Source organism: Salmo salar, chromosome 15, assembly GCF_965601325.2.
Source record: "Salmo salar chromosome 15, fSalSal1, whole genome shotgun sequence".
Lineage (NCBI taxonomy): Eukaryota > Metazoa > Chordata > Actinopteri > Salmoniformes > Salmonidae > Salmo > Salmo salar.
In genome coordinates, this window is record NC_138305.1 from 53,447,802 (window position 1) to 53,514,556 (window position 66,755).

At 42.7% G+C, this 66,755-nt stretch overlaps 4 protein-coding genes across 7 annotated transcripts; 3 read left to right on the forward strand and 1 right to left on the reverse strand.

Annotated features, from left to right (window-relative positions):
* The first annotated feature begins 17,682 nt into the window (after nucleotides 1-17,682).
* Nucleotides 17,683-27,110, forward strand: psmc6 (proteasome 26S subunit, ATPase 6). The gene is made up of 14 exons (NM_001140882.1): nucleotides 17,683-17,768; nucleotides 18,212-18,291; nucleotides 18,398-18,437; nucleotides 19,476-19,528; nucleotides 19,637-19,704; nucleotides 22,260-22,374; nucleotides 22,471-22,558; nucleotides 22,835-22,896; nucleotides 23,015-23,138; nucleotides 23,370-23,431; nucleotides 23,769-23,889; nucleotides 24,236-24,316; nucleotides 24,495-24,566; nucleotides 26,664-27,110. The coding sequence occupies exons 1-14, from the start codon at nucleotides 17,684-17,686 to the stop codon at nucleotides 26,780-26,782; spliced, it is 1,170 nt and encodes a 389-aa protein (NP_001134354.1). The 5' UTR covers nucleotide 17,683; the 3' UTR covers nucleotides 26,783-27,110.
* A 2-nt stretch (nucleotides 27,111-27,112) lies between these two features.
* Nucleotides 27,113-32,776, reverse strand: cgrrf1 (cell growth regulator with ring finger domain 1). 3 transcript variants are annotated; one of them, XM_045695219.2, is made up of 7 exons: nucleotides 32,551-32,755; nucleotides 31,870-31,907; nucleotides 31,548-31,687; nucleotides 31,014-31,194; nucleotides 28,850-28,997; nucleotides 28,471-28,578; nucleotides 27,113-28,156 (listed from the first exon to the last, which is right to left on the reverse strand). In XM_045695219.2, the coding sequence occupies exons 1-7, from the start codon at nucleotides 32,584-32,586 to the stop codon at nucleotides 27,827-27,829; spliced, it is 981 nt and encodes a 326-aa protein (XP_045551175.2). In that variant the 5' UTR covers nucleotides 32,587-32,755; the 3' UTR covers nucleotides 27,113-27,826.
* Nucleotides 32,772-47,143, forward strand: ddhd1b (DDHD domain containing 1b). Of its 2 annotated transcripts, none has more exons than XM_014144959.3 (13): nucleotides 32,772-33,966; nucleotides 34,167-34,370; nucleotides 34,761-34,889; nucleotides 35,692-35,839; nucleotides 36,169-36,278; nucleotides 36,762-36,868; nucleotides 37,287-37,546; nucleotides 40,239-40,317; nucleotides 40,428-40,577; nucleotides 40,855-40,919; nucleotides 41,103-41,284; nucleotides 43,726-43,977; nucleotides 44,746-47,143. In XM_014144959.3, the coding sequence occupies exons 1-13, from the start codon at nucleotides 33,174-33,176 to the stop codon at nucleotides 44,928-44,930; spliced, it is 2,664 nt and encodes an 887-aa protein (XP_014000434.1). In that variant the 5' UTR covers nucleotides 32,772-33,173; the 3' UTR covers nucleotides 44,931-47,143. The 2 variants fall into 2 exon arrangements, with proteins under 2 accessions (XP_014000434.1, XP_014000435.1); XM_014144960.3 differs by having other exon boundaries at nucleotides 34,167-34,349.
* Nucleotides 47,144-48,272: 1,129 nt separating this feature from the next.
* stxbp6l (syntaxin binding protein 6 (amisyn), like) lies at nucleotides 48,273-55,071 on the forward strand. The gene is made up of 7 exons (XM_014144955.3): nucleotides 48,273-48,428; nucleotides 48,970-49,157; nucleotides 50,437-50,567; nucleotides 50,702-51,005; nucleotides 51,311-51,409; nucleotides 52,085-52,257; nucleotides 52,626-55,071. Exons 2-7 carry the CDS (start codon nucleotides 49,004-49,006, stop codon nucleotides 52,647-52,649), a joined length of 885 nt encoding a protein of 294 aa, XP_014000430.1. The 5' UTR covers nucleotides 48,273-48,428; nucleotides 48,970-49,003; the 3' UTR covers nucleotides 52,650-55,071.
* Nucleotides 55,072-66,755: the final 11,684 nt, after the last annotated feature.

Sequence of the window (66,755 nt, forward strand, 5' to 3'; positions counted from 1 at the left end):
CTAACAGCTACAGTACCTGTATTTGTTGATGTCCTGATGAGACGTCGCCATCTGGTCTGTACTGGAGCAAAATAGCCCAACCACTTCTCAGTGAAAGGATGCTCTTCAGTCGGCCTCTTGTCCACGAAGTGACAGGAACACACACACGGTTTGGTGGTTTCTTCAAGTTCAATGCTTTGAGCCAAAGCCGAAGAGACTCCTTATCCTTAGGAGGTGGGTACAAATCAAAAGGCTCCTCACAACTGCACTCCAATCTGAAAAAAGTTTGGTGGTTAAAACCCTCCTGCTCTATGAACAGCTTCGGTTTCTGCCAGTTATTGTAGCATCCCCTTACCAAACATAAAATGCCCGTTTTGCGTGAATCCATGTTTGGGAAGTTGTGAGAAGCGATAGCGAGTTAGTTAGCTAGCTAGCTGCGAACTAATGGCGGAAGTGCCCCACAAAAAAAACTAAACAGACCCCGCCCATATTTCCATTGAAGATTAGGTGAATAAGGTCTGATATACCACGGCTGTCAGCCAAATCCACATTCAGGGCTCGAACCACCCACTTCATTATCTAATTTAGACCATGTCATTGTTGAATACTCGTTTCTGATTGGATTGAAGGGAATTCTAGAGTGTGCATTATTTCCCTATAACGCATGGTATATAAGAAAGGTAGAATTCAATGGCTATAGTTCATTCTTACATGTTCTATGTTTGAGCTGCTTTTGAAAGCAAAAGTACAATTGAAAACATTATTGCAGTGTTGTATTAAATGTTCATTATAGCAAGCTAGGACTGATGGTTTGGTTAGCTAACTAGCAAGTCTATTTATTTGGTTACCAAGGCAACTAATGTAGATATCTAGTAAACTTGCTAGCTACTTCAGTGGATGTTGAACACATTTCTACCTGCAAATGACACCCAACGCACCATCCAGGCACACCCTTGCTCTATGCCTTGCAACTCCATCAACCATCAACCACCATGAGAGGTTGAAAATGACTGTGAATATGCCTGCCAGCTGTTCTGCGCATGCTCTGAGAACGTGCCCTGGAATACCATGTTGTGAGAGCGAGATCACCCAAACCTCTGGGTGGGTGACGGCCCTCACACCCGGCTCGATGTTGTTGTTGTCAAAGCGTGTATAAAATGCGTTGTGTTCGTCTGGTAGAGGCGTCATTGGGCAGATCACGGTTGGGTCTTCCCTTGTAATCCGTAATGGACTGTAGCCCCTGCCACATGCAGCGGGCGTCAGAGCCTGTGAAATATTATTCCTATATTGTTCTTTTGCTCATTTGATTACACTGCGGAGGTTATAGCAGGCCTTTTTGTACTTATTCCTGTCTTCGAGCGTAGCATCAGGGTTGTCTACGATAGCTTTGTGTGCGGTAGCCCTGTTCTTTAGTTTGGCGCCAACCTCTTGGTGTCATCAAGGCCAGAAGAACCTTTGTATAAAATCAGCATTTCCATTAGTATTGAACAGGAACATAAAGTCTATCAAATGTGTACTGTAACAACTGTGTAGCCCAGGGTTTCAGGCGGGTAAATATACACACGTAAACCGTGTAGCCGCCATAAGGCCTTCTGCATCTGCGGTGGAAGGTGGGCAAGCTACAGCGGTGTTTGTCCCACTGTGAGACATCCTGAATATCTTCTCACGAAAACCACTCTAGCGGCCGAACAGTTTGGCCTAGAAACTAACATGACCACTTGATGGAAAGATGAGACTCTCATGAACACGATGGTATTAGTTAGTTAGTTGCTCTACCACAAGTGTCCTCTGGAGGTAACCCTGAAGGTAACCCATACAAATTAATGGAAGTACGAAGGTAGTTTTGTCCCAACAAAAATAAGGGGTTAAATATGTGTACAAATATATATATATATATTTCCTGAGCTTTCTTATATATCCTAGATATAGGACAGACACTTATTCCTTGTGAGATTTTGCTATTTACAAATTCGTTATTCAATGCCTTTCTATGAGCTATAAATAATTGCTTTTGATACCTAAAGGGGTCCTAAAATTCCAAATCAAATTCATGGTATGGCGATCTTTAAACAAAATGTATATGTTAGCTTAGTAGAACACCGCTCCCCGAATGACTTAGACATTTAGAGGTTAAGTTTAGGTCAATGGTTTGGGGAAGGCTTAAAACAAAATTATGAAAAATGTTTGTTTGTGAATTTCACTGGACCATTGAAGTTAGGGAGAGGTTTATCATATTTACTGTAGGTTTAGCTCTAATGCTCCATATGTACTGAATCTCTCCAAATGGTCCTTTATTGAACTACAGAATGAAGAAAACAAGTCAATTATGGCTCCAAGTGTAACATGATATCAAACTGCATCTCAACAGTACACTTCCAGGAAAGGATGCACAGTCATCTCACAACCAGTCTGGTTGCACTGATAAACAGATTTGGACACGGAGCCCACTTACACTAACAAACAGTACGTGTACAGCCCCTAAAAATGTATCACTTTTATAAACAAGGACATAGGATTTCGAAACACGTAACTCAGAACTTTATTTTCAAAGGGATCTAAGATTTCTTTGCAGTGATATTGACAGGGACTATCCATGTTCATATCAGTTTAATTGGACAGCTCACAGAATGTTGCACGTCTTATGATAATAACAAGGAACAGACAACCACTAGTAAGAACATAATTCCTGAGCCGACATAACTATAAGTGATAGTTTACCGATTTCAGGAATTGTTGGCACAATGCTAATGTTGCTAATAGTTAGAGGTTAGCTTATCAAAACCAAAGTGTGGATTGCTATCTTTCTTTGTCCATAGACAAATCATACACAGTTTAGCAGATGTTATAGCGGGTGCAACAAAATCCTTATGTTACTAGCTCCCAACAATGCAGTAAAATGTCAAACAAGTACACAAATAATACAACAACAACAAAAAATGTATCAAGGAATGTTGGAACGAATACCAAATAGCACTGTAACAGTAATCCCAATGCAATCTATACGTATATACACCGGATTAATTTACACAAGATATACACAGTTGAAGTCGGAAGTTTGCATACACTTAGGTTGGAGTCATTAAAACTCGTTTTTCAACCACTCCACAAATTTCTTGTTAAACCTCTCTTGGGTAGGGGGCAGTATTTTGACGTCCGGATGAAAAGCGTGCCCGTAGTAAACTGCCTGCTACTCCGGCCCAGAAGCTAAGATATGCATATTATTAGTAGATTTGGATAGAAAACACTCTGAAGTTTCTAAAACTGTTTGAATGATGTCTGTGAGTATAACAGAACTCATATGGCAGGCAAAAACCTGAGAAAAGAATCCAACCAGGAAGTGTGGAAATCTGAGGTTTGTAGTTTTTCAAGTGATTGCCTATCTAATATACAGTGTCTGTGGGGTCATTTTGCACTTCCTAAGGCTTCCACTAGATGTCAACAGTCTTTAGAACGTTGTTTCATGCTTCTACTGTGAATGGGGTGAGAATAAGAGCGCTTGGAATCAGATGACTGAGAAAATAACATGAGCTCAATCACGCACGCTCCCGTGAGAGTTAGGTGTGTTCCTTTTCATTTCTGAAGACAAAGGAATCGTCCGGTTGGAATATTATGGAAGATTTATGATAAAAACATCCTAAAGATTGATTCTATACATAATTTGACATGTTTCTACGAACTGTAATATAACTTTTTTGAGTTTTCGTCTGAATTTACTGCGCGAGCACAGTGCATTTGGATTACTCGAGGAGGTATTACTTAAAGGAGGTATTTGGACATAAATATGGACTTAATCGAAACAAAACAAACATTTATTGTGGAACTGGGATTCCTGGGAGTGCATTCCGATGAAGATCATCAAATGTAAGTGAATATTTATAATGCTATTTGTGACTTCTGTTGACTCCAAAATGGCGGGTATCTGTATGGCTTGTTTTGATGTCTGAGCGCTGTACTCAGATTATTGCAAAGTTTGCTTTCGCCGAAAAGCTTTTTTGAAATCTGACACAGCGGTTGCATTAAGGAGAAGTTTGTCTATAATTCTGTGCATAACTTTTGTATCTTTTATCAAAGTTTATGATGAGTATTTCTGTAAATTGATGTGCTCATTCACCGGTGGTTTTGGAGGCAAAACATTTCTGAACATTACACGCCAATGTAAAATGGGGTTTTTGGATATAAATATGAACTTTATCGAGCAAAACATACATGTATTGTGTAACATGAAGTCCTATGAGTGCCATCTGATGAAGATCATCAAAGGTTAGTGATTCATTTTAGCTGTATTTCTGTTTTTTGTGACGCCTCTCCTTGCTTGGAAAATGGCTGTGTGATTTTTCTTGTCTAGGTGCTGTCCTAACTTAATCTAATGCTATGCTTTCGCCGTAAAGCCTTTTTGAAATCGGACACTGTTTGTGGATTAAGGAGAAGATTATCTTTAAAATGGTGTATAATACTTGTATGTGTGAGAAATTTGAATTATGAGATTTTTGTTGTTTTGAATTTGGCGCTCTGCTATTTCACTGGCTGTTGGGGAGGTGGGACGCTACCGTCCCACATACCCTAGAGAGGTTTTAACAAACTATAGTTTTGGCAAATCGGTTAGGACATCTACTTTGTGCATGACACAAGTCATTTTTCCAACAATTGTTTACAGACAGATTATTTCACTTATAACTCACTGTATCACAATTCCAGTGGGTCAGAAGTTTACATACACTACGTTGACTGTGCCTTTAAACAGCTTGGAAAATTCCAAAAAATGTCATGGCTTTAGAAGCTTCTGATAGGTTAATTGACATTATTTGAGTCAATTGGAGGTGTAACTGTGGATGTATTTCAAGGCCTACCTTCAAACTCAGTGCTTGTGAGGACCTTGTGAAGCTGCTGGAGGAAACAAGTACAAAAGTATCTATATCCACAGTAAAACGAGTCCTATATCGACATAACCTGAAAGGCCACTCAGCAAGGAAGAAGCCACTGCACCAAAATCGCCATAAAAAAGCCAGACTACGGTTTGCAACTGAACATGGGGACAAAGATCGTACTTTTTGGAGAAAGGTCCTCTGGTCTGATGAAACAAATATAGAACTGTTTGGCCATAATGACCACCGTTATGTTTGGAGGAAAAAGGGGGATGCTTGCAAGCCGAAGAACACCATCCCAACCGTGAAGCATGGGGGTGGCAGCATCATGTTGTGGGGGTGCTTTGCTGCAGGAGGGACTGGTGCACTTCACAAAATAGATGGAATCATTAGCAAGGAAAATTATGTGGATATATTGAAGCAACATCTCAAGACATCAGTTAGGAAGTTAAATCTTGGTCGCAAATGGGTCTTCCAAATGGACAATGACCCCAAGCATACTTCCAAAGTTGTGGCAAAATGGCTTAAGGACAACAAAGTCAAGGTAATGGAGTGGCCATCACAAAGCCCTGACCCCAATCCCATAGAGAATTTGTGGGCTGAACTGAAAAAGTGTGTGAGCAAAGAGGCCTACAAACCTGATTCTGTTACACCAGCTCTGTCAGGAGGAATGGGCCAAAATTCACCCAACTTATTGTGGGAAGCTTGTGGAAGGCTACCTGAAACGTTTGACCCAAGTTAAACAATTGAAAGGGAATGCTACCAAATACTAATAAGAGTGTATGTAAACTTCTGACCCACTGGGAATGTGATGAAATAAATAAAAGCTGAAATAAATCATTCTCTCTACTATTATTCTGACATTCCACATTCTTAAAATAAACTGTTGATCCTAACTAACCTAAGACAGTGAATTTTTACTAGGATTAAATGTCAGGAATTGTGAAAAACTGAGTTTAAATGTATTTGGCTAAGGTATATGTAAACTTCCGACTTCAACTGTATATCCTACCAACGGGACATTAAAAACTGTAATATCTTATGTTTCACAGAGTCGTGGCTGAACAACGACATAAATAGCATACAGCTTGCGGGTTATACACTGTATCAGCAGGATAGAACAGTAGCATCTGGTAAGACAAGGGGTGACGGTCTATGTATATTTGTAAACAACATCTGGTGCACGATATCTAATAAAGTCTCGAGGTTTTGCTCGCCCAAGGTAGAGGATCTCATGATAAGCTGTAGACCACACTATTTATCAAGAGAGTTTTCATCTATATTCTTCGTAGCTGTCTATTTACTACCACAAACCGATGCTGGCACTAAGACCGCACTCAATGAGCTTTATACGGCCATAAGCAAACAGGAAAACGCTCATCCAGAGGCGGCGCTCCTAGTGGCCGGGGACATTAATGCAGGGAAACTTAAATCCGTTTTACCTCATTTCTACCAGCATGTTAAATGTGCAAACAGAGGGGGAAAAAGCTCTAGACCACCTTTACTCCTCACACAGAGACACATACAAAGCTCTCCCTCACCCTCCATTTGGCAAATCTGACCATAATTCTATCCTCCTGATTCCTGCTTACAAGCAAAAACTAGTGCAGGAAGCACCAGTGACTCGGTCAATAAGAAAGTGGTCAGATGAAGCAGATGCTAAGCTACAGGACTGTTTTGTTAGCACAGACTGCAATATGTTCCGGGATTCCTCCGATGGCATTGAGGAGTACACCACATCAGTCACCGGCTTCATCAATAAGTGCATCGATGACGTCATCCCCACAGTGACTGTAAGTACATGATTGGCTGAGAGAAATTGATGATAAAATGATTGTGGGGAGTGTCTTGTTAGATTTCAATGCAGCTTTTGACATTATCGATCATAGTCTGCTGTTGGAAAAACGTATGCGTTATGGCTTTACACTCCGTGCTACAATGTGGATAAAGAGTTACTAGTCTAACTGAACACAGAGGGTGTTCTTTAACGGAAGCCTCTCAAATATAATCCAGTTAGAATCAAGAATTCCTCAGGGAAGCTGTTTAGGCCCCTTGCTTTTTTCAATTTTTACTAACGACATGCCACTGAGTAAAGCCAGAGTGTCTATGTATGCGGATGACTAAACACTATAAACGTCAGCTACTACAGCGACTGAAATGACTGCAACACTCAACAAAGAGCTGCAGTTAGTTTCAGAGTTTGTGACAAGGAATAAATTAGCCCTAAATATTTATACAACTAAAAGCATTGTATTTGGAATAAAACCCTCACTAAACCCTAAACCTCAACTAAATCTTGTAATAAATCACGTGGAAATTGAGCAAGTTGAGATGACTAAACTTGGAGTAACCCTAGATTGTAAACTGTCATGGTCAAAACATATTGATGCAGTAGTAGCTAAGAAGGGGAGAAGTCTGTCTATAATAAAGCGATGCTCTGCCTTTTTAACACTATCAACAAGGCAGGTCCTACAGGCCCTAGTTTTGTCGCACCTTGACTACTGTTCAGTCGTGTGGTCAGGTGCCACAAAAAAGGACTTAGGAAAATTGCAATTGGCTCAGAACAGGGCAGCACGGCTGGCCCTTGGATGAACACAGAGAGCAAATATTAATAATATGCATGTCAATCTCTCCTTGCTGAAATTAGAGGAGAGATTGACTTCATCACTACTTTTATTTATGAGAGGTATTGAAATGTTGAATGCACCGAGCTGTCTGTCTAGACTACTGGCACACAGCCGGACACCCATGCATACCCCACAAGACATGCTACAAGAGGTCTCTTCACAGTCCCCAAGTCCGGAACAGACTATGGGAGGCACACATTACGACATAGAGCCATGACTACATGGAACTCTATTCCACATCAAGTAACTGACGCAAGCGGTAAAATTAGATTTAAACACACACACACACACACACACACACACACACACACACACACACACACACACACACACACACACACACACACACACACACACACACACACACACACACACACACACAATAGCATACACACTATACATACACATGGATTTAGTACTGTAGATATGTGGTAGTGGTGGGGTAGGGGCCTGAGGGCACACAGTGTGTTGGGAAATCTGTGAATGTATTGTAATGTTTTTAAAATGGTATAAGCTGCCTTAATTTTGCTGGACCCCAGGAAGAGTAGCTGCTGCTAAAGCAACAGATAATGGGGATCCATAATAAATACAAATACAAATACATACCCCAACCAGAAGCCATGGATTACAGGCAACATCCGCACTGAGCTAAATGGTAGAGCTGCCGCTTTCAAGGAGCGAGACTCTAACCTGGAAGCATACAAGAAATCCTGCTATGCCCTACAACGAACCATCAAACAGCAAACAGTCAATACAGGACTAAGATCGAATCGTACTACACCGGCTCCGACGCTCATCGGATGTGGCAGGGCTTGCAAACTATAACAGACTAAAAAGAGAAGCATAGCCATGAGCTGCCCAGTGGCACGAGCCTACCAGACAAGCTAAATTACTTCTATGCTCGCTTCGAGGCAAGTAACATTAAAACATGCACGAGAGCATCATCTGTTCTGGACGACTGTGTGATCATGCTCTCCATAGCCGATGTGAGTAAGACCTTTAAACAGGTCAACATTCACACGGCCGCCCGGCCAGACGAATTACCAGGATGTGTACTCTGAGCATGCGCTGACCAACTGGCAAGTGTTTTCACTGACATTTTCAAACTCTCTCTCTGTGTGAGTCTGTAATACCAACATGTTTCAAGTAGACCACTGTAGTCCCTGTGCCCAAGAACACTAAGGTAACCTGCCTTAATGACTACCAACCCGTAGCACTCACATCTGCAGCCATAAAGTGCTTTGAAATGCCTGTCATGGCCCACATCAGCACCATTATCCCAGAAAACCTAGACCCCCCTCATTTGCATACCGCTCCAACAGATTCACAGATGATGCAGTCTCTATTGCACTCCACAATGCCCTTTCCCACCTGGACAAAAGGAACACCTATGTGAGAATGCTATTCATTGACTACAGCTCAGCGTTCAAGTGTCCTCAAAGCTCATCAATAAGCTAAGGACCCTGGGACTAAACACCTCCATCTGCAACTGGATCCTGGACTTCCTGACGGGCTGCCCCCAGGTGGTAAGGGTAGGTAACGACACATCCGCCATGCTGATCCTCAACACGGGGCCCCTCAGGGGTGAGTGCTCAGTCCCCTCATGTACTCTCAGTTCACTCATGACTGCACGGCCAGGCACGACCCCAACACCATCATTAAGTTTGCTGATGACACAACAGGGGTAGGCCTGATCACCGACAACGATGAGACAGCCTATAGGGAGGAGGTCAGAGACCTGGCCATGTGGAGCCAGGACAACAACATCTCCCTCAATGCGATATAGACAAAGCAGATGATTGTGGACTACAGGAAAAGGAGGGCCGAGTACGCCCCCATTCTCATCGACAGGGTTGTAGTGGAGCAGTTTGAGAGCTTCAAGTTCCTTGGTGTCCACATCACCAACAAACTATCATGGTCCAAGCACACCAAGACAGTCGTGAAGAGGGCACGGCAAAACCTATTCAGGAGACTGAAAAGATTTGGCATGGGTCCTGACTGGTTGCATCACTGCCTGGTATGGCAACTGTTAAGCGTCCAACCGCAAGGCACTACAGAGGGTAGTGCGTACGGCCCAGTACATCACTGGGGCCAAGCTTCCTGCCATCCAGGACCTCTATACCAGGTAGTGTCAGAGGTAGACCCTAAAAACTGTCAAAGACTCCAGCCACCCTAGTCATAGACTGTTTACTCCGCTACCGCACGGCAAGCGGTATCGGAGTGCCAAGTCTAGGTCCAAAAGACTTCTCAACAGCTTCTACCCCCAAGCCATAAGACTCAGGAATAGCTAATCAAATGGCTACCCAGACTATTTGCATTGCCCCCCCCCTCTTTTACGCTGCTGCTATTCTCTGTTTATTATCTATGCATAGTCACTTTAACTCTACCTACATGTACATATTACCTCAATTACCTCGACTAACCGGTGCTCCCGCACATTGACTCTGTACCTGTACCCCATGTACTGTAAATTGAGTGATGTGTGTTGTCATTTGTGTAAAAGGGGTGCTATTTTGTCTCAAAATGTTAAATAGAATTCTATGGGAAACATCCATTCCTGTTGCTTTTCTCCACGTGAATGTTTTAACAGTATCTAATATTCATTTTTGGGTGATCTGTTTTTTTAGTTATTATTTTTTATCTGCTGATAATTGCTTCAGGGTTGTTGAGTCTAAGAAGGCTGAAGGATCTGTCCCACTGTTGTTTAATCCTGATTTATATTCATTTTCAAAGAAGCTTTTAAAATTGTAATTAATCGCTTTGTTGTTTCTGACCCCTCCGCTTTCAACTCACCACCCACCTGGTGATCCATCTTCCCTAATCACAATTCTGCTCCCTTCCCCAGCTATTTAAGCAGCTTGTTTCCCTTCAGTGTTTATGGTGGTGGCATGGGGTGGCCCAATTCCTTTTATTTTCCTTTTGATGTGTGTAGTGTAACCCATAATTTCCCACAGGAATGTTTTTTTTAATGCTTCCGCGTTGAGAATATTAGCAGCATCCAAAGACCATCAGGGGGTTGTTGAGTTGAAGTTTCTGTGGTGGTTGCTTCACTGTCTATCCTCATTCAAATTGCACTGAATGATGGGGTGCCGCCAGAGGGGTGCTGCTAGTGTTGTTTACTCCTTCTCTACATTTGGTGACCAGATGACTCTGGGGTACAACTACACATTATCATCTATGTCTGTGGTTTATTAGACAAAGACATCTCATGAAGTGCTGCTTGCTGTGTTTTCCATTGAAACTTTCCATGCAGGGCACTGTACCATAGCTAATGCAATATGACAGCACAGAGGTTGTTTGAAAAACTAGGGGGGAATACCAGAGCTTGTGGTCAACTAAATCCACAGGATCACGACATAGTCAGGTCCCATTTATCAGTAGACCTATACCACATCATAGAGATATGATTTCTAATCTACAGCATATTCATTTGATCAGATAGCAATGCTCATACGCTGAAGACTTTGTACCTTACTATTTAAGGAAAAACAAGTAAAGAAAAACACTGTTTTTAATAAGAGTTTGTCTATACTTCTAATGTGTTCATCCTGTGAAATGTCTTAGGGGCAAATCACCTGATATTCACAGGTTGGTTGGTCTCCTTCCTCTAACGTGCTTGAACATGTCCAACATTTATTTCACCCTCTAGCTGCCATTAGTGTCCGTTTGACATGCTTCAGAACATAAATGTCATGCCATACTGTGTTACACAGTACTGTCTTGGGACACTGGACAGCTACACCACAAACTGTAGAATCTCTATTACTAAGTCAAGTCTGTGGTACAACTTCAAAGTAATAGTTATTTCACACAATAACCTTTGAATTGAGATTAAAATGGAATTAATGACTGTAATGGGAAAATGTAAGATTGCTGAAGTTAATATTTAGTTTAGGCAGTGGTTCCCAAACTGTGTGGTACATGTTCTTATTTTTGTTGATAGTGTTTGATGCCAGAGAAGTTACTAAAGGTCCAGGTACAAGGAGTTTATTCGTTTATGACTACTGTTGGATGTGATTAAGTACTTTGACTGTTGTGATTGCTTTACTACTGTTTTATAACTCTGTACACAGCTGATGTTTATAACTCTGTAGCAGATGAAGGTCACTTATTTGGGTTTCCTGCAAGCCTCTTATAACTTTGCTTCCTCTGCTCACAAAGAACACAAAATCAGCTGATATCCAGACTAGAAGAGTGTCATTAAACATTCTTCGGGAGAGGTCGAAATGTACACAATAGTTACCCAGAGGAATATGGGTGAGGCTCATCATATTTCTATTTCAGTCAGTGGGAGGGTTTTGTACTTTTGAAATGTATTCCAGGCGAGGGTCATGTAATTTGTAATCAATGAAATGTCATATTGCTCAGGGTTTGAGAATGGATTTATTGTGTGCCCGATGATGCCCCTCATCCCTGATTCTCTGCTGGGCACTCAATATCAAGTGTGCCTAGTGTGGTCTCAGTAAAATTATCCATAGCCTATACCAGCCTTTCTCAAACCCCGGTCCAGGTCCATGGACCGGAGCCGGTCTGTGGAGGAATGCTTGCCTGTCTGCAGCATATTTGTCTTGTGTCACACCCTGATCTGTTTCACCTGTCTTTGTGCTTGTCTCCACCCCCCTCCAGGTGTCGCCCATCTTCCCCATTATCCCCAGTGTATTTATAACTGTGTTCTCTGTTTGTCTGTTACCAGTCTTTCCCGGTTTTTACCTTTCGGCCTGCCTGCCGTTCTATATCGTGCCACACCTCTCTGGATTATTGACCCCTGCCTGCCCTGACCCTGAGACTGCCTGCCGTTCTGGACCTGTTGCACCCTTTCTGGATTACTGACCTCTGCCTGCCCTTGACCTGTCGTTTGCCTGCCCCTGTACTATAAATAAACTTTTGTTACTTTGACACTGTTTGCATCTGTGTCATACCTGAAACCTGAGAGTCTTGAATATGATTGGGTTTTTTTTCGTGGTCTGCTGCATATTTGACTGGAATACTGTATATACTTGACTCAGATAAATACATGCCATGGGCCTACTTGCACAATACGCTGAACTATGCATGCTGCAGTAAAGAAATTGTATTACCATGTCTAAGTATAGTTACAGTACACCAAACCAGCCTGTTCTCATAGACTAGACGTAACATAGGAATTGTAAATCCGGGACACTCAAATTAGTATGATATGTTAATTTTGGTATGGTTACATAAGACAGATGGCTTCTTAGGACAAAAACAAAAGTAGGGTGGTTAGTCGGGGTGGATGGGTGGGTGTATAACGCGACCATCTAGCAACCTAAATGTTGTGAGTTTGAATCTCATCATGGGCAACTTTAGCATTTTAAATAATTAGCAACTTTTCAACTACTTACTATTTTTTAGCTACTTTGCAACTACTTAGCATGTTAGCTAACCCTTCTCCTAACCCTAACCTTATCCCTTTTAGCTAACCCTTACCCTATCCCTAACCCTGTTAGCTAACCCTTGCCCTAACTCTAACCCTTTAACTCAACTCATAAACTTAACCCTAACCCCTAGCCTATCTAATGTTAGCCAGCTAATTAACATTGGCCACCTAGCTAGAATTTGTAACATCATAAGTTTTGCAAATTTGTAACATATTGTACATTTTGCGAAATTGGAACATATCATGTGTTTTGCAAATTTGTAACATAGTGTACGTTTTGCAAATGCGTAACATATAATACAAATTATAATTCGTAACATATTATATGGACATCCACAAATGAATGCTTACCATACGAAACATAATGGCATGTCTTGGATTTATATACAGATTTTTGTACAGAATAACACAAAATGCTCTGAGACCAAGTTAACCAAACACACACTTACACAAACACACACAAGCTAGCCCTTCTATACAACCTGCAAGCTCTCTTTCTTTCTGCCTGGATTTGTTTAAAATAACAGCTGCCTGCCAAAACCAGTCTGTGTGATATGTAAGACCAGCCAAACAAAAATGCTGCACAATAATTTCACAGATAACGAGAGTTTACTGAAAGCTTCATACTTACTCTCTCATAACATTTACAGGTGCCAGGCTACTTTCACTGTAGTTTAAAAGCTGGTCATGCCCTCAGTCGTGGATGCTGCCCGAGAGGTTTTAGGCCCAGCTGCTGCTACAAAGATCAGTGAAATCCTACTTTCCAATGACACTGTCACACATAGAATCCAGGATATAGCAGATGATATTGAATCACATACAGATTTTAGACAGAGCCCGCACATCAAATTGGTTTGCAATTAAAACAGATGAGATGACTGATATTTGAAATCGCAAATGTCCACTCACTCGGTCTCTCCAGGCGCCCAGCTTTTTCTTGAAATCGATACAAACGGTCCCACCGTAATCCATGTTCCGTTATGTAGTCCTACTCGTTCAGAACACGGAACACTTCACCTGCAGTCCCGTGGCAACTCTTTGCGTCAAAGAAATTAATCATATATAGTGCTTTGGAAAGCATTCAGACCTCTTGACTTTTTCCACATGTTGTTACGTTACAGCCTTATTCTAAAATGTATAACATTGTTTTTTCCCTCATCAAACTACACACAATATCACATAATGACAAAGCAAAAACAGGTTTTTAGATTTTTTTGTAAATTGATTGAAAATAAAAAACCGAATAAGTATTCAGACCCTTTACTCAGTACTTTGTTGAAACACCTTTGGGTGAGATTACAGCCTTGAGTCTTATGTATGATGCTACAAATTTGGCACACCTGTATTTGGGGAGTTTCTCCATCTTGCAGAGTTGCTGAACAGCCAGAATGTGGACAGGCGCATCTCATTAAAACGAGCGCGCAGGCCTTGGTCACAGGACATCTCCAATCCTCAAGAACCGGTGACAAGTCTCTTCAGTGCTGGTGAACGGATTACTCATCCACTGCTTTCCCGGGCGTGGATCAGATTGTGGGGAGAAGTAATCCTCAAATTTGAGTAGTTTTGCTCCGATGTGACCCCATCAATTTACGCACGTGATCCATATCTACGTCACCCACGACCGCCAGAGTTGAGAGTATAGCGGTAACAAATCGCAAATGCCTCTATCCACTCCGTGTCTCCAGGCGCCCAGTTATGTACTCGTTCAGAACACGGAATATCTCACAGCATTTCACAGCATTCGTATAGACATGATTATGGGATTATAAAGCGATCTATAACAACGCTTTAGTCCGCAATGCTTTATGCTAGAAACAAGCTGTAAAATGCAGGGGACAGACGTGACGCCGATGCATATGAGATATATTTGGTTTGTCTCTATAACATTCAGAGGCTGCACTACAACATTCTATAGCCGAGGACAAGGAGATAAAAAAAATTGACTTTGCTTGAGAAGTAATGATTCTGTCACTTTCAATTGACGCTCAACAGCACTTCAACAACATGCCTATAAATGTAATATTTAGACTGTATAAAATTAAATTGAACTTTGAATGAAATAGTGATGTATCTAAAAATGCCTTATTAGGCTATACAGTCATTCTACAGTGTCTTTGAATTCACTTTTAGAAAAAGCAGGGGCGGAAATCCCGGGGGGACGGGGGGGACACGACCCCCCCATCCTGGGAAAAATATGATTTGTCCCCCCCAATATATCACTGAAACATAACTATGTAATTTAAATAATATTAATAATACGCAATGAAAGCAATTGTGCTGATTATAGACACTTAATAGCGCATTTTTAAGTTTCAAAAGATTGCGACCCCCCCACCCTTTGCCTCACAATGGTTTGATCCACTGCCAGTTCCTTAGTTGGCAAGTTAACAGAGGGGTGTTATCCACTGTCTGAAAGGCACTCAATGAACGTAACTGACGTGAGGTTAATCCAGTCAATCGCGCACACACACTAGCTGAATATGCAGAGCTAGCGGGCAAATAATAACTATTAAGCTAGCTAGTAATTATTCCATTTATGTGGCCTCGTCAAAGATGGAATCTTTGCTATCGTCAATTTATTCCAAGATCAGCATGCAGACGATGTAAGTTAGTGCTTCAAAGTCCCTGTGATAAGGTTAGCGATAAAATGAAGTCCAAACTGAACAGAACTACACTCTCTTCTACCATTGTCTTAAATATATTTAATGGTCTCGTTGCAAAAGCTAAATTGTCGCAAGGGAACTTTTATTTATTTATTTTATTTCACCTTTATTTAACCCAGGTAGCAAAGATTATAGCAAACACCATTGAAACGGAATTGGTGCTCGCTAGCTTTGCAAATTCAGCTATTGTTGGAAGCCAGCCAATATGAAACAAACTATTAAAATTACAAAAGGTTGCAGCATATGTTGTGTAAATGGTGAACTCATACAGCTGTCAACTCTTGTCATTTTAATCCGTTTCACATTTGCTAGCTACCTTTTAGATCGAAGCCCAAATAGAATGATAAAAGATAAGATGATAGAAGCCCATCTCCTACTGTAAATAACCTACACACGTGTGTGTGTGTGTGTAGCCAGCCAGCCAGGTAGAAAAATGGCAGAAAAATAAAAGACAGACAGAGTATTTTTCAGTACACCAAAACGCAAAGTAAGAACCCTAGTAGCCTAATATCTCAAAGACTAGTTGATAAAATGTTCATAAGAAATAAATGAAATTCTAATGAAAATGTTTCACAATGATGTCATTAGGCAGAGCAGGCAACAGATGGCACACAGACAGCAGAGTTGGGGACAGATATGCAGGGACAGACTTGCAGAGACAGGGAGTCTCAGGTAAGTTTGTTGAGTCTTTGTTTGGCAACATTATGAAAGGTTCTCAATGTTTTTTACTTGTAAAATAGGAACATAATTGGAAAATGCCATGGATACCCCCACTCTCAACTTAAACTGGTGACTGAACTAAGATTTGTTAAAGGCAATGGTATTGCTGTTGTGATTAGTTGTGTAGTTTTGGGTACCGGTAGTTAGGAGTACGGCAAACACCTTATTTCTTTGGTTCCTCAATATACATTTACCATATTACAATGTAGGCTATGTGTTACAGCACTACTTTTGGTGTCCCCCTCAGGAATTGCTCTTGAGAAAATTTCATGTAATTGTCCCCTCCAAAGTTGATATCAGATTTTCGCCCCTGAGAAAAAGGTTTGGCCAGTCTTTGGTTTTAAGGATCATGTGGTGAGCTATGCATGCCTAGTTTGTTCATTTAGCCTAGTAGATGCTCATATATTACAATTCCCTAATCACAGTCAACAGAAATCTATTTTGTAATGACAATATCATGGAATAAAATATAATAAATTAGAAAATTATAGGTTCCTAAATGAAAAAAAAATTACAAGTGCATACCTGATATGTGACTGCTGTGTTAAACAATGGCTTTTTCTCTAAATCATTGATGATCAGATACTTCAGTTGTAACTGGTTTTGTTGAGCTCCATTTTTACAGTTGATAGACATCTTAAGCACTGTTCCAAACTTAGACTATCTTTTTTTTTTACTCTGGCATGTATATAAATCAAAACTCCTCAGGTGCTGCAGCATGCGCTCATTCTTTGGCATGCTCTGTTGCGGTATTAAAAAAGATTATCCTCATCCACAGTCATGTAAAATTATGTAGATTAAATTGAAATGCGTTTAAAAAATGCATTTTTTTTCTCGGACCGTAAATAAAATGATTCACGCAGTGCTTTTATTATAATGGATATATTTCACCCTTGTCTGCGGTGGTCTGCGAATCCACAACCTTCTGAGTACTTTGCCTTGTAATGCTTACAAAACAAAGAACATAAGGCTCTGATCTGTCCTAGGAGTGAGGGTAAACGGTAGGCATGTTCTCTGCTATCTACTTTATGTTTTAATTATTCATTTTGGTAGATCCGATTTTCTCAAGGTATCCCTCATTATAAATAACGTACAGTCGCTTATTATTAATCTGTGACCCAGCATCACTGGGAAAGTCACCCAAGCTAAACATAACCCGATTCATTTTTAGTTAGAAGGATTTGTTTTTGTGATTTGAAAGTGAGGGGGAATATTTTATTTCCCAACAAAATCAGTCTTTTGGATCGAGAGGATTTTGTTTTCAGTGTCAAGGGGCATCCTTTGGAGCGTCCTTTGGTCTTGGTCATAGTGTCATCCAGTGAGAAGTATGAGGGGACACTGCCCCCATGTGGCAGATGTGAAAAATTGCATGATGACACAGAAACAAAACACATCTTCCGGCGTCGTACAGTTCCCATAATTCATAGAGGCAACATGGCTGACACCAGAGAAAAGGGACTTCAAGATTACAGGAAAAGATTACTTGAACATAAAGAGATTGACGGACGTTTAAAAGAGTGTGAGTAATGCATTACCGTGTCTTTGTCAATAGATCGGAATAATGCACATAAAATTGGTTATCCAACTAAAATGAGCAACAGCCAGTTAGGTATGCGGTTTTTGGCTTTTTGTAACTCGCTTTGTCATGCAGTGCCAGTAGACTCGTCCATAGAAATGAATGGTCTTCACAACCGGCTAACGCGTTAGCAAAATGCTAACTACAAAAACAGCTGTATCTAGCCGTATATTGAAGTGTATTTGCTGTACTAAGCCATGGCAAAACAGTTTAACCAGCTAACGTTATTTGCCAAGACCACTAGTTAACCATATTAGTTCGAGTTTAGCTTGAAGTCATGGAAGAACAATAACAGACATAATCAGCTAACGTTAATAACTGTAGCTAGCTAACGTTAGCTACACATCTTGATTCCTTTCGTATCCTCTGTCTGACTCTGTTTTCAGTGAGGGAACAGCTCAAGGAACAGACAAAACAATATGAAAAATCTGAAAATGACCTGAAGGCCTTACAAAGTGTTGGTCAGGTAAGATTGTGTATTTACACATGATTATTGACCGGCAATATAGTGTACAAAAAATGTGTCATAATGAATGGATTTGAACTGCTAATTATGTTCATACTTTATGTAGATTGTGGGTGAAGTGCTCAAACAGCTGACGGAGGAGAAATGTAAGTTGCAGCTAGTATCACTGCAATCGTCCTATTGATATGCCTAGCTACATCACATATTATGGTGCGTTCATACATTCACTGGTTAGCTACTCCGATTTCAAAGCACTCGTCAGTGTGTGCCAGAGAGCAGAATAACTGATGAGCAGAGTAACACCCGTTGAATATAACCTGTGTCGGCCAAAACAATTCATAAAATTGTTCCCAGCAGCACAGTTAAGTTAGTCACCAACGCTCTAGACAACATGAAAACATCCTAAGCACCTCTGCTAAGGCAAGTAAAATGGTAAGAGTGAGGTGTTCTCTCATTTGTGTCTGGAAGTAGCTAGCAAGTTAGCCAACTTTAGCCAGTTGACTACAGTTGTGAGATCAGAACTCTCGGGTCAACCCTACTCCTCGGGCCAGAGCGTACAGTGTGCACTCTGAACGCTCTGAGAGCAAACGGACAATCTGACAACACTCAATGTACAAACTCCCAGAGCTCACTCTGGCACTCCAGAGTGCATTGAAGAACACACCATGCCATGGGTGCGTTCGTAAATTCACTCCGGAGTGCCAGAGTTTACTTTGGGCGTTCGTAAATTCAGAGTGTTGTCAGATTGTCCGTTTGCTCTCAGAGCGTTCAGAGTGCACACTGGGCGTTCTGGCGGAGGAGTAGGGTTGATCCGAGAGTTCTGACCTCACAACGGCAGTCAAGCACCCAAGCCAACTGGCTAGCTTGCTAGCTACTTCCAGACACAAATGAGAGAACACCTCACTCTGACCATTTTACTCCCCCTAGCAGAGCTGGTTAGGCTGTTTTCATGTTATCCAGAGCGTTGATGACTGTAACTGGACTGCTGGCAACAATTTAATTACGCATTTTTGCCAACGTTTACTGACACCGGCCATATTCAGTGAGTGTTGAGCGTTCGGAAATTCATCAGTTATTATACGCTCTGGCACACCCAGACGGGTGTGCTCTGAATCGGAGTAGATAGCCAGAGGGAATTTATGAACACACTCCATGTCATGTTCATTATCTACTTCTCTTCACAGTCATTGTCAAGGCAACCAATGGACCTCGTTATGTTGTTGGCTGCCGCAGACAAGTAGGTCTTAAACCATGATGGTACCAACGTTTCATCAGTGATTATTTACATTCTGTGTCATCTCTCTATGATTGTAATTGAGCTCATCTCTCTGTAATTTTCACACAGCTGGATAAATCACAGCTCAAACCAGGTACTAGAGTGGCCCTGGACATGACCACCCTCACCATTATGAGGTAGGCACTAGGGATGCAAATTTCGGTCAATTTTACTGCCACTAACCGACCCTCATTAACCGGTCAATAAATGGTTAAATTCTTCCCAAACAGTAAAATGAAGTGACCAACAGAAAATACCATGCATGCATAAAAGGAATGGCAATTTTTCATTAAGAGCTTAGTGGAAACATGCAACAATAGCAAGCCTATCGTCTTAGTCAAAAGGCTGTATTATTGAACATGCAACTCCTGTAATGGAGCAGCTAATCAAATGTAATTTTCAAACACTTGCCAAAGTACAATTTGTGGGGAACCATTATTCTAAACAGCAAACTCAATGAGAGCGATTCCATATGTGACAGAGATGAAAATCTCTGTTAGAAACTTAGAAAGACGGGACATCTATTAGCAACAACTAGGACGGGTTGCTAAATGACTAGGATTGTGCCTTTGGCTTCTGGACAACGAAAGAAAGTTGATTTGAAAAACAATAGAACAGGAGAGAAATGCTGCTTAATGGCATGAGGAAGTTTTTTAAAACAATTGCCTCTGTTTCTATGGTTGAATAATGGTTAGACTACGTTGAAGCAAAGTAAGACATGCCTCATTACTTGAAGTAAAGAAGAACGTTCAGTTTCAAAAAATTATACTGCCACAAGCTCACATTGCAAAGTGGTGGGTGACTCGCTGATAGCCTGCCTACCATCGACTATAGCCTATGCACTCGAATGAAGAATGGGAGGCGCGCTTTGATTACGAGTTGAGATTGAAAAATACAAGTAATAGCTCTTTAATCGTGGCCATCAAAACAGTTTAAAATGTGATTGCATTTAGAGTTGATATTTGTTGCGCAATGACTGGGCTTACAAAAGCACGTTTCACTCTATTACCAGCTTTTTGAGGAGCTGCTCTTGCGTTGTCTGACGGGTGGTAAGGTATTCCGCTCCTCAAACCAGGCTCTGTAGGCTGTGCGGGTGTGTTAGGAGAATTTTCAATCCCAATGATAATGCCTAACAATTAATAAGCTTTGACTAATCCCCAAGGTTTGTAAGGCACTGGGTTAATAATAATTAGGCAAAGACTCAGCTTATGCAAAAGGTTCGTACAGTTAATTCACGAGAACGTTCTGAAGTCCATAATACAGAGACATTCATTTTATAACTTGCTTCTTACTTACACACAAACAGTAGATATCCTACACACATACATACACACAAACAGAAGATATCCTACACACATACATACACACAAACAGAAGATATCCTACACACATGCATACACACAAACAGTAGATGTCCTACACACAAACAGTAGATGTCCTACACACATGCATACACACAAACAGTAGATGTCCTACACACATGCATACACACAAACAGTAGATGTCCTACACACATGCATACACACAAACAGTAGATGTCCTACACACATGCATACACACAAACAGTAGATGTCCTACACACATGCATACACACAAACAGTAAATGTCCTACACACATGCATACACACAAACAGTAGGTGGGTTGTATTCCTCCACAGAGTTCTCACCACTGTTAATCACTACCCAGCGCTGTCCGTTCCATTCCCCCGAGATTAGAGAAACCTTGAGAAGTACTCCCTGTCCTATCATCTAGCCAGGTCGAGTCAAACACAGTCTTCATTGTTCTCGGTATTCTCTTAGGCACACACATACATTTCTCTTCCTCACAGGTCTCTACTAAACCTTATGGGACTTACGTTTAGTACTTTAATTATTCATTATACATGCTACATAAACTACTAATTACTAATTAGTTAGGTTTCAGGGTGGGATTCTTTAATCATTACCTTTAAACATATAATTCCCTTATCAGTGTGTGATTTTAATAAGATGCATGAGGACTAACAAAAATACACGCAGCAATTTCATTCCACAAAATTCTGCAAATTAACCTATAGACCCATAAGCATGACCGGTAAAATGTATTTTCGGCAGCTAACAGATTTAACGGTTAACCGTTAACATCCGTAATTGGTACTGCACCCACACGCAATAGGGCTGCAAAATATGGGCTTTTTTTTATTGCGATAAAAAAATAAAAAAAACATTATATATTGCGATATAGATCAAAACACTTGGGTGAACTGTTGGAACTATTGAAATAGAATGATTTATATTAAGAGGCGAAGTGGAAAGCAGCATTGTGTTGACTGCATTTGACCTAACAGAACAGCATGCAAACTTATAGTGAATCTAACAGCAAGGAGGAGGAACTGTGCTGGTTGAGTGACAGGGGGCGGGGTTCGGTGTGTGTGGGAAGCAGCCACAAGTGATGAGAGGGAGAGAGACGACAAACGGAGTAAAGCGTAACTGACAGTACACGCGGCTTATTGGCGTTCCAAAATATTGCCTGTGATATGGATCTCTTGCGATATGGATATTGCACAAGTCAATATAGCAATTTCAATGTGAATTTCATTATTGTTCAGCCCTAACACACACACCCGTTGAGCAAATGTCAATTCAGTCTACTGACACAGCCCTAAATGTTTTCCCTGATGGCAGATAACATGTACGCTCACCCACCCTACAGGTATCTGCCCAGAGAAGTCGACCCCCTGGTGTATAACATGTCCCATGAAGACCCTGGCAGTATCTCCTACTCAGAGATCGGTGGCTTGGCCGAGCAGATCCGTGAACTGAGAGAGGTACACGTCACATCCTACAGTACAGTTATGACGTTCCAAGTTTTTCCCTGAAGCAGTCAGGTGTTATATATGACACTCCCCTGTGTTCCCTGTCAGGTGATTGAGCTGCCCCTGACCAACCCTGAGCTTTTCCTGAGGGTGGGGATTATCCCTCCAAAGGGCTGCCTGCTCTACGGACCTCCAGGTGAGTCACTAGCAGGATTTTGATGTAGACTCTTTGAAATGTTCCTTGATTCCTCATGTCCTGGATTCCTTGACCTACATCTCAAAACACGTTGGATCAAAAGATCTGAGGTCCCTCCCCTCCAATGCGTCTTGAGAAGGAGGTCTAGGAATAAAGGATGCGGCGAACCAAGGAAAGACTTTTGAGATTCACCCAGAGTAATGTGGTTTAGGTTATGTCACTGAGGTCCTGAGGGTTTATTCATCGATTTCCTTTATGCACCTATCTTTTCATTAGGCACCGGAAAGACCCTTCTGGCAAGAGCTGTAGCCAGTCAGATGGACTGTAACTTCCTCAAGGTGAGTAATAGGCTACACTTTGTTTTTCTCCACTGGCCCTTTGGGCTGTATTCAGTATTCTTTGAACAACATGGCTGACGCTTAGCATGTCCTGTCTTCTTTGCACCGGATGCGGCAGGTTGTGTCCAGCTCCATTGTGGATAAGTACATTGGAGAGAGCGCCAGGCTCATCAGGGAGATGTTCAACTATGCCAGGGACCACCAGCCCTGCATCATCTTCATGGACGAGATCGACGCCATCGGTGAGCTTCCTCACCTGTAGCCTGGTCCCAGATCAGTTTGAGCTGTAAAGCTAACTGCTGTGGTCGTTGTCAGCCAAAATGAGTTGGATATACAGCAAAACCAGATCTGAGACCAGGTTAAGCATCCTGAGCCCTGATGACACATCTATTCCTTCTCCCTTTGCTTAGCATTGCGTGCAGTGTCTGGGAATGTTGAATGTGTTGTAAGTGAAATACTTTTTTCTCTACAAGGTGGCCGAAGGTTCTCAGAGGGCACGTCAGCTGACAGAGAGATCCAGAGGACCCTGATGGAGGTAAAATGGGCAGCCATAACTCTTAGATATATGTTACATAGAATGGATAATGTTCAACAGATGTTGCTTTCTATGAGAATGATGGTTCTGCAAAATATATTTATTTGGGGAAAGACTGTTCTGTGGCTTGGTCAGTACAGTATATCTTGTGGGTGATGTTGAAGATGGGAATAGAACTCGGTGACGTGTAGTTTGCAGCCAGCTTGACTGGCATTTCAATACTTACTGAAGGGTCTTACTGAAAGATGTCTAAAGTTATCCGGATCCACGGCAGATAATCCTCTCTGTGAGTTGGCTCCTCGCCGACTTATCTTTTGTGTGTTTGTGCGCCGTACAGCTGCTGAACCAAATGGATGGCTTTGACACCCTGCACAGAGTCAAGATGATCATGGCCACCAACCGGCCTGACACCCTGGACCCCGCGCTGCTGCGTCCCGGCAGACTGGACCGCAAGATCCGTACGTTCTTCCTCCTCTCATCATCATCCCGCATCCTTCATACTTAATCCTCTTAATGTAATATAATGATATATGCCATTTAGCAGACGCTTCTATCCTAAGTGACTTAGTTATGTGTGCATACATTCTTTGCCTATTGATGGTTCCGGGAATCGAACCCACAAACCTGATGTTGCAACTGCCGTGCTCTACCAACTGAGCCATGCAGGACCTTATCCCCTTTGGGCGATAAGGCCACAATGATCTCCTTCCATTTCTTTCTCAATCATAACCAAGTAGAAAGAAATGTGAATGTCTATGGAATGAAACGATGAGTGACCCATGGTTATTTCTACTGTTCCAACAGACATTGAGCTGCCCAATGAACAGGCCCGCTTGGACATCCTGAAGATCCACTCTGGCCCCATCACCAAACATGGAGAAATAGGTGTGTGTGCGTGCGCTCTCACTCTCACACTCACTCTCACTCACTCACACTCACCATGGAGACACTGTGGTCTTGATTTTTAGCACAGCTGGGACTGGGACACATTTAGGGGTAATCATGTTTTAGATTTTGTTATACTGCTTCTTGTAACAGGTGTTGTCACTTTTTATATTTTTAGATTACGAAGCGATCGTGAAGCTTTCAGACGGCTTCAATGGAGCCGATTTGAGAAACGTGTGCACTGAAGCAGGTAACTGACCAACATTATGAGCGGCTTTCCCGGCTACAAATAAAGCCTAGTCCTGGACTGAAAAGCCATTTTAATGAAGATTCTCCATTGAGTATGCTTTTTAGTCTACGACTAGTCTTAATCTGTGTCCGGGAAACCTATCTGAACATAGCTGTTATTGTCCTGAACCCAACTTGTTGTCATGTTTTTGGCTATGCCGGATTGTGATATGACATGCTATTCTATAAAATCATTTATCTGTAATTAATATTACCTGATTAAGCTAATCAGGTGAATGTAATTAACTCGAAAGTCGGGGCACCACGAAATAATGTTTATAGAGTTTTATCTTCCGAATAAACTCTTAAAGACTTAATCTTTTGCATCAATAGCAGTCAATATTTAATCGTCACTTTATTCAGTCTCATCTGAAACATCGTAGAATTCTTGGTTATCTTCACGAACCCTGGCTAACAAGTTGAATCAGCCATACAAACTTTGGTTTAATTATTTATTTACTAAATACCTAAATAATCACACAGAATTACATAAACACAGAATGGATCATACATTGATTACAAATTATGTCCTACAACAAAACGTCCCTGGGGGACGGAACCTGTATGATGGCTGGTTACACAAAACAGCACACCCAATGAGAGAGATTCCATATGTGACAGAGATGAAAATCTCTGTTAGAAACTTAGAAAGACGGGGCATCTATTAGCAACAACTAGGACGGGTTGCTAATATGACTAGGATTGTGCCTTTGGCTTCTGTACAACGAAAGAAAGTTGATATGAAAAGCAATTGAGCAGGAGAGAAATGCTGCTTAATGGCATGAGGAAGTTTTTATAAAACAATTGCCTCTGTTTCTATGGTTGAATAATGGTTAGACTACGTTGAAGCAAAGTAAGACATGCCTCATTACTTGAAGTAAAGAAGAACGTTCACTTTCAAACAATTATACTGCCACAAGCTCACATTGCAAAGTGGTGGGTGACTCGCTGATAGCCTGCATACCATACCAGAGAGGGGGTTGGGCTTGAATGAAAGTGCGGGAGGACTGAAGAACAAAGTGAGAAGCTATCGTAAATACAGAATCTTATGCATTCTAAATAACCGCCCATTTGGAAAATGCAATAAATATTTACTCTGAGCTGCGCTTCAATAGGTTGGGTGTAGATGGAAGGCCGTGTTGCCCAACAGAGATTTTCCTTGTCCTTTGAAGAGTGTCTCTGGTGGTAAACTGGATACGTTGTAGTATCGTCGTTGTGTGGTAGACTGGATACGTCGTCCGTCCTTTCCTAGCCCACATTTACAGTGGCCGCTGCTAACTCACCGGCTAGGAGGTATCACTTCTGGGGTGAATAAGAGTTCAAAGTTCATACCAAGTTGCAAAACTTTTAGCTCATGCTATATTCTGGCTGGTAGAGTCGAAATTCATCCTTTCGGCGTGTTGATTGTCATCTTCACGTTGAAATTCAATGGTAATTTTGTTAGGTTATTATCTGAGCCCTTTCAACGTGGGGACCGTCGTCCTCTCGTCCTCGGAACAGAAAGTTATATTTTCATCAAGGGCTTTATATAGGAGGGGAGAGAAGGGCGTGTTTCATAGTTTATAACCAATGTCTGTTCACATGGGAAGGGCCACTGAGTTGAGCATAGTTTACTCTATGACAAACCGCTAAATTTACTCTATGACAAACCAGCTAAATTACATTTAATCTTTTCACAAATAGTTTCATATTTAGACATTTAAATTGCACAACAATTCCATGTGAATCTGATAACTATAATGTGTAGTTCCAAGAAACAGTTTGTCGTCCTATCATCAGTAATAATGTCTCAGACGCCAACTGATCTAGCATCATATTCATTTAGTACCAAGGCATATTTTCAACTGGTTGGATTACCGAAATATGGTTCCTTTCTCCCCACCTTTTTATGTTCCCAGACTCTCTATGTTTAACAAAGGCTTTTCAAGAGTCCTTCTGTAGAGTCAAGAGAGAGAAACAGGAGAAAGGTATTTATGGGGGGGGTCATAAACCTCACCCACAGGCCAACGTCATGACACTGTTGTTCATGCTCTAAGTCTCGTCCCTTTCCATCTTCCAGGTATGTTTGCGATCCGTACCGATCACGAGTACGTCACTCAAGAGGATTTCATGAAGGCGGTTCGCAAGGTGGCCGACTCAAAGAAGCTTGAATCCAAACTGGACTACAAGCCCATATAAATGCTTATATCTGTATTCCTATATGTGAAAATGGAAAGTAGATGAGAAAGGGAGGCTGGGATGGGGTTTGCTGTTGCGGCTTAACTTTTTGTATGATGCAGAAAAGCTTATTAGTGTACCATTTATATACAGAGTTGCCAAGAAGTGACCTCAAAACAGTTAGATATTGGAAATGGATACATTAATGTCCCTGTCTCCACTCCGTAGTGTGAAATTTATGCCCACTGGCCCAGTATTTAGGGTTATATTAACAAAACAAATATTCTTGCCATTGGAGCACCTGTATCTGTAAAATGAATATGTCACATTAAAAACATTGATATATCACACTGATTGTCCAATTTTATTTTATTTTTTTGCTGCCTTTTAAACCTTGGGGAAGCTGTGATGACAGGTTTGATTTCTTTGTGATTTTCATAAAGCTGCAATTCATAACTTCTGTCCACGATTAAGGCTCTAAAGAAAAAACACCTCACTGTATGATATATTGACAAATACAATACATTCTCTATACATTGCACATCAAAAATATTAGGTTTTCCATATCTACATTTGAATTTTTTTAAATTATTTATTACAAAAAAACACAAGGAAGGGGTAACATTAAAGTATTAGAACATGAAGGACAAACAATACACCATCAAGACACTATCAAACATGTAGCAGTCTTTCCGCAACAGCCATCCTTGTGTGAGGGTGCGTGTGCATTCCATATCTACATTTACAAATAGTACAAGGAGTAGTTTGCACCTCGATAAACTCAACATGATAAAATGTGGTTCATATGCTCACAGCCATAAAACAGTTGGAAATGTCCAATAAAACACACCTCAATGTGAAACCATATCATCCATTCTATAAACACTTTGATTCCGTTGAAATTGTACTAATGTATCTGTGTTGGAACAGCACCCATCGTGGCAATCGGCATGCACTTTTTGGACACCATTCCTTCCTATCAGTAGCCTGTAGAACTACTCCAATGAGTAACATTACTACGTTCATATTATAAATACTGATAATATTGACCTGCTACATTACAGTTCATTCTTCCTCCATATGGGGCCGCTGGAACAGGGCAAAGGACTCTAATACGAAAGCTCTGCATATGGGGCAGTGTTGGAAGCGATGGACACAGCCGTCACACACACAGGCGTGCCTGCAGGGCAGCAGGACGCGGTTAACAGGTGCATTCTGACACACCACACACTCTTTGCCTTTTCCCTCCTCTGACCAGTCCTCTTCATCTTCCATTGCTGGCATCTTTTCCTCCTTTCTGGGTTCTCTTCTCTGTGTTTCTGGTGGTGCCTCTGTGCTACGGTCGGGGTCAGTCGCCTCCGACAACCCCATGCTCTCGGCTGACATAAATAGTGGCTGGAGGACACAACAGATAACATTACATTTGTAAGGATGTCAACTGCCAGCATCAGACTTGCTCTTAACAGTGAACACTCTGTTCTAATAACTACAATAGCACACCACGTAAGAAGCAATGTTTTGGCAATTTGGCCTGCATTCTAAACGGTACGCTAGTATGGATATCGGAACGCAACCAAAGATCTGAAAAAAGTAATGATTGGCTACTGTAATCTCACTGAGCCCTTGTCCATTACCTTGAACAAGACATTCCTGCTACGTCAATGGGACTGGAGAAATAAATGATGAATTAACAAAAAATACAGCCGTACCTTCAACTCATACATGTTCCCTTGTGCCGTGAGGAGATATTGAAACAGGATCCGTGCCGACAGGCTGTATTTGTCATCTGGAACGTGAACCACTGTGACGCTGGCGACCTGAGCGAGAGGAACAATGAGGGATAATGAGTGTCACATCCCAGGACTGCACCCATGCCAGGATGGTAACTTTAAACCTAATGAGCACACCTTATATCGGGGTGTGGATTGCATCATTACCCCTAGGATAATACACATTGAAGTGATTGGACTTCATGGGCTGGTTTCCCGGACACAGATTGAGCATGTTCAAGGACTAGGCTTAATTTGTGCCCACGAAACTGGCCCCATGTGACGATGTTCCAAGTATTACCAAGACTGTCATACTAACAATGTTGTACGTGTCGCTTGCTTCAGATTCGGCCAGTGTGAGGACAGCCACTACGGGGTAGCGTTCCCGTGGCAAAAGCCCAAAATCAGTGATCCCCAGATCGGCTGGCATCTTGGTATAATGCTCCTCTCTGTCCTCTCCACTGATACTGAGGCTTTGGTTAAGGGGTAAAATACATGCAGGATGAAACTGAACTGAAAGACATGAAATTTTAGCCTTGCACGCACTCCATCCGTCTATCCTCAACCTTAGTGTCACAACTAAATATCATGATGATGAAATATGACATATCATACATCATTGAAACATGCATTAATGTGCATAAAAGACAAACATGAGCAAATAATATCTTCTAGAACCTGAATATTGGAAATCAAATGTTATTTGTCACAAGCCTTTCCCAATGATGCAGAGTAAAACAATTAATTTAAAAAAGTAACACAAGAGGAATAAAATACATACGAATGAAGCTACAGTGGGGGAAAAAGTATTTGATCCCCTGCTGATTTTGTACGTTTGCCCACTGATAAAGAAAGGATCAGTCTATAATTTTAATGGTAGGTTTATTTGAACAGTGAGAGACAGAAAAACAACCAAAATATCCAGAAAAACGCATGTCAAAAATGTTCTGAATTTATTTGCATTTTAATGAGGGAAATAAGTATTTGACCCCCTCTCAATCAGAAAGATTTCTGGCTCCCAGGTGTCTTTTATACAGGTAACGAGCTGAGATTAGGAGCACACTCTTAAAGGGAGTGCTCCTAACCGCAGCTTGTTACCTGTAAAAAAGACACCTGTCCACAGAAGCAATCAATCAATCAGATTCCAAACTCTCCACCATGGCCAAGACCAAAGAGCTCTCCAGGGATGTCAGGGACAAGATTGTAGACCTACACAAGGCTGGAATGGGCTACAAGATCATCGCCAAGCAGCTTGGTGAGAAGGTGACAACATTTGGTGCGATTATTCGCAAATGGAAGAAACACAAAAGAACTGTCAATATCCCTCGGCCTGGGGCTCCATGCATGATCTCAACTTGTGGGGTTGCAATGATCATGAGAACAGTGAGGAATCAGCCCAGAACTACACGGGAGGATCTTGTCAATGATCTCAAGGCAGCTGGGACCATAGTCACCAAGAAAACAACTGGTAACACACTACGCCGTGAAGGACTGAAATCCTGCAGCGCCCGCAAGGTCCCCCTGCTCAAGAATACATATACATGCCCGTCTGAAGTTTGCCAATGAACATCTGAATGATTCAGAGGACAACCGGGTGAAAGTGTTGTGGTCAGATGAGACCAAAATTGAGCTCTTTGGCATCAACTCAACTCGCCGTGTTTGGAGGAGGAATGCTGCCTATGACCCCAAGAACACCATCTCCACCGTCAAACATGGAGGTGGAAACATTATTCTTTGGGGTGTTTTTCTGCTAAGGGGACAGGACAACTTCACCGCATCAAAGGGACAATGGACGGGGCCATGTACTGTCAAATCTTGGGTGAGAACCTCCTTCCCTCAGCCAGGGCATTGAAAATGGGTCGTGGATGGATATTCCAGCATGACAATGACCCAAAACACACGGCCAAGGCAACAAAGGAGTGGCTCAAGAAGAAGCACATTAAGGTCCTGGAGTGGCCTAGTCAGTCTCCAGACCTTAATCCCATAGAAAATCTGTGGAGGGAGCTGAAGGTTCGAGTTGCCAAACGTCAGCCTCGAAACCTTCATGACTTGGAGAAGATCTGCAAAGAGGAGTGGGACAAAATCCCTCCTGAGCTATATACAGGGAGTACCAGTACCAGATCAATGTGGAGCTATTTACAGGGAGTACCAGTGCCAGATCAATGTGAAGCTATATACAGGAAGTATCAGTACCAGATCAATGTGGAGCTATATACAGGGAGTACCAGTACCAGATCAATGTGGAGCTATATACAGGGAGTACCAGTACCAGATCAATGTGCAGGAAGGAGTATGAGGTATTTGAGTTGGACACTGTATGTACATAGAGGCAGGGTAAAGTGACTAGACAACAGGATAGATAATAATAAGAGTAGAAATGAAGAACACATCATAGGACCATCACATATACAAAACATGTACTTATACTAACAACAACGATACAGATTATACGATTATCAGATTATCGCCTGTGAGAAGGATACTGGAAGCTTTGGCAGTGGTGGTACTGGAAGTGCAGAGCTTCCTGGAACAGATGTGGCGTGGCGAGCTTACTGGGGCCTTGTTGGTGGGTCTGTAGCGCCCCCTGTAGGGCATGGACACCACAACCCCAGTAACAACTCAGCACACAAGGCTCCAGGCAGCATGGAAGCAGGGACACACCCTCTGGAAAGAGGACAACAATGAATGATTCAAAGTGGCAGTCAGATGGGTGTTGGGGAAATTGGCATGGATGCAGTACTAGTTGTATATTTCCCTGGTTAACCACTCAATAAGAAAATGTGGTATATTTAAGCAATAAAGCCCGAGGAGGTGTGGTTTATGGCAAATATACCAGAGCTAAGGGCTGTCCTTTTGCACGACACAACGTGGAGTGCCTGGACACAGCCCTTAGCCGTGGTATATTGGCCATATATCACAAACCCCTGAGGTGCCTTATTGCTATTATAATCTGGGTCCCGGAAACTGGCTCTATGTGTGGTTTGTTGCATAATAACTGTCTTTGCATGCTCTCTCACCAGTCACAGAGGCCACCCCAGAGGACCCCATCTCTAGGGCAAAGGGGTTGGTCACCTGAACCATCCTCTTCTCTGGGGCAGGCAAGACTGACTCAGTCTCATCAGAGCTGCGGAGAATCACTGGGACATCGAAACCAAACCTATGGGAGATGTGGAACATAGGACAGAAAATCTGAATATGTCATGATGTTGTGTGTATAAGAGATCAGACAAGATGAGTGAAGTAGCCTTCAATATAACAACTTGATATTACGTGCACACCAAATTGATAAAAGTTTATAAAACAATTTCTGATTTTAAATGAAGCTCTCTAATAGCCTACCTTTTGATGTAAAGAAATGTGTAGAACATTGTAAATTGCTTTTAAACAAAAAAAAACATGTTATAATAAAACTAGTAGACGACTGTGCAGAACAGTGCATGTTTCAGTAAATACAATACCAGATACTGTATTTTTTTCTGAGGCAATGACACTTTGATTAACTTTCCCGAATGCCAGGTTTATCCAAGGTCCAACGCTACAAAGTTTCATTTTACCTGTTGTGTGTATGTACTGACATGCATGTGTAACTGATAGATACACACACACCCACAACATGTGAATATTTTTAAATGTATGTACATTGAAAAGTATTTTGTCTGTCATGTATATTTCGTTATGGGTCGCACCCTAATAAGACTAGCTGTCGCCATTGCCGTCGGCTAATGGGGATCCTAATAAATAAAATATAAAACATTTTCGCGCGTGCCTAACATTGCAAAATTGTATCACTCTGTATGCTGTCACGTGAAGTATCAAAGTTGCATCGCCGTTTGCAATCTTTATTACCGCAACAAAAACACAGGAGAAGTTGAGATTTACTGAACAAAATATAAACAGGGCCGATTGCTTAATGTAGGCACAGATAGTTAGCAACTTTATTTGTAGGCTAAAATAATAATTCCATTCAATAATAACAGCCTAATGTTGTTGTCATAACAAGGCATTTTGACAGGAACCTACCAGCCGAGGACCATGGCGGCGGTAACAACGAAACATAACGATATGACAGTAATGTAAAATAATGGAGAATATTCATACAACGTAATTAGAAACACAGCTGCCATTTTTTTAAAATCTTGGCTAAAGATAAATAAACCAATTTATGATTAAACCCGTGGAGAAAACAATATTCGTTTTCTTCAAAGCAGTTACTTCCGTCTTTCAACTACGGTGGCCAGTACACCATCTGCCCCTCATGCGCAATCTTTTCGCGCATTTGGGAGGAGGAACACGTAGCCTACCATTGTAATTATGTTGTAAGCAAATCGCAGATAGGCATGCGAATAGAATAAGTGAACAGGTAAACCTACTGGCAGTGACAAAATGGGTCTCTGAGTAGTAGGATATCTATCAGTAATTTCAAAAAGTCTCACATTTGGTAGCCTATATCTGGATACTGAGTGGATGAACCAGCTCAAAGATGGTGGCATTTGCAGTAATCAAGGAGAAGGTTTGGAAACCGTTAGTCCTGGACCTATGACTGTCAATCAAAGGTCAACAAGAGGCGAAGAAATCAATAAGTTTGAGAACGTAGGCCATATTGTTTTTTAGGGAACAAGCTGTTGAATTTTTTTTGTCAAGTCATGAGCAATTTTAAGGACATTAAGTCGACTACCCGTCGACTGAGCTCGGATAATAATTCCGTGAGCAGCAATGACTGGGATATGGCCAATGATGTCTTTGTGTCGTGCTACGAGGAACCGATGGGAGAGACTATACACGGGGAGATGGACTCGGTCCAGTCCGGCTTGGAAATGCACTTGCCTCCGCTGCTGCTAGGCGATCACCGTTTATCTCAAGACGGCATGATATTGGGCCTAGTGGAGGAAACTTACTCGGGCTATCACTCTCTCCCCGACTCAGGGACAGGCTATTTGGACATCACAAACGACCTGAAGTACACCGAAAGTGATGGGAATGTGACTACAAAGAAGCGGAACCGCTCCAACAGTTCCAGACACCGCGGGGAGGTCGTCACCGAGCTGGGACCCGAGGAAGTGCGATGGTTCTACAAAGAGGACAAGAGAACCTGGAAGCCATTTGTTGGACACGACTCTTTGAAAATTGAAGTCATTTACCGCAAATTATGTGAACTAAACCCCTGCAAGGTGAAATGTCGCAATCCCGCCATTGAACCAGAGAACGCCAGTGGGTCAGCCACGGGGTCCGAGGCCCAACCGGAGGACGTGGCGGAGGGGGGAGCTGTTCAAGCGGATCCGGCGACAGGGGAAGGGGAAGGTGGAGGGGAGGGAGGATACGAGACGGATGACATCGACTTGGATTCCATAAGTGTCAACGTTGAGGCTGTTTGCGTCAGAGGGGGTCTCTATGAAGTGGATGTCAAAGAGAAAGAATGTTACCCAGTCTACTGGAACCGTGAGTAGCCTATCACTATAGATGTTTCTCTCTCTCGTGCTATTTGTCTTGTTAATCCTGGTTTTATCACACTGATACCATTCCTATTCATGTCATAACAGTCCCACATCTGTCCGAGCATAGAGCAAAGTTAATAGCCTACTGCTCATTCAATACAGTTGGACCGACATGACCATACGTCGCAACCCCTTTGTCCACAGAGCAGGACCGTATTCCTGTGATGAGGGGCCAGTGGTTCATCGACGGCACGTGGCTTCCTCTGGAGGAGGACGAGAGTGACCTCATCGAGCTGGAGCACCTGGCCCGTTTTCGTGGACAACAGATGAGGGAGATCTACGAGACTGCCACCGAAGTGGTGACCACCACAGTGGACAGCAAGGACGGTAAAGTGGATGGACTCAATGGCAAGTGGGACGGGGGCGTGCCATGTCTGGCGTGACCGTGCTGATGAAGGGTGTATGTGTCACATTCTATGTGAATGATATAGATGAACAACACACACCGGTTCTGGGCCCAAAAATAAACACTTTGAATAAGGAAAGAAAATAACATGGCTAGAACGTCGCACATGGCTACTGCAGAACACAAAAACAAGCGATTCTTATTGGACAATTTCATATCCGTTCTGGACAATTTTCTTCCTTTTAGTACCAACTGAACACGACCCTTGATTGAGTGCATGCAAGTGGTGTATGGAAGTGGGATTTCTACAAAAGTCACTGGAGACTTAATTCACATTAACGGAAGGACGTTATTAGGTCTATGTTAATTAATTTTCCTCTTGATTCTCACAGCGATCCACAGTTTGAAACTGAGCCGAAGCCATGTGGACTGGCACAGTGTGGATGAGGTGTATCTCTACAGTGATGCCACTACCTCCAAGATCGCACGCACTGTCACCCAGAGACTGGGCTTCTCCAAAGGTTTGTGTCCCCACTGAGGTGAAATAAGAATCCTCTGTGTTTCACTGCCTACAACATGGTGTATAACACCTAACTTAAAACCTGCAGGTACAATTGTGCACCTATGGTTATAATGCATTATAAGCCTTGTCAAAGCATGTATGACACCCTTATAATGTATTTTTTTCCATCTCATAATGATCCTGACTAAAAACATAAATTTTGACAGAACGAACTAGCAGCCTTTTGTGGGATTTGCTCAAATATTGTGTTTCTATACTGTATAAAACGACCTTTACAGTGTCCTGTATAATAACTGGTATAATTCCCTGTGTCCTGTATAATAACTGGTATAATTCCCTGTGTCCTGTATAATAACTGGTATAATTCCCCTGTGTCCTGTATAATAACTGGTATAATTCCCCTGTGTCCTGTATAATAACTGGTATAATTCCCCTGTGTCCTGTATAATAACTGGTATAATTCCCCTGTGTCCTGTATAATAACTGGTATAATTCCCCTGTGTCCTGTATAATAACTGGTATAATTCCCCTGTGTCCTGTATAATAACTGGTATAATTCCCCTGTGTCCTGTATAATAACTGGTATAATCCCCCTGTGTCCTGTATAATAACTGGTATAATTCCCCTGTGTCCTGTATAATAACTGGTATAATTCCCCTGTGTCCTGTATAATAACTGGTATAATTCCCCTGTGTCCTGTATAATAACTGGTATAATTCCCCTGTGTCCTGTATAATAACTGGTATAATTCCCCTGTGTCCTGTATAATAACTGGTATAATTCCCCTGTGTCCTCCTCAGCTGGCAGTAGTGGGACGCGTCTCCATCGGGGCTATGTGGAGGAGGCAGCGCCCGAAGACACACCGCCCGAAACAACACACATTGTCTTTGTGGTGCACGGGATTGGCCAGAAGATGGATGAGGGCCGCATCATCAGGAACACAAGCATGTGAGTTACGGGAACAATGAGCTGTATAAAACCCTATCAGAACCTGCCATAGAGTTTCATACAATCTCATATGTTTATAATCTAGTATTATTGTAGGGAAAGTGAGCCAGAGTGGGAGAAAGGATAGCAACGATTGGGACCTGGAGGATTCAATCTAAAGCTGTCTCGGCACCATTGTTTATGATCACTTATTCACAGCTATGTTGTGCAATAGTAATGCGCTCATAAAGCTTCATGAAAAGGGTATTCCTAGGAAATATGGCCAAACATCCTTGGTAGCGTAACGTTTGTTTATGCACATCTGTGTCTGTGCCTTTACTCGTCTACAGGATGAGGGACGCTGCTCGGAAGATGGAGGAGAAGCATTTCTCCGATCGTTCCACAGAGCACGTGGAGTTCCTTCCTGTGGAGTGGAGGTCCAAACTGTGCCTGGATGGAGGTATGTAATGGCCAGTTTGGCCACACCTACTTTGTGACCTATTGAAGACCTTAGTGGTCGGGAAACGTTGTCGCCAATAAACCGCATGGTAGCATAGATGGCAGGGTGCAGAGTCTGGTTTTTATTGTTTGCTCCGGCACCTGCTCAAAGACAGTGGATATGTATGTGTATGTGTATCTTTTTCTTGTCTTGTCTCTCTTGCAATGAGACAACCCTGTATACGTAAAGGTGAAATAAAATATCCCTTTAAGTAGTAACGTCAGCTATTAGTGTGTATAGATAGATCATTTTGCTTGTAGTCCCACTGTTTGACATACCGGAGGGACTGAAATGTCTTTGTAGGTGACGGGGGTGTGGTGTGTGTGGTGTGTGTGTGTGTGTGTGTGTGTGTGTGTGTGTGTGTGTGTGTGTGTGTGTGTGTGTGTGTGTGTGTGTGTGTGTGGTGTGTGTGTGTGTGTGTGTGTGATTGTGTGATGGTTGCAGACACTGTGGACTCCATCACTCCAGACAAAGTTCGAGGACTCAGAGACATGCTCAACAGCAGTGCTATGGACATCATGTACTACACCAGCCCTCTGTACAGAGACGAGGTGAGACTCTCTTCATTAATGACACCACTCATTCATTAACATTCCAAATGAATGACCATAAATCCTATGAGCCCGTCCTCCCCATGTTTGGTGCCACCAGCCACCGCTGGTCTGTATGTCTGTTGGTTGTAGAGTAGACAACTATAGGGGCCCACTGGTCACTGTGAGTCAAATAAACATACAGTAGACATATGATAGTGTCCACTTTCGCATGCCATGTGTCTAGACACACACACACACACACACACACACACACACACACACACACACCACACACCACACACACACACACACACTTGTCTGCATGTCCCATGCATATTTTACCACATACAAGCACAGTCTCAAACTCTAATATCTACCAATTTGCAGTTGCAGCCTAATACACAAATGTAATTCATCATGCTTCGTGTGTCTGTAGATCACTAGGGGTCTAACTCAGGAGCTGAATCGGCTATACACACTCTTCTGCATGCGGAACCCCGAGTTTGAGGAGAGTGGCAAGGTGTCCATCGTGTCCCACTCCCTGGGTTGTGTCATAACCTTCGACATCATGACAGGCTGGGACCCCGTACGCTTCCGTCATGAAGAACTATCGCCGGACCCAAAAGAGATGCAAGAGTGCTGGCCAAGGTATCAGGAGCGTCACCTACAAGAGGAGCTGAGACTCACACGACTCAGGTAGGTAGACACTCAATAGCCAGGGTCAGGCTCTAATTTCCCCTCCCCCCAAAATATGATTTTGTTTTGTCATTGTTGTTTGGAACCCACTGCCCGCAAGTCGTTGTCAAGTTTGCCACCCCCCAACCCGTCCGTTGGTTGTGCCTGTTGAGCTGCCGTGTACGGAGCTTGTGCGCTCCCGGTATCCAAACATGCATGGCTTGAGAGATGCGATCACAGGTCAAGTGTTGGTAGCTAGCTACCTAGTTTATATCTCAACAGTACTGACAACAGTATCACCCCCACCCCAGGCTTGACTCGTTGCACACGGGATGCCGGGCGTGCATTGGCAGGACCCGTTGGGTGCCCTGTGTGTCCTGATAGGACCCAGGCCATACCCCCTCCTCTTTATAGAGCCCCACAGAGGTGTCATAATACCCATAAAACCTAACCGTCAAACGCAAATGGTTCCAATCGTTTTTCCACCATTCATTTTTCCCATAGGGGATTTTAGAAACGCTTAAAATAAGGGCTGTGTTTTGTGTAGGCGTACCCTGGCGTGCCGTTTTGATAACCATGTAAATCTCTCGGACAAGGTGACTTTTATCAATATATTTGTCTCTATTTACTTTCAGATTCAAAAAATGCTAATTAGCATCAAAGTAGACATCATGCAAGACTACAAATCCCTGCAAGCATGTCATCTTTAGATGGGACCTTTGCTAACGCGTAAATGTAAAGGAATTTAGACAATTTATTCATTACTACATTTAGCTAACATTAGATAGTTAATCTAGAGATTCTTACCTTTGCCTCGATTCAGCAGTCTTGTCCAGATCATCAGTTCTTTATGATAGGCACATTAGCAGCTAATTAGCATTTCATTTGTTGGGTGTAAATACAAGCAAAAATATTGATAAACGTCACGTTGTCCGAGACAGATTTACATGGTTATTAAAACGTCACGCCATAGTAAGCCAACACGAAACACAGCCCCTTATTTTGTGTTTCCAAAATCTCCTATGGGAAAAATGTATTGGACCCATTTCTCTGTTTGACCGCTGGGTTTTATGGGTATTATGACTCATACTGTTGTGCTCTATGGTGTTGTTAACACGTTTGTTGTCTTTGTAAAAAAAATAAACAGCAGCATAAAATTGTATTAACACTTGTTAACACTTGATTTAGCCTAAATCATCATCAATATTTGGTCTGGTTGGCTGATATCCGCAGCAGATAGAGGCAGAAAGACATATAGAGGTAAATCGCAATCAGTAAAAGAAATTGAGCTAGCTAACTTGTAGATTTACATCAATCATCAACATCAATGATCACCCGATTTTCCCGATGGCATTCATGTCTGTAAGAGGGAATGTAACTAGCTTGCTTACAATTTGTGATGATGAGAGAGTATTGTTGCAGAAATAAATAGGCCTTTGCCGAGATACACTATATATATAAAAAAAGAATGTGGACACCCATTCAAATTAGTGGATTAGGCTATTTCAGCCACACCCGTTGCTGACAGGTGTATAAAATCGAGCACACAGCCATGCAATCTCCATAGACATACTTTGGCAGTAGAATGGCCTTACTGACGAGCTCAGTGGCTTTCAACGTGGCACCGTCATAGAATGCCACCTTTCCAACAAGTCAGTTCGGCAAATTTCTGCCCTGCTAGTGCTGCCCCGGTCAACTGTAAGTGCTGTTATTGTGAAGTCTAGGAGCAACAACGGCTCAGCCGCGAAGAGGTTGGCCACACAAGCTCACAGAACGGGAAGTGCGTAGCGCGTAAAAAAACCATCTGTTCTTGGTTGCAACTCTCACTACTGAGTTCCAAACTGCCTCTGGAAGCAACGTCAGAACCAAGAACTGTTCGTCGGGAGCTTCATGAAGTAGGTTTCCATGGCCGAGCAGTCGCACACAAGCCTAAGATCACCATGCGCAATGCCAAAGTTTGGTGGAGGAGGAATAATGATCTGGGGTTGTTTTTCATGTTTTGGGCTTGACCCTTTAGTTCCAGTGAAGGGAAATCTTAACGCTACAGCATACAATGACATTCTAGACAATTCTGTGCTTCCAACTTTGTGGCAACAGTTTGGGGAAGGCCTTTTCCTGTTTCAGTATGATAAAGCCCCCGTGTACAAAGTGAGGTCCATACAGAAATGGTTTGTTGAGATCAGTGTGGAAGAACTTTGGGATTAATTGGAACACTAACTGCGAGCCACGCCCAACATCAGTGTCAGACCTCACTAATGCTCTTGTGGCTGAATGGAAGCAAGTCCCCACAGCAATGTTCCAACATCTAGTGGAAAGCCTTCCCAGAAGAGTGGAGGCTGTTATTGCAGCAAAGGGGCGACCAACTCCATATTAATGCCCATGATTTTGGACTAATATGTTCGACGAGCAGGTGTCCACATACTTTTAGTCATGTAGTGTATGAATTATTAAAGTATTATTTATTTTTTTATCTCCCTGAAACGTCTCTTCACGGCCCTGGCCAGGGTCAAATTCATTAGGCACCAAACAGGGAAAAAAACTGACTCAAACAGGGAAGGATTACTTAAACTTTTTGGATTTTTGGATTTTTGTTTTGCTACGGTGTGCCCTATTGAATACGACCCAGATCCCACCCTCATTTGTCCCCAGTGTTGAATGTTTATGTTTCATTTACAGTTGTGTGATAATATTGGTGTTGCATTCATGTCTAAAGGTTACGGGATTTGGAAAATCAGTTTGCTGGTTTGCAATCCCCATCATCTGAAGGTTCTTCTTCAGCCTTGAAATTTAAGGTGACAAATTCCATATTTCATTCCTTCTAATTGTTATGACAGATAGATTGAGCCATGGATTTAACCGCGGTTCCCCTCTGATTTTCTCTGTGCCTTTTATTTTGTTATAGGTGGAGAACTTCTTTTGCATGGGTTCTCCCCTGGCCGTGTTCTTGGCGTTACGAGGGATCCGACCGGGGAACAACGTGACCCAGGATCACATCTTACCCAAATCCATCTGCCAACGTCTCTTCAACGTCTTTCATCCTACCGACCCTGTGGTGAGCCAACCAACTGAACCAGACAGTAGAGTCATTCAGTCATGCAGTCAGTCACTGATGGTATACTGTAGCAGATCCGTAAAGGATTGGAAGGGAAAGGGGCTCAGGAAGGGCTTTGGTAGGGTTGGAAACATACCTGCTGTTTACGTTTGTGCTTCCAGAATCAAATCAAGTGGCTAGCTAGATAGTGTGCGTAAGATTTGGTTTTGGGTTCCGGTCCCGAGATTGCTGATGGCATGATGGAAGTGCTTAATGATGCCTATGGCTGTATTTTCAGGCGTACCGATTGGAGCCCCTAATTTTAAAGAACTACAGTAACATTTCACCTGTCCAAATACACTGGTGAGTAGTGGATTTAGTATATTATTTTGAATAGAATAGATCACAGTCAGTACACACACACACACACACACACACACACATATTGGGACAGCACAGAATCGGCAGCAGAGCAACACCCTTGGAGCAGTTTTGTACGAATCAGTGTTTGTGAATGACGTATTGTATTGTGACCGGGATCTACAGGTATAACACAAGTAGTCCGACTCCGTACGACCAGATCCGTCCCACACTTCTCAACCCTGCACTGAAGGAAAGTGCATCCGTCTCGGACACGGAGAGCCTCCCTAGCCCCTGTACCTCCCCCCCTCAGGCCCGAAGACACTACGGAGAGTCCATTACGAACCTGGGGAAAGCCAGCATTATGGGTGAGAGAGAGAATGAGAGACGGGGGGAGGGAGGGAGGGACATAGGGACTTTCAGTGATGGATTCTTCATTTTTATCTCCTTGCTTTTTAGACTTTGCTCTTTGTTTATCTTGTTGGTGTTTTTTACTTTGGTCTTTCCTGAAATTGGCTTATTTTATTATTTTATAGTAGAGAGAGTGGGCTTTTAGGCTTTAGTCAAGGACAGACCCACGGATGAAGATATATATATATATATACTGCTTTAGTCAAGGACAGACCCACGGATGAAGATATATATATATATATATACTGCTCAAAAAAATAAAGGGAACACTTAAACAACACATCCTAGATCTGAATGAAATAAATAATCTTATTAAATACTTTTTTCTTTACATAGTTGAATGTGCTGACAACAAAATCACACAAAAATAATCAATGGAAATCCAATTTATCAACCCATGGAGGTCTGGATTTGGAGTCACACTCAAAATTAAAGTGGAAAACCACACTACAGGCTGATCCAACTTTGATGTAATGTCCTTAAAGCAAGTCAAAATGAGGCTCAGTAGTGTGTGTGGCCTCCACGTGCCTGTATGACCTCCCTACAACGCCTGGGCATGCTCCTGATGAGGTGGCGGATGGTCTCCTGAGGGATCTCCTCCCAGACCTGGACTAAAGCATCTGCCAAGTCCTGGACAGTCTGTGGTGCAACGTGGCGTTGGTGGATGGAGCGAGACATGATGTCCCAGATGTGCTCAATTGGATTCAGGTCTGGGGAACGGGCGGGCCAGTCCATAGCATCAATGCCTTCCTCTTGCAGGAACTGCTGACACACTCCAGCCACATGAGGTCTAGCATTGTCTTGCATTAGGAGGAACCCAGGGCCAACCGCACCAGCATATGGTCTCACAAGGGGTCTGAGGATCTCATCTCGGTACCTAATGGCAGTCAGGCTACCTCTGGCGAGCACATGGAGGGCTGTGTGGCCCCCCAAAGAAATGCCACCCCACACCATGACTGACCCACCGCCAAACCGGTCATGCTGGAGGATGTTGCAGGCAGCAGAACGTTCTCCATGGCGTCTCCAGACTCTGTCACGTCTGTCACATGTGCTCAGTGTGAACCTGCTTTCATCTGTGAAGAGCACAGGGCGCCAGTGGCGAATTTGCCAATCTTGGTGTTCTCTGGCAAATGCCAAACGTCCTGCACGGTGTTGGGCTGTAAGCACAAACCCCACCTGTGGACGTCATGCCCTCATACCACCCTCATGGAGTCTGTTTCTGACCGTTTGAGCAGACACATGCACATTTGTGGCCTGCTGGAGGTCATTTTGCAGGGCTCTGGCAGTGCTTCTCCTGCTCCTCCTTGCACAAAGGCGGAGGTAGCGGTCCTGCTGCTGGGTTGTTGCCCTCCTACGGCCTCCTCCACGTCTCCTGATGTACTGGCCTGTCTCCTGGTAGCGCCTCCATGCTCTGGACACTACGCTGACAGACACAGCAAACCTTCTTGCCACAGCTCGCATTGATGTGCCATCCTGGATGAGCTGCACTACCTGAGCCACTTGTGTGGGTTGTAGACTCCGTCTCATGCTACCACTAGAGTGAAAGCACCGCCAGCATTCAAAAGTGACCAAAACATCAGCCAGGAAGCATAGGAACTGAGAAGTGGTCTGTGGTCCCCACCTGCAGAACCACTCCTTTATTGGGGGTGTCTTGCTAATTGCCTATCATTTCCACCTGTTGTCTATTCCATTTGCACAACAGCATGTGAAATTTATTGTCAATCAGTGTTGCTTCCTAAGTGGACAGTTTGATTTCACAGAAGTGTGATTGACTTGGAGTTACATTGTGTTGTTTAAGTGTTCCCTTTATTTTTTTGAGCAGTGTATATATAAATATATATGTGTGTATGCGTGTAATAATTTTTTTATTCTGTGGAAATACCTCCTTTTAGCTCGCTGAAACAGAAGTAGATTGCATAGCTGATGTAGCAGCAAGCCAAGCACAGAACCACTGTCCAGAAAACCCAGCCTCAACAAATCAATGGAAAGCGATTAAGTCTTGTCACAGGGATTGACACTATAGAACCTATGAATAAAGGATTTCCTTAATTCATGATTAGATATTATTTCTAACGAACACTTTGCAATATAGGACCAAGTCTAATGCAATTATTATGTAAATCAATGGGTGTGATAGGTACAGTATAGATGTTCCCTTGTTTTCCTGCCTATATCTGTGAGAAGTTAGACTTATGTGTTGTCAAATCAAATCAAATGTATTTATATAGCCCTTCTTACATCAGCTGATATCTCAAAGTGCTGTACAGAAACCCAGTCTAAAACCCCAAACAGCAAGCAATGCAGGTGTAGAAGCACCTGTCCTGTGCTGTGCCATGTGATCGTGAGTGTGTGTGCTTGTCTGTCTTTGAGTTTCGCTGTGTGCTCTCCGTCTTGGCAGGCGCGGCAAGTCTCGGCAAAGGCATCGGCGGGATCTTCTTCTCCCGCTTCTCGCGCTCAAGTGGTCACGTGGGCGGCGTGGAGGAGGAGCCTTCCGACTCGGAGGGCGGGGTCTTGGAGGGGGATAATGCCGTATCAGGGGAGGAGGGCGTGGCTGCGGAGTTAGTGGAGAAGTTAGCGGTAGTCGAGGAGACGAGAGAAGTAGAGCACTCCATGTCTCGTTCCAACTCGGCTATCCTGGACAACACAACACGTACGTATCCCTATACCAGATCTATTCAACCGAAGCATCTACCTTAGTCCTCCCCACAGACCTGGATCAATTATGTATTGCAAATATTTTATACTAAATAGTTGAGGTGTGCTTGATTTAGCTTGTCAGGCACAATCAATCAGTCAGTCAAATGTATCTGTAAAGCCCTTTTTACATCAGCAGTTATCACTTGCTTTTACAGTAACCCGGCTCTAGACCCAAGCAAAGGCAGAAGCAAGAGCACAGTGGCCAGGAAAAACTAATTGGAAGGAAGAAATCTATAAACTCTGCCCTGTAGTACAGTTCCAAAATGTATTCTTTGGCTGTCCCCATAGGGGAACTCTTTTTGGTTCCAGGTAGAACTATTTTGGGTTCCATGTAGAACCCTCTGTGGAAGGGGTTCTACCTGGAACCAAAATAGGTTATTCAAAGGGTTATCCTATGGGGGGGGGACAGCCAAAGAACCCTATGGGGACAGCCAAAGAACCAAACCAGTGTCATAACCAAATGTGCAAACTCATGCTAGGCAGGCTAAATCAAGCACATCGTAATTATTTTTAAGTATATGAAAAATGTATTGGAACCTACTCCCTCATTGTTTTCGGAAACCAGCAGTGAACTTTACTACGCACTATGCCATTTTGACAGAGGTTTCCCTATTGCATTTTGTAACTGCTTTGTCCCAGTATCTATGGCTAGAATTTAAAGTGCATGTTTTGTGTGTGTGTGTGTTTGTTCTAAAACTCTTTGTCTTTCTGTGTGTTACAGTGGAGTTGGAGAGGCGTATTGACTTTGAGCTGCGAGAGGGCATGGTGGAGAGCCGCTATTGGTCGGCGGTGACCTCTCACACTGCCTATTGGTGTTCCCACGACGTGGCACTATTTCTTCTCACTTTCATGTACAGACAGGAGTATCCCACTCAGCTCTCTGAGGATAACCCAGAGTTATCGTAACCCACAGCCAACACACACACAAACACACACAAACACACCCACTTGATCTTGCAACCAGACCGAGGAGACATATCTGTGTGTCAGAGACCACTCCACAGCCTGTGTTCAGCTGGTGGTCATCTCGTCAGAGACCGTTCCCTTTACCATATGGTTCTAATAGTGACTGTTCCTCTAATGTTCCCAATGCTGTCAATTCATCCACCCTGTGGGTTTATTGAATACGGTCTCCCCTCCAAAGCACCCACCAACCCCAATTAAGATTGTTCCTCTTTCCTGTGACCGTAAATGATGACTGTGTCTCTTGGAATGTGTTGGTGTCAGACACAGCTTTGACTCGGCCTGTGTGACTCCTGAAACTGTAGCCATGGCTCAAGCCTAACCTCTCTCAACTCTGAGCATCAACACTCATTCAGATGTTTAGCCTGTTGGGAGAGTTACATTCAAATCCACCCTTTCATGGTCTGAATGCCTCAGAGAAGCACACCGAAACCCATTCAATTGCATCGTTTGATTTCAACCCGTCAGGTCGATCAAAGTGGATTGTTATGGAAGGGTTGAAGTAGCCAGACGGAACACTGCACTCACCATTGTTTTATCCGCTCAGTCCGGTTTAACCTGGCTAGGGTTAAAGCCAAATGAATGATGATGACATTGGATGGAGCATACTTAAGACAAAATGAAGTGCAGCCCTATATACTAACTGTACTGCTACGACGATGCGTGGAGTCGCCAAATTATGTTTACACTAACTGACTAACTGCAAGACTAGCTGAAAGATACTAATGTTGGATACACAACTTTAGCAAAGTTGCCAAATACAGTTTTTGTTTAGCTCTCTCTTATAACAGTGGCAGGTTCGGTCGGTTTTGCCGGTCCATTAGGAAGGCCACCGAATCGCTTTGTTCTATTGTGAATCGTCTTGATCGCAAAGAGCACTCCATTTGTAAAACTAACACTGACATGTTGCACATATACGGTAGCTTTACATTTTTCTGCACTTTCTAGTCAGGCAACAAACAGAGATACGACATATCAGTAAAACAAGAGGAACACACACACACACACGAAGGACCCAAAATGTTTCATGCGCATCCACGGAACTAAACAGAGTTGCAGTGGAGAAGTCTGCTGAGTTCACTCCTTATTATTCTAACACTTTATTTAAATCAATAACTATTCGGGCCAAAATGAAAATGAAGCATGATATGCAGTATGTACATAGACAGGGATGAATATGCTCTGTTTAAGATTGTCTTGCTAGTAGTGAGGGATTGTAGCATGCAGGCTCATTGAAAGCCACCTGGAGGGTTCCTCCATTATTTTTTTTAAAGTAAAAAAGAATAATATGTATTACACTAACACCGAATGACATCACTCAAATTGGATCTCTGCCATAATCAAGGATCAATCAAGCTTGCCATCAGGAAGTTTTTTTATATATATGTTTGGTGTCATGTATTTTGTACAAAGTATGACTTTTTACTTTCTTGTGAATGTTTGCTGTTTTAAGTTCTCCTCGGATGTGTTTGAGTGCATCCCTTGTTAAGTCATACTGTCAGATTCCTAGGTATGCTACTGTGTCATCCCATTGCATCTGCGCTTACAAATGCCTGATTCACACTATGTGGCCGAGCCCAACTGTGCTGTGCTGGCACAGATTTTTTATTTTCACTTTGTCCTTTCTAGCATCATTCCAGCAACTATGGTGTATACGTAACCAGGCCAGTCCAATACAGCTTGATTAAGTTTGGCTCAGTCGTGTGAAAAGAGTATTTAGAGAATTTTGTTCGTGCTTCTCTCCTTGGTTTGGCATATCCTGGTTTACATGTCACACTGTCACTGTTACACTCAAACATAGCAAGCTGATACCTCCTTCTTCCTTATGATAGAACTTACCCATTCATGTGCCATAATGTGTAACTGACATAGATGTCTTCTCTTAATTGTGCATAGAGTTGTCGTTCGAGGCAAAATGTACTGTACCCTAAGGGCATTGAATTGTGATTGGTTGTGTTGTGGGTAGTCCATTCTTCAGCTATACTCCCATTTGCCTTGCACCAGAGGACACTGCTTTTCTGTCATGTTTTCTCTTACTGCCCAATCCACTGTCATGCTCATTGCTCACTCTTTTTAAACCTGTGTTTTGTTCAAATTAATGATGTAATGCTTAACCTTGTTAAACCTTTTGTTATACATTAAAATGTATCTCTACAGCTGTCTGTCTGTTGTCTGTTTATTGAAATGTACTCATGAACAAGGACAAGACAGCCCATCATCGGTCATTCCACCAATTAGGTGCCTTTTGAGTAGTGTAACGTCACCTAATTTTAACATTCTGTCAAAAAGAGCACATGTTCAAACCTAGCAAAAAACAGATGGCTTTCCCCTCTGAAGAGGTTAAATAAAAAAATACTTCAGTAAGTGCCAAATAAAGTAACAAGGTTGACCGTAACAGTGTTGACGACTTCATCTTAAATCAGCCATAAATCTCCTGTGACGGGGAATGGAAGCTTGTTGTGTGCAACAGGGAGGGGAATCGAATGCAAGCTTGACAATTGTTATATTTATTGTGAAAACATTTCTAGCTTGGCTATGGGTAACAGGGTTGACGTGTTATGCTCAGCCTTTTTAAGTTTTCAACCACAAAACACCAGAAAATGGGCAAAAAGAATAGAACCAGATCACTATGATTTGACTATTTGATGTTCAATGTGTCTTCAGATCTTTTTTTTAAGGAGTAGTTTCACCATATTAAAACGAGAGTTCAGGTCACATGACAGGGTTGACCTTAAATTGAGGGACAGTTAATTTTTTATTTCATTTTTACCTTAAAATGAATCACTAATCACATGAAATACATAATGATCTTCAGAAATTACTTTGTCAAAACAACAAAATAACTAGAGCTTTGTAATGATGCTGAAAACTTCGGAGACATTTTGGAGGATGCACAGAGGGACATTTTGTCACGTTAGTCTTTATTCATGTAAAAAAATCGGATTTATTGTATTTTCCATGTGGTCACTCAATGTAATATAATAAATCAAATATTTGTGCACGATTTCTACTTAAAATATTAAAGCTATGCTAAAGGCTCTCATTTCGTGGATCAATCCCAATATCTATGCTTTGAAAGTAGTTTCATGTCCAAGGAAGTTTTTACAGTACTGAAAGAGTACAAACATTTTTTTTTATCAATATGTTCCAGATATTTGCAACCTGCAAATAATAAAGATAATTATGTTAAACCAAGAATAATATTTGTATTTATTAAAATGTATTCTAATGAGATTCAACTCAACAGTACAATTTCCCACGTGACTTCTAACTTGCTCAAATGGGACGGCGTCCCAGACAGATTCGCCTTCTCCGCAAGGCGTGCTGTTGTTGTGTGACAAAACAACACCATTATAAGGCGTTGGAATAGTTTGGTGAGCGTTACTGAAGCTTCTCTGTTTCTGCGTCTCGAAGGAGTGAGGGGGTAAAACAACAAAACAGGTATTGTAAACGATTATTTCTGCTCTCTTACAAATTGTTCTGAAGGCCACCATGGATAATTTTTATTGCACTTTTAGAGGTGTAACGTTCACCACTTTACTAGTTAGAAATAACCCTCTAAGGGTCCTTGATATTTAATGATGGTCTATATATGACACACAGGAAATCAAGATTACATTAACGAATATGTATATATTAATGTTTCATTCACTTCTCACTTACTCACCCTATGGACATTCCATCCCCAACGGACACCTACCCTGCCCCCACCCACCAATGGACCTTTATCATTGCGGGGTGTGTGTATGTATGAGTATGTATGTATGTATGTATATATAGATATATATCTCACCACATTTTTGTGTATACACACCTCATTTAAAAAAAAAGTATTGTCTCATTCACTTCTCTTTTTTTGACCTACACAGTTGGAGCTTGGAGCATAAGAAATTCACTGTACCCTGCGACTACATCTGTGACCCTGTGTGTGTGACTAATAAACTCATCTAATCATCAGTCTCTCTGTCTACTATCTTCATAGATCACTCATCAAATATCCTACACCCAGTTCCACCATGAATATCCAGTCAGCTATCAACAGGGAGGTGTTTGCTCCCCGGGATGAGAGGATGCTAGTGGCTGTGGAGGTGAAGAGGAGAAAAAGGAAAAGGGTCCCCTTTCTGCCCACTGGAGGCAAGGGAGAATACATGACATACATCTGTTTGTCAGGTAACACCTATTTATTTTTATTTTTTTATGCATCCAACATCATGACTACATCTGCTTTCTACATTTTTTTTGTTTGAGAAAAAATAAGTGTCTCGGAGTAGGTGGTGATCTAGGATCAGTTTTGCCTTTTAAGGATGCACCATGCAGAAATCACTCCACCATTTCCTGGTTGCAAAAATTCTAATAGTTTGCCTAATTTCAGTTGATATGACAACAAGCAAGTGTAGAGAATCACTACCGTCTAAACGGCTGTGAAATATATTTTCCATAGCCAAAAACAGTATTTTCTGCTGTTTTGAAACTGGTGTACCAAAGTAAAAATCTCTCAAAAATGAAACTTAAGAACAGGAAGCATAGAAATGATGCACATAGAGCAGATCTACAGCTTCTTAGACTGGCTTTCAGTAAGAATGACAGATCTATAACTCACCTTTCTATGTGAGTTTGGTCAGGTATCCCAAAAAGTTACATATTGCAACTTTAAATCATAATGAATAAGGAGGGAGACCTGATCCAGATGAGCATTCCTACATTGACTCGCCGTGAATATGGGCCCAGGTATACTGAGATGACCGGTAGATAGATCAGTGTGACTTTTACAATTCACTATCCTGTTGCTACTCTGTAGTCCTGCTATGTACAACTCTCTTCAGTAGGTTATTGAAAATCTGCATTGTTTAACTGTCTCATAGTGGCATTGTCTGAGCAGAAGGATGCAGAGGTATTCATCGTGATTCAATAACGACATTGTGCTGCTGTTAATCAAAGATCTCTGCGTCTGACACTGTCAGAGGACATGGATCATTCACATATTTAGCTGTGTTCAGTGTCACCCGACTTCATAGTCACTATTGTTACTGTGATGAAGTCACCCAGAGCCATGGACATTCACTGGCCCTACCCAAACACCACTGATGGGTGGGTGATGGCTGGCTGGGTGTCCTCAGCTGGCACTGCCATTCTCCCCCCATTACAAAACCCTCATATCGTGTGAGCAAGAGAAACCACTGAAGAAGAATAGGCATTGGCGGTCTGTTTGTTGATCTGTGATGGTGACTGATCGCTAATGGCTTCTGTGTTGGGTTAATTTGTTCACAATGAAACGCATATCCATTACTGGATAGCCAGTCTTTTATCAAGTGTCTTTTAATCTTCTATCTTGACTCCAGTAGGGAGTACATTTACATTTCCTTCCTCTATTGTGGATGTTATGAAGTGTGCTTGCTTACCTTTCAGTATTGGCATATTTGTAAGCCCTTAACCCCTCCCAATGCCCCAGTGACCAATAAGAAGCCAGCTCAGCTCCTCATCACCAAAGTCAAGCGGTTTGGAGGCTCCGCCCCCTTCACCAGAAGGTCACAGTGGGCCGTGGAGCAGCTCCGCCAGGTCAACGGCATCAACCCCAACAAGGTGACCTCACCACCAGTATACATGCCTATTGGCTGGGATTGGAGGACCTTCTGACCCATGTCTGTTTGTTTAGACCACTATTCCCTCTACTGTCCTGTGACCTATACTGTATCCCACCTGTGTGTCTCCCTCAGGACTGCCCAGAGTTTGACCTGGTGTTCGACAACGCCTTTGACCAATGGGTGGCCAGCTCAGCGCCAGAGAAGTGCATCTTCATCCAGATCATGTACCACGCCTGTCAGACCTATTGGGAAGGCAAGGAGGGCGTCCCTGGTAGCCCAGCTGGGGACCAGCAGAAGGCCCCAGGGGGCCAGAGTAGCCCAGGGGCCCAAGGGGGCCAGATGGGAGGACCAGGGCCCCAGGCTAGACGGAAGAGCACCGTGGGTCCCAGGCCCCGTCATACTGAGTTTGTCAACTGTCAGTCCAAACTCACGGGAGGTAAGGGAGTGTTGAAGGAAAAGCACAGTCTATCAACAGTCGGTCCCAATTCACTCCCTTCTCCTTGGTCCTAACCCTTCCATGTTTTCAAATCAAAGTGCTAGGGGAAGGGTTAGGGAGTGAATTTGGGTCATGTGTGAATTTTTCTGGGACCACTGGGTCAACCCTAGGAGTGGCTTGTCTTCTCTCATATAATATGGCAGGGACTCCAATTCATGTTTGGTTCTGTAGTTTCTACTTGCCTATTTTGATCACAGTTATAATACGGCTATTATCAGATTCCACTATTTGTGTCATTCTAACAGATGCCTGCAAAATGAATCTGGTCGTGTACCGTTGCAAGGTCTTTTTCAACCGCATGAAGAAGGTGATCGTTTCAAACCAAAGCCGTTCTCAGGCTGGAGGTAAGCGAGTTAAAAAAAAGCCCAAATAACCTCTAATACTCACTGAGTAGCAACACAATCTCTGCAGAGATGACAAAAGGCGTGTGGTGATGACCTTAGTAGGCCTGTATCTGTTCTATTCTCATGGATTCCTAATCCTCTCTCAGGAGAATGATGGGTTTGGTCTATTGTCTTCTGTTACACCTCTCCACTGCAGTAGAGAATGCCTCTTCTATGAGGTTGTGCCTAGATGAGTGGTGACTTTGTGTCCAAACCTCCTGCTAAAAAACAAAGGCTGGCCTTGAGTCTCCGGGGCAGGGAGACTGAGAAGGAACGCGGCTCCCCATTGAACCCGCTGACAGGGGGGTTGTCATGTGTAGCACTGGGAGAGGTGCCAGGCGGTTGCAGGGCCTAGAGACACAGAGCAACAGCAAATGTTGCGGAGTCTTTGTCCTAAGCTGACCAGTCCAGGGCTTGTATCCACAAAGCGTCTCGGTGTAGGAGTGCCTTTTGGATCATAATGAATATTATTATATGGGTAGATCCTAGATCAGCACTGCTTCTTTGTGATACATTCACCCATGAACATACTGAACTCATGCCTAGGCTGTTTTATAATTGGTAATTATCAATGAACAGGATTTGTTTGCACTCTGAGTATCCCATCTCTGATGCACTGCTCTCTCTGTTGTGCAGCAGGTCCTAGAGCAGGTCCCAGTGGGCAGCGCCCTCCAGGGGGCAGTATGGGTAGTGTAGTCCAGAGGGCCAGCCAGGCCCTGCAGGAGCGTGGGGAGAGACTGGGCCGGGCCGAGGACAAGACGGTAGACCTAATGCACAAAGCCCAGCAGTTTGCAGACACTGCTCACAAGGTGTGACATAGCATTATTGAATGTAAATGGTGCACACGCTAACACACACGCACAGATTCAGCATGTGGGTAAAAATTTGACTTCACCCTCTGAGTTTGGTCCACTTTGGTCCCACTTTTATTATGAAGTGTGCATCATTCCACACTATGGGATATCCTGCTGTGTACGTTGACTTTGTTCAGAACGTTTACCCACTGAGAAAGCCAGGAGAGCTACAGTCGGCCTCCTCTAAACAAACATTTATCAGGCCCTAGAATGCCCTCCCAAGTGGCCCATCGAAGTGAGGTGGGGGGGGGGGGGGGGGAAATGTTTTTATTTCATAGGAAATTATCTAGAATGTGTAAATTATGATTTTCTTTCTCCTCTAGCTGGCTCTGAAGCATTCAAACTAGAGGCATATCTTCCTGTGGAACCGCTCCTGGAGTCGTTGGCCCTAATTTACTTGTTCATTCTATGTAATAACATTTATACTCATCTTGGACTGAGTTGAAACTAATGGACTAATGTTTGGACTGAGTTGAAACCCAGTGGTCACACTGCAATTCCTCTGTGAAGAATCCTGTCTAGTACTGGGTTATTGCGCTTGCTATTAGGACTTAGACTGTGGACAAGCAACTGTCACTTGTCAGAAGGACATTAAAATGTTTACAGATGGGCAGTGGGGAGGACGGCCCAGTTATGGACCCCCAGCATTAAAGAATGACCTTTCACCTCTAGAACGGGTCCTGTGGATTACATGGTGTCCTTTCATGGGATAGATGGCTGGTATACTGGATGGCAATGTAATGTCACAATGCTCCCACTGTTTGAGTGTACATGTCTTCCCTGCTTCAGTAGCCTCTTCTCTCATAACGAGGATTTTAGATTTTATTGATGAACTTTTGTTTTGTGCGGTTTTAGATATGTTAATATGGATTCATGAATTCACACAGTGAACGGCTGACAAGTGAAGTTGAACCTACGTGTCTCCACCATGAATATATTATTTCAGTGGTGTTTTATTTTTTGCTCATTGCATAAATCATTGATCATTTATGACTGAATAGGCACACACACAGAGCAGCTTGTGAATATTGGCACGAACCGATGCAACTCGGATTGCAAATTAATTCCTGTTATTTTTCTCTCTGCATTGTTGGGAAGGGCCCATAAGTAAGCATTTCACTGTTAGTCTACACCTGTTTACGAAGTATGTGACAAACCCATTTTGTAGATGTATTATTTTTTTTATTTTTTTTTTACAAATTGCACATTCATTGACTGTTTGAATGGCATTGAATGCATAAGTGTGGCTCTTTAAAGGTTATTGCCTTCATGGTTGTCAGAGCAGGTGCAGGGGAACAAGGAACACCTGGTGAAATCATTTTTTTTTCTTTGCATGATTGTGTAATAGTCTTGATTTCTTTGCTCTTTCTGAAGTGGAATATGCACTCATTTGCTTTCACTGTTTTTCCATGCTCAATTCCTCCAGTGCCCTTTCCCTGCTTGTATCAAAACCATTGATTAGTCACCAATCACTGTTCCAAATTCAAGTTAATATGTTCCTATTTGATTCTTGTCTTTGTCTAATCGTGTTTTGATTAATTGATCCCCTGAATTGTCCCTGTCTTGTCTGTTTTTGTCTCTTGTGCCATATCTACATGTATGCATGTCCTTCAAATGCAGGTTCCATGTGAAAAAAGTTGAGTGTAGCAGTTGGAATGGTGGATTCATGTATGTAGACCAGGGGTCTTCTAGGTGAAGTCATAAGGAAGGTATTTAATGTTGGCATGTGACGGTAATCGCGTCCACCCAGCCGGCTCTATGCAGTAGCAAATTGATCCTGGGGACGACGTTGGGTTGAAGAAGTTTCTGATTTAACACTGTATAGATGATACCGGGGAGTTGGATAGTGATGAGGAGACTGGTAGAGATGAGATGGTTAGTGATGAGGGTTGGTTAGAATGAAGGTGTATTTGCTGAAGGTCTAGCTCAATGCTATTTTGATGCCCAGTGATAATGTTTTTTTTTAATTCTACACAGTACAGACAGTTTTGGGATGGAGTTTTCCTTAACTCTTATCTTTCGGTATTTTTTTCATTAGTCCATTGACATAGTTTCAATGCTTGTCAGCAATCAAGTTTTCAAGATATGTAACTTTCAAAATGCAGAAATCATCCCTGAATGATGCTTTTTGTGTCATAAGATGCAGCAACATGATACAGGAATCATCCCCATATGATGCATTTTGAAAGTTACATATCTTGAACTTGATTGCTGACAAGCAAAACATTTTGACTGTCAATGATGGACCAATGAAACACAGACAATTTTGGGGTGGAGTTTTCCTTTAATTGATATGCTTTAGCAGCTGGGGCAGTGTGTCCCTCCTTTATGCTGAACGTCTCATAGAAAGTGAGAGCGTAGTCTTACCTCTGCCTTCAGAGTACTCATATTAGAATGAAGCTTGTTCTGTGGCACCGAACTGTCAGGAGTGGAATCCAAAGAGGGCGCTTGTCCTGACTGCATGTTTTCTGTTGCTATATTACTGCTGTGGCAAAAGATGGGTTAGAATCTACATTCATTGCCCAAGAAGAGTGCCTCACTACCTTTTAAAAAAAAAAAAATGTATAGCCTGATCGTGGAGTAAAACCCTGTACTGACATCTGTTTTATTGTTCCTAGAAATGCAGAGTATTTAACATTGCCTTATACTTATACTACAGAGCTTCAAGTACTGTTCTAAGTGTAAATGAGATTTCTTGTACTGCCTTTTAATGAAGAAGAGCAATGACCTTAACACTCCTTTTTGACCCAATAAATGAAATTGGACCAATCTGATCTCTGTTTTCATTGTGATAGTGTCGCGTGTGTCCCTGGACAGAGGTATAGGACGTTACTTCTGTTTGCCCTATTTCCCGACAGTAGAGGGTGCTCAAACAGCAGTCAAATCTGATCCACCGTCCACAAATGATGTCATTACTTAAAGGTATTCTTTGAACATGTAATTATTTTTGCGTAGACAACACATTTGAATGTTCTAACAGATAATGTAGGTGATAACCTATGGTCAGGATTGTTAGGAATATTTTCGATCTGTCAAATTTCAGTCACCAATGATTGTTCAGTAGAAGGAAATTAAGCTTAAAAGAACTTGGATCATTGTTTTGGGATCATAAGCTTTACTGCCCATGTGTTCAATCCAGTCATAACTCTGTCAAACCACTCTCCAAACAAATAACTATTCTCTAATCATTTGGAAAATATTGCTTATGCAATATATCTGTATTTTGATATATTGTATATCCAGGCAGCTTGGTGTGCATCTATGGATCTGAGGAAAACCATCTCTGGTCTGTCTGGAGAATACAGTACTTAACATTGATGCAACTGCTACGATGCAACTAAAATATAATGCATGAGTCAAGGTTTTTTTTAAATTCTTTTAATTTAAGTGCTTTTATAAATGCCAACATTGCTTTTGTCACCAACACTTATGCAGGGCAAAACAGACACTGAGATGACTGGGATATAAAATTGAAAATCATTTAATTCATTGTATGTGGTGTGATAGGACTTGTGTTTGTGGTACTGTATTTACAACATTTTAAATGAACTACTTAGCTCCCACTTTTGTACCATAGATGTAGTTTACGATTTACTCATTTAGTACCATTACCATAGTTGCAATTGGGTAGCATATACTGTATTTAATCTATGATTCAGTTCTTAAGTACCAGATGTCATTTATAATTGACTTATTTAGTACCCTTAGGTATATTCTGATGTACACAGTATTAGATTGTGGCTAATATGTTTAACATTCATGGTCACAACAGGAAGTGTCAATAGTGTGTCGTATCGACAATATATATTTCCTGATGCCTAAAGTAGATGTATCAGCAAGAAGGGCTGGTCGTGGCCTTGGCGCCGCAGTGACGTTGTGTCAATCTCATATTGATCCTTGTCTTTTCCTCCTTGGATGTTAACATGGCACTGACCCTCAGTTTAAGTGTGCCTTAACTCTGACTCAGACCGCTGTGTCATAACTCACGACTATTGGCCAGGCACACAGGGGTTGTGGCAAAATGTTTTTCAATGGAAAGCCAAAATAAGCAGCTCTAATCGAATACGTTTTGGTAGTCCCTGTTTCAGTCCGTTTTCCTCCGTTGGATGCTTAATAAAGCCGACCTGGGAGAGCATTTAAGTTTTTAATAGCTTTTGGGGATATTGTCATCACTGACTGCTACAGTAATTCATTTATTACATTAATAATCATATATTGTTAGTCAGAAGAACTGGATGTCCTTATCCAGTGTACCACAGTGGGGCGCTACTGTGCAAAATCAAATTGTATTGGTTGCATACACATGTATAGCAGATGTTATTGCGGATATAGTGAAATGCTTGTGTTCCTAGCTCCAACAGTGCAGTAATATCTAACAATACACACATCTAAAAGTAAAGGGAATTAATAAATATATAAATATTAGGATGAGCAATGTCAGTCTGGAGTTTGTATGCATGTATATATGTACATTATGTGATGTACAGATATTATGGACGGCATGTGGATAGAATATATAGTGAAGTGTATTCGTAAGTGTTCAGACCCCTCGATGTTTTCCACATTTTGTTACATTACAGCCTTATTCTAAAATGGATTATATAAATATCTGGAATCTATGACAAAGCATAAAGGTTTTTAGAAATGTTTGCAAATGTATAAAAATTCAAAAACAGAAATACCTTATTTACATAAGTATTCAGACCCTTAGCTATGAGACTCAAAATTGAGCTCAGGTGCATCCTGTTTCCATTGATTATCCTTGAGGTGTTTCTACAACTTCATTGGAGTCCAACTGTGTTTAAATCAATTGATTGGACATGATTTGGAAAGGCACACACCTGTCTATATAAGGTCCCACAATTGACAGTGCATGACAGAGCAAAAACCAAGCCATGAGGTCAAAGGAATTGTCCATAGAGCTCAGAGATAGGATTGTGTCGAGGCACAGATTTGGGGAAGAGTACCAAATCATTTCTGCAGCAGTGAAGGTCCCCAAGAACACAGTGGTCTCCATCATTCTTAAATGGAAGAATTGTTGAACAACCAAGACTCAGCCAAACTGAGGAATCGAGGGAGAAGGGCCTTGGTCAGGGAGGTAACCAAGAACCCGATCGTTCCTCTGTGGAGAAGGGAGAACCTTCCAGAAGGTCAACCGTCTCTGCAGGATTCCACCAATCAGGCCTTTATGGTAAAGTGACCAGACGGAAGCCACTCCTCAGTAAAAGGCACATGACGGCCCGCTTGGAGTTTGCCAAAAGGCATCTAAAGTCTCACAGACCATGAGAAACAAGATTATTTGGTCTGATGAAACCAAGATCGAAGTCTTTGGCCTGAATGCCAAGCGTCACGTCTGGAGGAAACCTGGCACCATCCCTACATGAAGCATGGTGGTGGCAGCATCATGCTGTGGGGATATTTTTCAGCGGCAGGGACTGGGAGACTAGTCAGGATTCAGGGAAAGATGAACGGAGCAAAGTACAGAGATCCTTGATAACCTGCTCCGGAGCGCTCAGGACCTCAGACTGGGGCGAAGGTTCACCTTCCAACAGAACAATGACCCTAAGCACACAGCCAAGACAACGCAGGAGTGGCTTCGGGACAAGTCTCTGAATGTCCTTGAGTGGCCCAGCCAGAGCCTGGACTTGAACCCAATCAAACATCTCCGGAGCGATCTGGAAATAGCTCTGCAGCGATGCTTCCCATCCAACCTGACAGAGCTTGAGAGGATCTGCAGAGAAGAATGTGAGAAACTCCCCAAATACAGGTGTGCCAAGCTTGTTGCGTCATACCCAAGAAGATTTGAGGCTGTAATCGCTGCCAAAGGTGCTTCAACAAAGTACTGAGTGAAGGCTCTATATACTTATGTAAATGTGATATTTCATTAAAAAAAAAATTATACATTCGCAAAAATTGTTTTTGCTTTGTCATTATGGGGTATTGTGTGTAGATTGATGAGGAAGATAAAACAATTTAATCCATTTTAGAATAAGGCTGTAACGTATCAAAAAGTAAAGGGGTCTGAATACTTTCGGAATGCACTGTATATCTGAAGAATACGTGGAAAGAATAGGATATGTACAGTAATAGTTGAATTGGATGGCCTTGACTATAATACAGTATATACATATGAAGGGGGTAAAACAGTATGGTCACTTTAATAATGTTTACAATGTTCCATGAATATGTACATAGGGCAGAAGCCGCTGCGGTGCAGGGATGAGTAACCGGCTAGTGACTAAGCTCAGCGCTGGGTGGAGGCTGGCTAGCGATGGCTGTTTAACAGTCTGATGGCCTTGAGATAAAAGCTGTTTTTCAGTCTCTCGGTCCCAGCTTTGATGCACCTGTATTGACCTCCTCGCCTTCTGGATGATAGCGGGATGAACAGGCCGTTGCTCGGGAGGCTGAGGTCCTTGATGATCTTCTTGGCCTTCCTGTGACACCGGGTGGTGTAGATGTCCTGGAGGGCAGGCAGTGTGCTCCCGGTGATGCATTGGGATGACCGCACCAACTCCTTGCCGATGGTGCAGTTGCTGTGGTGAAGGTGTAGTCGATGTTTTAATGGTGTTTACACTACGAAACGTTCAACGTAAAATTAAAATAAAACACCCTCAGTTCCACATATTAGTGTAGTGTAAAGCCGCACATTTCTCACATCTCCTATACCACCTCCGTAGGTAGTTTGCCAAACTCGCCCTGGACTTGTCCCTTCCGGGCAGACGAACGTCAACTCAATTGTCTCCTGAAGCCAAATGTTCCTACAGTAAAAATCTTAATAGCAGAGCATTTTCCTTACTGGAGACTTAATCCCAGCACCAGAGAATTGAAGTTGAATCCTTATAATCTCTTTTGGCTGAGATGGTCCATCCACCTGCTTTCTATGAAGGCCGCCTGGCTAAACAACATTTGAAGAAGTCTCTCTGTGTTGATTGAAATAGGTAATAAACTCTTAATCTCTCACATACATCAATGCCCTCAATCTAATTTTGGGCTCCAAGCATTTTTTGATTTCCAATGATGCCATGGTTTACAGGTCGAAATCTGTAGATAATCTCTGCGTCACAAAATCCAATAGTTTAACAGTTAGACTTTTCTCAGATTTACTCCAAAGATTTCTGATGTTATCCTTTGTGACATCAAAGCAGAAAAACTTAACCTAGAAAGAGAGATTAGAGGACCTGGGTGGGAGGTGGGGGGGAGTGGGGATCCAATTTGTTGTGAAGAGAAAACACAAGTCCAGGCCCTTGTCCTAGTGGCACTGTCGTCTGGGGACGGGATTATGGACAGCTGCTGGGCCACACACACAGGGAGCACACAGCAAAGTGGGACAGGTGTGTGCGTGTGTGTAGCTGTGTGTTTATCCATCTGTGTCTGGGATTCTTTATCCTGTCTCAGTAGTACAGTACCCCTGTACAGGATGCCGTGGTCACATCTTATATATCATATATCATATATATATCATGTTTAGTCATTTAGCAGATGGTCTTATCCAGAGTGACTTACGGGAGCAATTAGCGTTAAGTGCCTTGCTCAAGGGCACATCGACCCAGGCTTACCCACCCCTGTCGTTCCTCACAACTGACTATATGCACCGTCATGTAACATCCCAAACAAGGTCTTCTGTGGCACAGTTCCAGGGCATGGCGCTTGCAATGCCAGGTTAGTGGGTTTGATTCCTGGGACCGGACCACCTGCATGCAAAATATATGCACGCGTGACTGTAAGTCGCTTTGGATAAAAGCGTCTGCTAAATGGCATGTGTTGTTATTATTATTATTATTATTATTATTATTATGCCTCGTCAAATGTATGATTAACTAAACAGCCTTGTTGACATGGACATGGTTACGTTGAGGACACAGGTGATATAGCGACGACATGGAGGGGTCATGCCCATGTTAAGGATTAGCAGGTTGTTGATAAGTCTTGATTAAACAGGTGACCCGTGCTCTAAAGGTTTACCTTGTCTGACTATCATAGGATTGGTGGGAAAGGGGTTTGATTGATTGGTACTTACAATCGTTGTTATAGAATTGTCCTTGAAAGCACATTCATTTGAAACTGTTGAGAATTAACAAGGGCTGTCCTCGAACTACAATTTTGAGATTGAAATCAGATTTGTCATTTAAAAACCATTCTGTATGTGGAAACAAAGAAGCTAAGTAGCCATGATTGCTAACGTTAGCTAGAGTTTACAACCCTCCTTGTCAGGTCAATATAACAAGGGGCTGGGCTTAAATTTTTCCATTAGAACACATTACTGTAAACATTGTGCCTGTGATTATCACATTGATCACACCATGAGGTGACGAATGGGGTGACATCTCCCAATACCGTCACAGAGGACACGTAGTGGGTCATACAGACTACAGTAAGCTAAAACCATACAGTTGGTCTACATCCTGTAATGGATATGTGACTTTAAGAGAATGCGGCGGTGCTGTACTGCGGTAGTATGGGTGTGTTTTATCCTGCAGCAGCAGCCCTGGCTGCTTCAGGCCTCTCACAGTGGGGCCATATGGCCTTCTCCATTTCCCATCCAGCCAGGCAACCGCACCTCTGGTCACCTTCAGCCTCCTCCCCCGGCCCTCCCTCTGAGCCCTGGCAGCCTGCACTCCCAGAGAGGTCACTGTCTGGGTTACTCATCTCTCCTGTTCTCCTTGTACACCTCTCTCTATCCTTTACTCCCAACCTTTCTCTCTCCGTCTTTCTCGATATTTCTCTCTCCATCTCACGCAACCTTTCTCTATCCCCCCTCTCTCTTTCTGTCTCCTTTTTTTCTATTTCTCTCTCTTTTTTCTTTCTCTGTTTCACTCTCCATCTTTTTTCTTTCTCTCACTCTCCTTTTCTTGCTCTCTCTGTCTTTCTCTCTCTCTTTTCCGTAGTTTCTTCTAGTTCCTGAGCCAGTCTGTTCTTCCTCCTCTCTCTAGGTAAAAACATCCCAGCCTTACTCCATTGTGTCCAGGTGTCGGGCACCAGGACAGCTCGGGTCAATGATATCAAGTGTTAAGCCGCTTTAAAGAGAACATCCTTAATCTACGAGCCGTTGATTTGCGAAGCAGTAGTATGTCGGTGCATGTATGTGTACATGCGTGCGCGACCTTGTGTGTTTTTGCGCGCACGTATCTGTTTGTGTTTGCATGTGTGTGTGAGAGTCATGGGCAGGACCCGGGTCCTTGTGAGAATATGGACTACTCTAATAACTAAAAACCACCTCAAAGCCTTTTAAAGTGACTTTCATTCAATCTACAGTAGGAGTTTTACGTGACCTCTCTGTCACCCAATGCTATAAAAAGCCACAGTCCTGGCTATGGAAGCGACTAACGGGATCTACAACCCAAAAACAGCTTGAATCTAGTTCCATCAACCAAGCCAGGTCGTATTCATTAGGCACCAAATGGGGATTTTTTCTTTTTACTGAAACAGGGAGGGACTACCTGAACTGGTCCAATAGGAAACGCTCGTTTTTGTTTTCCGTTGCAAAACATTTTGCTACGGTGCGCCGCAGTGAACACAATCCAGCTCTCTCATCTCCCCCAACACTGGAGCTGGGCAGGCGTGGGTCAGGCTTGGCGCTCCGCTTTGAGCAGATGTTTGGTAACATCACAGAATTTAAGCTGGTGTTGTCATGATCGACTTTTCCCCACTCCAACGCTGCACCAAAGAAAAACCTGAGCCACCCCACTGGCTTCAAGCAGAGGAGCATTTTTACCCCAGAGAGAAGGAGAGAGATGGGGGATGGTGGAGGGGAAGAGATGGGGGTCGAGAGAAAGCTTTGAAAGTGCCAGCATCAAGGCTCACCGCACACTCATTGATATGCAGCGTGTTGCATATCACACCCTGAAACGACAAATCCCTCAACACCCCTTTGCCTCATATGAAAGCCAGATGCCCATAGCTAGCTGACACATTTTTTAATTGCAATGCAGTTTAAATGGAGATCCTGTGGATATGTGATCTATGTTGGCCCCTGGGGGAGCGCCAGAGAGAGTCCCGGTGGAGCTTGCCATTCCTGGGGGAGCAGGGGCCGTAGGGACCAGCCTCTGGCTCTCTGCCCTGCCCTGCCTTGCCCACCACCACCACACAGTGATAGGGCTAACTCCTCTGGCTGTGTCCGAATCACGTGCAGCGCAATGGGGCTTCATGGTCCAGTCACCATCAGTACCCACCACCAGTACCACCACTCTCCACCCCTCCCTGCTCTGACTGCCCAGCCTGGACCACAGCCACTGTGTGGGTTTAAAACTGTAATCTGATTGGCTGATTCATGATTAATCCACACGTTGGCCAGTACTATGTGTACTTTCAACGTGCCAATACAGGTCCTTACATTTGTACACGTGCACAGTGCTTCCATGACCCAAAGAAATATCAAATGCAGTCCTGTATTTGACACAGTGGCACCAAGCTCCGTCTCGCTCTCTCTCGGATCCATTGGTCAGCGTTATTGGATATTTGAATCATTTCCTGGTTATGTGCCCTGTGATTGGATGACTGGAGGTCAGTTAGGGGTTCAGATTACAGAGGATAAATCCGGCTGGAGACAGAGAAGCTCTGAGGTGAAATACCTCTGTCCGACCTATTTTACCCAAATAATACATGGACTAATAATAACTAAGCAAGAATGCACCAGTTGACTTTTCTGTTCTGTGCATAATGGCTTTGACCTTACATGTCCTCCTTGTATATTGCTCCGTGTGCGTGTGTGCGCGTGTTAGAGAGAGATTTTCTTGGACTGTATGTTTCAGTGTGATTGTACCCTTTTAAGAATGTATGTGTGAGATAGTGAATGGTTTTTTTTCCCCGCCTCTATGCATTCCGCTGTATATAGAACATTTTCTTGCTATGCAGTATGAATGTGTTCAGTAGTCATAATGCATTGTGCTTCCTCCTAGTCTATTTATAGCTGTCATAATCCAGTAGTCGTTACTCTAAATCTCATGCCATGTTATCTGTTATATAGCCTACTACAGACAACCCACCCACGCCCACAGCACTCTGTTGACTGCTGTTGTGTAGACCAAGATTGTGGCCCGAATGTCACCCTATTCTCAACACAGGGAGTTGGATGCCATTCGGGACTCAGCCCAAGTGATTATAGGCACTGACCTCTTGTCACATGACTCACATCTGTTTGGAATGGCCATCAACCAGGTGACCGTAGATGACAATAACCAGAGTGGCTTAGTAATGTCTTTATGAGGATACAGTCTTATGTAATATAGCTGGCGGAACCACTGTATGGAGGGATTTCGTAAGGCATATCTGAGGTTCTAGTCAACACACATATGGTACAGTAGCCTCTGCTGTAGATAGTGTAGAGGCTGATTCACACTATAGGGCCGACCCAAACCCTTCCAGCAGCTACTTTATGGTCAGCCCAGTACAACCCAGCTCAATTCGATTTGGCCCTATAGTGGGAATCAGACAGGTTATTTGAGTGGAAGAAAGGATCCCGTGTCTGCTCCTCTGTAGAACTGTGGCTAAAACTGATCTGTTTCTGATCTGATCAAACCCCTGGAGGATTTGTATTGGCTAGTGGTCATAATTTTCCCCGTTTACCAGTCTCTCTCTCTCTCTCTCTCTTGCTTTCTCTCTTTCTCTCGCTTTCTCTCTATTTCTCTCTTTTTCTCTTTCTCTCTTTCTCGCCTTTTCTTTCTCTCTCTTTCTCTCTCTCTCTTTCTCTCCATCTCTCTCTCTCTCTTTCACTTTCTCACTTCTCTTTTTCTCTCTCTCTCTATCGCTCTATCGCTCTCTTTCTCTCTTTTTGTCTTTCACTTTCTCACTTTTCTCTCTAGCTCTCTTTCACTTTCTCACTTTCTCACTTTCTCACTTTTTCACTTTTTCACTTTCTCACTTTTCTCTTTCTTTATCTCACTTTCTCTCTTTTTCTCTCTCTCTCTCTGTCTTTCTCTCTCTCTTTCTCTCTAACGCACATATATACCCCAGTCTGCTCATTGAATAATGAATAGGCCCCAGGCAGACTTCCCTCCATGATAGTCTGGTGAATGGTCAACCACAGCCAAGCGTTGACGATGTGAATTGTGATGAGCAATAATCATCGTAGGGGCAGTTTCCTGGACACAGGTTAAGCCTAGTCCTGGACTAAAAAAAACAATTTTCAATAGAAATTATCCATTGATAATAAGGGCAATTGTGTGCGCACTATAGTTATATAGTATCAGAGTGTATTCCGATACTATAGAGAACTAGACCCCTCAGAGAGTCTTTGACTGTCTTGGTCCATGTCCAACATTATAGCCTTGTGTTAGGAATGAGGAAGCTGTATAGGAGATCAGGTATCAATCAGCCTGTAGTACCAAAGCTGGCGTTGGGCAGATGGGGACATTGTCTATCAGTTTAATGCACCACCTGCGGGATCAGAAACGTTACCGCCAGAAGGATGAGTACAGGCTACAATGTGCTCAATCAACACAGCTTACATTTCACTGAATCGCATGCGGATCCATGGCCCGCGCAATACTGCGCCTCGTCGGTAAGACGATACACACGTGGGATGTGCAGTTTTTTTTCTGTCGGTGCCCACAGATGTTGTGTTTTACGTGGAGCGTTGACACCGGATGGGAATAGGAGGGGCGGAGGGGAAGGAATAAAGCCCCTCTACTGACCCTGCACAGCCAGAGACGGGATAGGGGATGGACCATAGAGATCCTAACAAATCATTTTAATTCCTATTTCTATGGGATGGCCATGGTCCAGATAAACACCATTATACGCTTTAGGTTTAAAGGTGGGGTGTTCGGTGTGTGGGGGGAGAGTGTGGCCATTTTTAGTTTTTTACATTTAGCATCACTACGTTAAGGGAAATCTAGTGTTCTTTCTAACAAAGATATCTACATAGATTTCAGGATGTTGTGTTTCTAGGGAAATAATCCGAATTCATGTGAACATAAGTTTCGAAAAGATAGCTTGTTCAAAAAAAGTGGTCTCTTGGCACAACTTACCCCAGGTATGGGGTAAATAGATCATAGAGAGAGGGGAAGTTGAGCCACCACGGGGTAAGTGGGTGATGGTGTCCTGTGACGGTGGGTGATGCTGCTGGTAGGTCAAAGTTTAATTTGTGGAATGGAGGTGTGCTATATATCGTACACTATATCTTAAATGTATGCCTCCATAAAGATCTAGATCTCTCTGTTCAATATCACTTATCCTTCCATTTCTTGACCAGTTGTCTGCGACGGGGATGTCGTTTCGATGTGCCAATTCGTTGGCAATTTCTGTGCATTTGAGGCTACTAAGCTCATTCAGTCTATTTGTTCATCCCTTGCTGCTGCTCAAATGGACTTCCTCCCTTCGCTCTCTTCCTTGGCTGCTCTCTCAAGAACCTCAAGGTGGGCTAGACCCCTGTTTGTTTTACACGGGGCATGATGATGTCTGCTCTGTAACAATACAAATGCACCATCTTGAGTTCATATACACGACACATAGCAACAATATGCATAAAATTGACTAAATGTAATTGTCATTTGTATGGGGTGTGGTGGCCATTGGCTCAACTTACCACAAGGCAAACATTTTGACTATTTTAGCCCACACAGCTACAAGGATGCACTTTGATGCTAAGTTTAGGACCTCATATATTGTAGCTTACAGAACTGTTGCGTAAAATAATCTTAAAACGATCTACTTTGGTTTAGATACAAGAATCATGAAACCTATATAACACAATACATTTATTTGATTTTGTGAAATATGTTTTTTGGGAAACTTTTTGGTGGTTTCTTCCTTCAGACTCCATGCAATGATGACCTCTTCCTAAATATTTGGTCAAATTATACATTTTGTGTATGGTTTCCTGGAAACAAGGGGTGGCTCGACTACCCCTTTGGCTCAATTTACCCCTCTCTCCCCTACTGTACACGTTCGATTCCATGTGAAATTGTATTTACAGTATTTAATTGTTTTATTTTTACAGTGTAAACCCTCACCTCACAGCAATAAAGCACAGTGAACACTCAGGCATGATAACTAAATGAGGTCTATGCAAGACAGGGGCAACATTCCAATGTCCATAGTAGTGCGGGACCTTCACATTATCCCTCACCATCATTCCTACTACAGCAGAATTAAAATGCATGCCCAATATATTGCTTTATTCTCAGTATGCATCATGCTAGTTTGCTAGTTTGCATGCTGGAACAGAGCCTCTTTGATATAATGGTGTTTCGGATGTCCTCTGCTTTATTTTGTGTACACTTTCAGGTGCAGTGTAGCGTAGAACCCTGTCTTTGCCTTCGCAGCATCACAGCATTGATTTTGCCGAGCTGCTGTAGCTCCCTGAAATAGCTCTGCCACACATGGAGATGCTGAGCGAGCACACGCATGCGTGCACACGCACACTTTTCTCAAGCACAGAACAATATAGGGAGCTGTGCTTAGCTCTGTGATTTTAGGCCAGCAGCTTGCCATCCTGGGCCAACTCTGTGGGGAAA

What these genes read in the sequence shown, in the direction of transcription:
- psmc6 (NM_001140882.1), top strand. Translation starts at nt 17,684, where the DNA reads ATGGCTGACACCAGAGAAAAGGGACTTCAAGATTACAGGAAAAGATTA. An exon ending in TGGACTGTAACTTCCTCAAG is followed by an intron (nt 22,897 to 23,014) that starts GTGAGTAATAGG and finishes CGGATGCGGCAG; the next exon opens with GTTGTGTCCAGCTCCATTGT. An exon ending in CAGACTGGACCGCAAGATCC is followed by an intron (nt 23,890 to 24,235) that starts GTACGTTCTTCC and finishes CTGTTCCAACAG; the next exon opens with ACATTGAGCTGCCCAATGAA.
- cgrrf1 (XM_014144714.3), bottom strand. Translation starts at nt 32,654, where the DNA reads ATGGCAGCTGTGTTTCTAATTACGTTGTATGAATATTCTCCATTATTT. An exon ending in GCCGCCATGGTCCTCGGCTG is followed by an intron (nt 31,688 to 32,550) that starts GTAGGTTCCTGT and finishes CATCTCCCATAG; the next exon opens with GTTTGGTTTCGATGTCCCAG. An exon ending in CAAGCGACACGTACAACATT is followed by an intron (nt 28,579 to 28,849) that starts GTTAGTATGACA and finishes CCTCTCGCTCAG; the next exon opens with GTCGCCAGCGTCACAGTGGT.
- ddhd1b (XM_014144959.3), top strand. Translation starts at nt 33,174, where the DNA reads ATGAGCAATTTTAAGGACATTAAGTCGACTACCCGTCGACTGAGCTCG. An exon ending in CAAACTGTGCCTGGATGGAG is followed by an intron (nt 36,279 to 36,761) that starts GTATGTAATGGC and finishes TGATGGTTGCAG; the next exon opens with ACACTGTGGACTCCATCACT. An exon ending in TTCATCCTACCGACCCTGTG is followed by an intron (nt 40,578 to 40,854) that starts GTGAGCCAACCA and finishes CTGTATTTTCAG; the next exon opens with GCGTACCGATTGGAGCCCCT.
- stxbp6l (XM_014144955.3), top strand. Translation starts at nt 49,004, where the DNA reads ATGAATATCCAGTCAGCTATCAACAGGGAGGTGTTTGCTCCCCGGGAT. An exon ending in TCAGTCCAAACTCACGGGAG is followed by an intron (nt 51,006 to 51,310) that starts GTAAGGGAGTGT and finishes TCATTCTAACAG; the next exon opens with ATGCCTGCAAAATGAATCTG. An exon ending in TTGCAGACACTGCTCACAAG is followed by an intron (nt 52,258 to 52,625) that starts GTGTGACATAGC and finishes TTTCTCCTCTAG; the next exon opens with CTGGCTCTGAAGCATTCAAA.